Source organism: Oncorhynchus keta, chromosome 18 (genome assembly GCF_023373465.1).
Source record: "Oncorhynchus keta strain PuntledgeMale-10-30-2019 chromosome 18, Oket_V2, whole genome shotgun sequence".
Classification (NCBI taxonomy): Eukaryota; Metazoa; Chordata; class Actinopteri; order Salmoniformes; family Salmonidae; genus Oncorhynchus; species Oncorhynchus keta.
The window spans coordinates 32,800,640-32,868,682 of NC_068438.1; the positions used below are offsets into that span (position 1 = coordinate 32,800,640).

The 68,043-nt window shown below is 44.3% G+C and overlaps 1 protein-coding gene across 1 annotated transcript; it reads left to right on the forward strand.

The window, feature by feature from the left end:
• The first annotated feature begins 40,575 nt into the window (after positions 1-40,575).
• Positions 40,576-59,412, forward strand: LOC118376295 (retinol-binding protein 2-like). The gene is made up of 4 exons (XM_035762993.2): positions 40,576-40,743; positions 57,258-57,436; positions 58,143-58,244; positions 58,931-59,412. Exons 1-4 carry the CDS (start codon positions 40,671-40,673, stop codon positions 58,982-58,984), a joined length of 408 nt encoding a protein of 135 aa, XP_035618886.1. The 5' UTR covers positions 40,576-40,670; the 3' UTR covers positions 58,985-59,412.
• Positions 59,413-68,043: the final 8,631 nt, after the last annotated feature.

Genomic DNA, 68,043 nt, shown 5'->3' on the forward strand with positions numbered 1-68,043 from the left:
TGCACAATTGGTGGCTGACTAAATACTTTTTTGCCCCACTGTATGTTGAGTGTGTTTAATTTAATGACCTCATGACGGACAGGAAACACACACAACTATATCTCTGAATACCTAGGATAGGGTAAGTAAGGGTAAGTAATCCTTCTCACCCCCCCAACAAGATTTAGATGCAAGTGGCTGTTCCACTGGTTGTCATAGGTGTTTGCACCAATTTGTAAGTCGCTCTGGATAAGAGCGTCTGCTAAATGACTTAAATGTAATGTAATGAATGTGTACATTTCTCAATTATGGGGTTTACATCAAATTATTGTATAAAATGAATGAGTAAAGATGAAACTATTTGTGAAATGATGTAATGTGATGTTAAACTTTAATTTGAGAGAATTGTATTCCCTGTAAAGTTGAACTCGTCAGTGCCCCCCACCCCCCACCGTGAGCACAGACATGATCTGGCATCATGGTACTGCCCTTTTCTATTGTTATGAATAAAACCCAGCGTGAGCTGAGGTTGCAAATGTTTGAATTCCTAAGACTAGAAAACCATACCATGTGGAGAATTGGCTACACGGCTGGAAATAGTTCAACACTGAGACTATCGATCCCTACATAATAAGAGCAAATATTAGATATTATTACTAGACTGCAGCTAGAAATTATGTAAACCTAGGATGCGAATACCGACAACCGCCGAAACATCTATTCTAAGAACAATGGACACCTGACCTATCTATTACAACAGACACTATCCGGAGCCACTGATAAAGCTACAACCATGAAAGACATTGTGACTTGGGGACTTGGGGAAGTAACCAGAGACTCTCTGATGAACTGACTCTTCAGCAGACGGACCGACGATTCTAACAGAGAAGACGACAATGACAGACGGGCGTAAATATATTTATTGGAATTATTCCCGAATGAGCGGCCGTTCATCTGCAAAGGATTAGCATTTCAATGAATATAATTACCCACTGTGTGTAGTCAATCCATTTTGTCCTTCCCTCTCCTTTATCGGTCCACACCCCCATTCCTTTGTCCACAAAGCCGTCATATCGGCTTAGCCCACTAGGGAATCTTCCCCATCATTGTTAATAACCAATATCTACTGTTTGTTTATGCATTTCTGTGATTATTTAGTTAGTTAGTAAATAAATGATTAAGCCAATTGGTGTATGGGTGATTCATGGTTTAGGCTGGGTTCGTGCAGATAACCAATAATTCTACGACATTTGAAATGAGACTGATGTAAGGTAAAGAACAATTCATTAATAGAAGACTAATAGATCAGATATTAAAATATCTGAAGAGTTATATTTGGAAAATTATAACTTTGTAATCTGAAGATTTTCCGTGGTGCCCCGACATCCTAGTTAATTAAATGTACATGATTATTTTAATCACGTAATATTAATTACAGAGAATTTAATTGATAAAATAAGCCTTCACATTTAATGATAGCCAGAGACACGATACACTATATATACAAACGTATATGGACACCCCTTCAAATTAGTGGATTCTGCTATTTCAGACACAGCCTTTGCTGACATGTGTATAAAATTAAGCATATAGCCATGCAATCTCCATAGACAAACATTGGCAGTAGAATGGCCTTACTGAAGAAATCCTTGACTTTCAACGTGGCATCTTCATAGGATACCACCTTTCCAATAAGTCAGTTTGTCAAATGTATGCCCTGCTAGAGCTGCGCTGGTCAATTGTAAGTGCTGTTATTGTAAAGTGGAAACGTCTAGGAACAACAACGGCTCATCCGTGAAGTGGTAGGCCACACAAGCTCACAGAACGGGACCTTGAGTGCTGAAGCGAGTAGAAATTGTCTGTCCTCGGTTGCAACACTCACTATCAAGTTCCAAACTGCCTCTGGAATCAAAGTAAGCACAATAACTGTTCGTCGGGAAAGGAAATTCAATTGGTGACCATGAAATTAAATGGGTTTCCATGTCCGAGCACCCGCACACAAGCCAAAGATCACCATGCGCAATGCCAAGCGTCGGCGGGATTGGTGTAAAGCTCACCGCTATTGGACTCTGGAGCAGTGAAAATCTGTTCTCTGGAGTAATATATCAAGCTTCATCACAGATAGTGGCAGTCCGACAGACAAATCTGGGTTTAGCAGATGCCAGAAAAATGCTACCTGTCCCAATGCATACTGCCAACTGTAAAGTTTGGTGGATGAGGAATAATGATCTGTGGCTGGTTTTCATGGTTCGGGCTAGGCCTCTTAGTTTCAGTGAAAGCAAACCTTAATGCTACAGCATACATTGACATTCTAGACGATTCTGTGCTTCCAACTTTGTGGCAACTGTTTGGGGAAGGCCCTTTCCTGTTTCAGCAAAACAATACCCCTATGCACAAAGCAAGGTCAATACAGACATGGTTTGTCGAGATCGGTGTGTAAGAACTTGTCTGGTCTGCACAGATCCCTCAACCTCATCGAACACCTTTGGGATGAATTGGAACACCGACTGCGAGCCAGGCCTAATCACCCAACATCAGTGACTAACCTCACTAATGTTCTTGTGGCTGAATGGAAGCAAGACCCTGCAGCAATGTTTCAACATCTAGCGGAAAGCCTTCCCAGAAGAGTGGAGGCTGTTATAGCAGCAAAGAGGGGACCAACTCCATATTAATGCCCATTTTGGAATGAGATGGTTGACGAGCAGGTGTCCACATACCTTTGGTCATGTAGTGTACCTCAGTCCAAAATAACTGTCTGATCCTCAAAGCAACTATTGTGTATTTGACTGACTGGTCAAATAGCTCTAAAGTGCCAAGTACATGTAAAATGTTGCCGACTGTGGCAAGGCTTCGAATCTCACATCAGTTTGCCCCCTTTCGAAATGTAGATTTATATGTATAGTAGTGTGTTGAAAAGAGACATAGCCTAAAGCCAACAGCATTAAAATGAAGAATTAATTTAGGAATAGATTTCAAACTTTAAGCCTATTAGCCATCCAGACCTCATGAAAGTTGCAAAGGAAACCCTTAATCTTGTAATAAATCAAATCTAGTGATACATAACTTGACTTTAAGGAGCTACCTCTTTTAGTCTTGCACACAAACAAATTGCTATTCAATAATTATCATATTGCATAGGCTATTACATGGACGTGTACACCTAAATGTAGGCCTACAACCTTTTATATGCATTCTTAAAATCATCTGCTTTGTCACATGTGCGTTATTTGACACGAGGAGTATGCAATTGAGATATTGCCTTCATGTAGCCTCGGCTTCCAGGCCTGTGAGGTGGAAGCCTGGTGGAGCCGAACTGTGGAGCCTACACATGGAGCCTACCCATGGAGCCTACCCATGGAGCCTACCCATAGTGATTAAACCCTCTCCTGGCAAAGTGACAATAGTGTAGGATATCATTAATAAATTATTAGGATACACATGTAGGCCTACAATGTTTTATAGGCCATACATTATTTATAATCATCCACTTTGCCACATGCAGAATTAATCGAGCATCAAGGACCTGCAGTGGACAGTTTCTTTCCTCAACAAAAAAGCTTGACTCTAGAGGGGCTCGAACCAGTGGTTTAAGTAAACTATCAATTGTCAACTGTGCCACCTAGAAGCGATGGTGACAACAGTAGCCTGACAGCTATTTGACAAATCCAGAGGACTTTTAATTTTTGTTTGTTTTACAATGTACTATAAACGTAATATTGTAAGGACTTTATGTTGTAAGGACCTTGTTTCTTTAAAAGCACATGGATGTTTGTGAAACAGTGGGATTTTGTCATATACTGTATGCAAAAATGGGCAAATGTTGTCAAACGTTAGTAGTAGCTAGTGGGTTAGTCAATGATGTATCAGTGCAATATTGGCACATAACATTTCAAATGAAATGAAATTGTATTTATATTTAGCAGATGTTATTGCGGGTGTAGTGAATTACTTGTGTTCCTAGTAGTATCAAACAATTCACAACAACTAAAACAAATCTAAAAGTAAAAGAATGGAGTTAAGAAATATATAAATATTAGGATGACCAATGTCTGAGTGGTATTGACTAAAATACAGTAGAACACAATACAGTATATACGTACATATGAGATGAGTAAAGCAGTATGTAAACATCATTAAAGTGACTAGTGTTCCATTATTAAAGTGACAAGTGATTCCATGTCATGGTTATATGGCAGCAGCCTCTAAGGTGCAGGGCTGAGTAACCAGGTGGTAGCCGGCTAGTGATGGATATTTAACAGTCTGATAGCCTTGAGATAGAAGCTGTTTTTCAGTCTCTCGGTCCCAGCTTTGATGCACCTATACTGACCTCGTCTTCTGGATGGTAGCGGGGTGAACAGGCCGTGGCTCGGTGGTTGATGTCCTTGATGATCTTTTTGACCTTCCTGTGACATCGAGTGCTGTAGGTGTCTTGGAGGGCAGGCAGTGTGTCCCCGGTGATGCGTTGGGCAGACTGTGCCACCCTCTGGAGAGCCCTGTGGTTGCAGGCGGTGTAACAGCCCGACAGGATGCTCTCAAATGTGCATCTGTAAAAGTTTGTGAAGGTCTTAGGGGGCAAGCCAAATTTATTCAGTCTCCTTGTAATCAAGCCTACTACTGTTGTGTTGTCTGAAAGCTTGATGATTGTGTAGGAGGTGTGTGTGGCCACGCAGTCATTGGTGAACAGGGAGTGCAGGAGGGGGTTAAGCATGCACCCCTGTGGGGAACCTGTGTTGAGTATCAGCGAAGTGGAGGTGTTTTTTCATACCTTCACCACCAGGGGGCGGCCTATCAAGAAGTCCAGGACCAAGTAGTCAATGAACAGCATTCTCGTCCAGATGGGATAGGGCAGTGTGCAGTGCAATGGCGATTGCATCATCTGTGGATCTGGTATTTGGTATTTTATTTGGATCTATTAGCTCCCACTATTAGCTGTTGCAAAAGCAGTAGCTACTCTTCCTGGGGTCCACGCAAAACATGAAACATAATACAGAACATCATTAGACAAGAACTGCTCAAGGACAGAACTACATACACTTTTAAAAAGGCATACGTGTCTGCTGTCACCATATGTATTAGTTATGGTCATCAAAATGCTAGCTATTAAAATCAGATCCAATAACAACATTAGAGGATTAGAAATCCAAGGCTTAAAAACAAAGGTGTCCATGTATGCCGATGACTCAAGTTTTATATTAAGTCCGCAAGCTAGATCCCTGCAATGTCTCATTGAAGATCTAGATAACTATTCTGTACTCTTTGGACTAAAAAGTAATTATGAAAAGTGTACAATATTACGTATTGGGTCTTTAAGAAATACAAGTTTTACATTACCCTGCAGCTTACCTATAAAATGGGCTGATGGTGAAGTAGACATACTCGGTATTCATATCACAAAATATATAAATAAGCTCTCCACAATGAATTTAATTAGAAAACTTGTAAAAATAGACAAGATCCTGCAACCATGGAGAGGTAAATACCTGTCTATTTATGGAAAAATTGCCTTGATTAACTCCTTAGTCATATCTCAGTTTACTCACTTACTTATGGTGCTGCCTACTCCTGATGATTCGTTTTTCAAAGCAGAAGAGCAAAAAAGATTGAACTTTATCTGGGACACTAAACCAGACAAAATAAAGCATACATTTCTAAACTCAGCAAAAAAAGAAACGTCCTCTCACTGTCAACTCCATTTATTTTCAGAAAACTTAACATGTGTAAATATATGTATGAACATAACAAGATTCAACAACTGAGACATAAACTGAACACAGACATTTGACTAACAGAAATGGAATAATGTGTCCCTGAACAAAGGGGAGTCCAAATCAAATGTAAAAGCTATATCTCAGACTGGGAAATAAAAAGAAAAGATTAAGATGGGCAAAAGAACACAGGCACTGGACAGAGAAACCTTTTCTTTGCAGCTCTGCCTAGAAGGCCAGCAACCTGGAGTCGCCTCTTCAATGTTGACGTTGAGATTGGTGTTTTGCAGGTACTATTTAATGAAGCTGCCAGTTGAGGACTTGTTATGTGTCTGTTTCTATAAATTAGACACTCTAATGTACTTGTCCTCGTGCTCAGTTGTGCACCGTGGCCTCCCACGGTTTGCTCTCCCTTTTTATTCTGGTTAGTGACAGTTTGCGCTGTTCTGTGACGGGAGTAGTACACAGCGTTGTATGAGATCTTCAGTTTCTTGGTAATTTCTCGCATGGAATAGCCCTCATTTCTCGGAACAAGAATAGACTGATGAGTTTCAGAAGGGCTTTGTTTCTGGATATTTTGAGCCTGTAATTGAGCCCACAAATGTTGATGCTTCAGATACTCAACTAGTCTAAAGAAGGCCAGTTTTATTGCTTCTTTAATCAGTACCACCGTTTTCAGCTGGGCTAACATAATTGCGAACAGTTTTTGTTTAATGATCAATTAGCCTTTTAAAATTATAAACTTGGATTAAGCGAACACAATTTTTAACTTGAATTTGAATTTTTATTTCACCTTTATTTAACCAGGTAGACCAGTTGAGAAAAGTTCTCATTAACAACTGCGACCTGGCCAAGATAAAGCAGAGCAGTGCGACAAAAACAACAACACATAGTTACACGTAAACAATAACAATAACACAATAGAAAAATCCATGTACAGTGTGTGCAAATGTAGAAGAGTAAGGAGGTAAGGCAATAAATAGGCCGTAGAGGCAAAATAATTACAATTTAGCATTAAAACTGGATATATGTGCAGATGATGATGTGCAAGTAGAGACACCGGGGTGCAAAAGAGCAAGAGGATAAGTAGCAATATGGGGATTAGGTTGTTGTTAGGATGTTGTCACTCCCTGACCTTAGAGAGTCTTTTATTCTCTAATTTGGTTAGGTCAGGGTGTGACTAGGGTAGGTACTCTAGTTTTTGTATTTCTATGTTGGCCTGGTATGGATCCCAATCAGAGGCAGCTGTCTATCGTTGTCTCTGATTGGGGATCATATTTAGGCAGCCTTTTCCCATTGGGTTTTTGTGGGATCTTGTTTGTGTGTGCCCGTGAGCACGCTATGACTTCACGTCTCGGTTTGCTCGTTATTGTTTTTGTAAGTTTCATTTGAATTAAACATGTGGAACTCTACGTACGCTCGCCTCGGTACGAGTATGATTACCACGACGAGTGTGACAGGTGTGCTATTTACAGATTGGCTATGTACAGGTACAGTGATCGGTAAGCTGCTCTGACAGCTGGTGCTTAAAGTTAGTGAGGGAGATATAAGACTCCAGCTTAAGTGATTTTTGCAATTCGTTCCAGTCATTGGCAGCAGAGAACTGTAAGGAAAGGCGGCCAAAGGAAGTGTTGGCTTTGGGGATGACCAGTGACATATACCTGCTGGAGCGCGTGCTATGGGTGGGTGTTGCTATGGTGACCAGTGAGCTGAGATAAGGCGGGGTTTTACCTAGTATAGACTTATAGATGACCTGGAGCCAGTGGGTTTGGCGAAGAAAATGTAGTGAAGGTCAGCCAACGAGAGCATACAGGTCGCAGTGGTGCTTAGTATATGGGGCTTTGGTGACAAAACGGATGGCACTGTGATAAACTACATCCAGTTTGCTGAGTAGAGTGTTGGAGGCTATTTAGTAAATGACATCGCCGAAGTCAAGGATTGGTAGGATAGTCAGTTTTACGAGGGTATGTTTGGCAGCATGAGTGAAGGATGCTTTATTGCGAAATAGGAAGCTGATTCTAGATTACATTTTGGATTGGAGATGCTTAATGTGAGTCTGGAGGGAGAGTTTACAGTCTAACCAGACACCTAGGTATTTGTAGTTGTCCACATATTCTAAGTCAGAACCGTCCAGAGTAGTGATGCTAGTCAGGCGGGAGGGTGCGGTCAGCGATCGGTTGAAGAGCATGCATTTAGTTTTACTTGCATTTAAAAGCAGTTGGAGGCCTCGGAAGGAGTGTTGTATGGTATTGAAGCTCGTTTGGAGGTTTGTTAGCACAGTGTCCAAAGAAGGGCCAGATGTATACAGAATGATGTCGTCTGTGTGGAGGTGGATCAGAGAATCACCAGCAGCAAGAGCGAAATCATTGATATATACAGAGAAAAGAGACGGCCCGAGAATTGAACCCTGTGGCACCCCCATAGAAACTGACAGAGATCCGGTCAAGAGGCCCTCCGATTTGACACAGTGAACTCTATCTGAGAAGTAGTTGGTGAACCAGGCGAGGCAGTCATTTGAGAAGCCAAGGCTATTGATTCTGCCGATAAGAATGCGGTGATTGACAGAGTCGAAATCATTGGCCAGGTTGATGAAGACGGCTGCACAGTACTTATCGATGGAGGTTATGATATCGTTTAGGATATTGAGCGTGGCTGAGGTGCACCCATGACCAGCTCGGAAACCAGCTCGGAAACCATGGGGTGGGATTCAAAATGGTCAGGGATCTGTTTGTTAACTTGGCTTTCGAAGATTTTAGAAAGGCAGGGTAGGATAGACATAGGTCTATAACAGTTTGGGTGTAGAGAGTCTCCCCCTTTGAAGAAGGGCTTTCATAATCTTTGGGGATCTCAGACTATACGAAAGATAGGTTGAATAGGCTAGTAATAGGGGTTGCAACAATTTCGGCTGATATTTTTAGAAAGAGAGGGTCCAGATTGTCTAGCCCAGATGATTTGTAGGGATCCAGATGTTGCAGCTCTTTCAGAACATCAGCTGTCTGGATTTAGGTGAAGGAGAAGCAGGGGGGGACTTGGGCAAGTTGCTGCAGGGGGGTGCAGAGCTGTTGGCCGGGGTAGGGGTAACCAGGTGGAAAGCATCGCCAGTCATAGAAAAATGCTTATTGAAATGATCGATTATTGTAGATTTATCGGTAGTGACAATGTTTCCTATCCTCAGTGAGGTGGGCTGCTGAGAGGAAGTGCTCTTATTCTCCATGGATTTCTGTTCGTAGTGGGCATTTCCTGCCTAAGCTTGCCCACTTTGCCAATTAAGTAATCATTAAAATAATTGGCAACATCAAATGGTTTTGTGATGAATAAGCCATCTAATTTGATGAAAGACAGAGTTGAATTTGTCTTTCTGCCCATAATTTAATTTAAAGTACCCCCAAAAGGCCATTATTCTTTGTAACACTGATCTTGGCTTCAATAAAGTTTCTTCTTCTTCTTGTTGAGTTTAGTCACATAACTTCTCAATTTGCCATGTGCAGCCAGACTTATTAGCCACTCCTTTTGCATCATCTCTTTCAACCATACAGTTTTTAAATTCCTCATCAATCCATGGAGCCTTAACAGTTCTGACAGTCAGTTTCATAACAGGTGCATGTTTATCAATAATTGGAAGAAGCAATTTCATAAATTCATCAAGTGCAGCGTCTGGATGCAAATATTTTTTAACATCATCCACATAAGAGTCACAGCAAAATATTTTGTATGATCTCTAAATACACTATTTTAGGCTCAGCTGTTGTAAATTTGGCATTCCTGGATATAGCCACTATATTGTTATCACTGCATCCAATGGGTACGGATATAGCTTTAGAACAAAGTTCTACAGTATTAGTAAAAATTTGATCAATACATGTGGATGATCCTGTAGTGTTTGTCAACACCCTGGTAGGTTGATTAATAACCTGAACCAGATTACAGGCACTGGTTACAGTAAGAAGCTTCCTATTGAGCGGACAGCTTGATGAAAACCAGTCAATATTTCGGTCCCCAAGACAGTAGACCTCTCTGTTTACATCACATACACTAAGCATTTCACACATCATTTAGATACTGACTGTTAGCACTTGGTGGCTATAGCAACACCCCAAAAGAAAAGGCTTTAGATGTGCCAAGTGAACCTGCAACCACAACACTTCAATAACACTTGACATAAGATCTTCTCTAAGCATTACAGGGATATGGCTCTGAATATATACAGCAACACCTCCCCCATAAGCATTTCTGTCTCCTCTATAAATGTTATATCCTTGTATTGTTACTGATGTATCATCAAATTAATTATCTAAGTGAGTCTCAGAAAAGTATAATATATGAATGTTATCTGATGTTAGCAAGCTATTGATTTCATGAACCTTGTTTCTAAGGCTCCATATATTAATATGGGCTATTTTCAGCCCTTTCCTGGTTAGCTTATCAGAGGTAGACATAATATTGAAAAGAGCACACAAATCAAGAGAATAAAAAAACATTCAGCAGTCCATTAATCAATGTGTGTGTGTGTGTGTGTGTGTGTGTGTGTGTGTGTGTGTGTGTGTGTGTGTGTGTGTGTGTGTGTGTGTGTGTGTGTGTGTGTGTGTGTGTGTGTGTGTGTGTGTGTGTGTGTGTGTGTAACGGTTTTGACTTGAGGTTATTATTTATAGGGGTGCCAGGTAGGTTGTGCCTACCAGAGAAAACATTAGTTTCTCCTTTTAGTTTGGGTGGGAATGAGTCCCATCTGGTCCGTCAAGTCTACACCAATACAAAGGACGTATGTAAAAGTCAGGATGGAAATAAACTTTTCATAAACCCTTAAAACATTGAAAAGAACTTCAAAAACAATTATATTCTGTTGCGTGGGTTGTATTAGCAACAACAATGATTACACACATATATAATAATATCACAATGAGTTCTGGTTCCTCCAGAAATGTCCTGTACCTCGGGCCTAAAAGAGTCCTGCCCGGTAAAGGAGTTCAGTGAACTCAAGTGACTTTTGTCACGCGATGTTTGTCCGTTCGTTCCGTGTAGCGTAAACCCAGTATTAAACATACAATCAATATAACAATTACTTTACCACAGAACCTTAAAGCGGATCAACTCTTAATTAAGTCCTCAACTATCACTAACTACACAAATCACAGTATACATCACATCCAAACAAATTAAATACCGTATACAAAAAGGTGGTAGTCAGTCGGTCAGTCAGACAATCCAATCCGCCAATAGATCTCCCGCGGAGAAAGGCCACGAAGAACGGAGAGGTGTAGTCCAGGGACGCAAAGAGTGGATCCGATCCTGGGTAAACTCTCTTAGGCTACAAAACACACGTTTAACGGCAACAAAACAAACGGAATAGAGAAGCTTCGGAACTGAGGGTTGAACACATCCTCATGCACGTCTCCATCACAACCCCCCTTTCGCACAGCTGATGCTGGCTATTTAATTGGGAATTAAAGGGAAAGCGCCCTATTGCAAGGAGCTGCACTGAGACGGTTCAGAAAAATTCAGGGCCGTCACACACCCCCTCCCCTGGAAAAAGCCGACCATTGCCCTGGAAGGCACATCTTGGTCGGGGAAACCGAGAAAGGTCTCCTCACTTTCCTCTTCAAAGATATCCAGGACCTTGCGGCGCTCAATCGCCTCAATTCCTCAGCCGAGGGGTAACAGGCCTTAAGGCGTGAGACATGAACAACGCGCATATCTTCACCTGTGTCCTCTTTCACCACTCGGTAGTTCAAAGGGCCCATCTGCTCCACAATCCTATATGGTCCTTGCCATTTAGGAGCGAGCTTGGCCGAGAAGAATTGTTCAGCTTTCGAGTAAGGATGAGAGCGAAGCCACACCCGATCACGAAGCTGGAACTGCATGTCTCGTCTGTTCTTATCATAATTTCTCTTCTGCTTGAGTCGAGCCTGGATCATGTTCTTTGAGACAAGAGCTCTCAAGTCATGGAGATGGCCTACCTGGTCATAGCAAGCAGCGTCTGGAGTAAGCTGCTGGGGCTGTAGCACCATATCCAAGGGTCCTCGGAGAGGACGACTTAGGTTCAGCTCTGCAGGTGTGACTCCAGTGGACTCTTGCACCGCAGAATTCAGGGCAAATCGAAACTCGTGAAGGTGCTTGTCCCAGTGTTTGTGCTGGGTCCCTACATAGGAAGCAATCATTGTCTTCAAGGTTCGATTTACTCTCTCAGTGAGATTAGTCTGTGGGTGATAGGCCGTGGTCAACTTCTGTCTCAGGTTCCATCTTTGGCAGGTCTCCTCAAAGAGATCAGAGACAAATTGGGAACCTCGATCAGACAGGATGTAATCAGGCACTCCCCAGCGAGTCAGGATCTCTTTCGTAAGGATGTTAGAGACGGTCCTCGCTGTGGCCTGACGCAGGGAAAAGAGCTCCACCCACTTTGAATAATAATCAACAAAAACAAGCATGTACACATTCTGATTGGAGCTTCTAGGAAATGGACCCATCAAATCCACTCCTAACATTTCCCAAGGTCGGGTAACCACCGTTTGCTGCAACTTGCCAGCAGGCTTTCTACCTTCTGGTTTGTACATCTGACAAACCTGACAATTTCGGATGTGTGACTTCACATCCATGCTCAGATGTGGCCAGTAGAGTAACGCTTGCAACCGCTTGTAGGTTTTGAACCTGCCCAAATGACCAGCTAATGGGTCTTCATGGAAATGTTGAAGCAGTTGTAGGCGTAGAGTGTCCGGTATGTACATTTGGTAGAGTGTTCTGTGAGGTAGTTGTACGACTCGGTAGACTTTATCTTCAATGATGGTCAGCTTTGTGGTAGGATTGACCATCTTTTCTCCATCTTCCAGGATAGTCTGGTACAAAGCCTGTACTTCTGGATCATCCTGTTGAGCTTTCCATATGGCCTCATCAGAGATGGGAAAGTCTGTTTTGGGCGAGTCTCGACTGCTTGACAGGACAGTAGCACATGTAAGATCAGGGCCACCGTTATCACAAGTAGGAGCTCTGGACAAGGCATCTGGAACAGTGTTGTATTTTCCTTTCCTGTATTCCACTGCAAATGTGAACTCTTGCAACCGTAGAGCCCATCTTATGAGTCTGGTGCTTGGTTTGTTGGTCTTGAACACCCACACAAGGGAGGAATGGTCAGTGACCACAGTGAAGTGTCTTCCTCCAAGTAGTACCTCCACTTTTCCAATGCCCAGACCACTGCAAGGCACTCTTGCTCTGTTGTGGAGTAGTTCCGTTCTGCTCCATTCAATGTCCGACTGGCGAACGCTAGCACTTCTTCAGTGCCAAGTCCAGTCTGTTGGACTAGGACAGCACCAAGTCCAACATCACTTGCATCAGTGTAAACAACAAAAGGGCAATCAAAGTTGGGATGACCTAAAATGGGAGGTGTGACGAGATGTCGTTTCAGGGTTTCAAAGGAAGTCTGGCACTCTGCCGTCCATTGGAATTTCGCTCCTTTTCGCTTCATCGCGTTGAGGGGTTCTGCCACCTGGGAGAAGTTCGACACAAACCGATGGTACCATCCAGCCATACCAAGGAACCGTTGAAGGGCCTTGAGTGTGGTTGGCACAGGGAAGTCTTGTACAGCCTTTGTCTTTTCAGGATCCACATGAATGCCGTCGAAAGACACAATATGGCCAAGGAACTTCAGGGAGGTTTGGCAGAAGTTGCTCTTCTTCATATTTAAGGTCAGACCAGCTTCTCTTAACTTGTCCAACACTGCTTGAAGATCTTGAAAGTGTCTTTCTCTGTTCTGAGAGTAGATAATTATATCGTCCAGGTAGACGAAACAGATCTTCCCTTTGAGCTCACCTAACGCAATCTCCATGAGTCTTTGGAAAGTGGCAGGGGCATTCTTTAATCCAAAGGGCATCACCTTAAAGGAAAACAAGCCCTCGGCACAGACAAACGCAGTCTTGTCCTTGCTTTCCTGGTCCATCTCAACCTGCCAATAACCACTATTGAGGTCAAGGGTAGTGAACACAACAGCGCCAGACAATGACTCCAGGATCTCATGGATGGTGGGAAGAGGATAGGCATCAGTCTGGGAAACATTGTTGGTCTTCCTATAGTCCACACAAAATCTAAGACCACCAGTCTTTTTTGGGATGAGGACAACAGGAGCAGCCCAGGGAGAGGAGGAACGTTCTATTATATCTTGGGTTAACATATCATTTATGAGTCCCTTTTGGATGATTAGCTTCGCTGGGGACAAACGATATGGCTTTTGCTTGATCGGCATTTCCTGTGTAAGGAATATTTTGTGCTTCAGGAGCCCGGTGCGTCCTAGCTTTGAAGTACATACATCAGCATTATTCTGCAGCTGCTCCAACAGCCTTAACTCCTCTGGCTGTTCCAGCTGAGCTCTTCTCACAGCCTGTAAAAGGAGATCATCAGAAGGATTATCAAGGGTTAGTGGTACCGAGCAATGGCAGAGAAGACTGCCACATTTGAACCCCAATCATGTAACTTTTTAGCTTCCGATTGGTGCGGTATTAACTGAAAGGAAGGGGATGTCGATGGGGGGGCGTAGGCAGTGACTCTTGGGGTTTCAGCTCTGGTTAAAGCACCCAGAGAAGGATGGTCATTCCTGCGAAGAGAGTTAGGTGTGTTGGCCTGTTGTGATTTGTGGTTTCTGGAAGGGTTTACTTGATACGGTCTTGGACATTCAGAGGTGCCAGCTTGGCCCTCAGTGGTCTGAACTGAAGTGGACACCAGGGAAACTCTGTGTAAGGAGTTGTGCCTAATGGAGGCCATGTCCACAGACACGTCATCCAACATTTTAACACAATTAGAGAGTTCTGTCTGCAAGTGGTCTACAGTGTTAACCATGGGAGAAAAAACAGAATTAACATCCTTGAGGACCTCAGTGTGGTGATGTTGCAGGCGCCATTGGAGAGTGGCAGTGAGTTGGTTTCGTTGGTAGTCAAACTGCCTGTCCATGGCACCAGTCATTTCCCGTCTTCCACTCTCACTGAGCTCTTTCAGCGTGTGGGTTAGAGTGCTCAGTGAGTTTCTGAATTCCATGGCACTCTGTTGTTGCTCTTCCCTCAGACATTTGAATTTATGGTGGATAAGAGTTTGGAGATGTTGTTGAGTCTGACGAATATCAAGGATGTCACCTTGAAGTTGTAAGACTACAACCTCTGGAGATAAACCAGACAATGGAGGAAGGTTGGGTGTCAGAGGGAGGACTAGCTCAGTACTTCCACACAGATCCATGTCAATAAGTGAGTAACTGGTTAGACATCCTGTGGCCTGTGGCTCAGGCCGAGCATTCAGATTCCCAGGGCTCTGGCCCAAATCAACTCCATTATCTCCATTCACATTATGATTTGTATTGTCAGCTTGATGGTCAGAATGGCCCTGTGTATTCCCATTGACAGGTATGACATGGATGAGCACATTATCTTGGGGTGAATCCATTATTTTAATTCCACACAAAATATTTGCTTTGGTTAGTTCTCAATGTTGAGCTGTCCCATCTGGGGTGCCATTTTTTATGTAACGGTTTTGACTTGAGGTTATTATTTATAGGGGTGCCAGGTAGGTTGTGCCTACCAGAGAAAACATTAGTTTCTCCTTTTAGTTTGGGTGGGAATGAGTCCCATCTGGTCCGTCAAGTCTACACCAATACAAAGGACGTATGTAAAAGTCAGGATGGAAATAAACTTTTCATAAACCCTTAAAACATTGAAAAGAACTTCAAAAACAATTATATTCTGTTGCGTGGGTTGTATTAGCAACAACAATGATTACACACATATATAATAATATCACAATGAGTTCTGGTTCCTCCAGAAATGTCCTGTACCTCGGGCCTAAAAAGAGTCCTGCCCGGTAAAGGAGTTCAGTGAACTCAAGTGACTTTTGTCACGCGATGTTTGTCCGTTCGTTCCGTGTAGCGTAAACCCAGTATTAAACATACAATCAATATAACAATTACTTTACCACAGAACCTTAAAGCGGATCAACTCTTAATTAAGTCCTCAACTACCACTAACTACACAAATCACAGTATACATCACATCCAAACAAATGAAATACCGTATACAAAAAGGTGGTAGTCAGTCGGTCAGTCAGACAATCCAATCCGCCAATAGATCTCCCGCGGAGAAAGGCCACGAAGAACGGAGAGGTGTAGTCCAGGGACGCAAAGAGTGGATCCGATCCTGGGTAAACTCTCTTAGGCTACAAAACACACGTTTAACGGCAACAAAACAAACGGAATAGAGATGCTTCGGAACTGAGGGTTGAACACATCCTCATGCACGTCTCCATCACAACCCCACTTTCGTGCAGCTGATGCTGGCTATTTAATTGGGAATTAAAGGGAAAGCGCCCTATTGGAAGGAGCTGCACTGAGACGGTTCAGAAAAATTCAGGGCCGTCACACACCCCCTCCCTGGAAAAAGCCGACCATTGCCCTGGAAGGCACATCTTGGTCGGGAAACCGAGAAAGGTCTCCTCATCACTTTCCTCTACAAAAAGATTCATTACTTTTTGGAGCTCACGCTCCTCAGCTGAGGAGTCACAGGCCTTAAGGTGCGAGACTTCTGGGTCTGGGAATCCGAGAAAAGTATCCTCACTATCCTCTTCAAAGATATCCAGGACCTTGCGGCGCTCAATCGCCTCTAATTCCTCAGCCGAGGGGTAACAGGCCTTAAGGCGTGAGACATGGACGATGCGCATATCTTCACCTGTGTCCTCTTTCACCACTCGGTAGTTCAAAGGGCCCATCTGCTCCACAATCCTATATGGTCCTTGCCATTTAGGAGCGAGCTTGGCCGAGAAGAATTGTTCAGCTTTCGAGTAAGGATGAGAGCGAAGCCACACCCGATCACGAAGCTGGAACTGCATGTCTCGTCTGTTCTTATCATAATTTCTCTTCTGCTTGAGTCGAGCCTGGATCATGTTCTTTGAGACAAGAGCTCTCAAGTCATGGAGATGGCCTACCTGGTCATAGCAAGCAGCGTCTGGAGTAAGCTGCTGGGGCTGTAGCACCATATCCAAGGGTCCTCGGAGAGGACGACTTAGGTTCAGCTCTGCAGGTGTGACTCCAGTGGACTCTTGCACAGCAGAATTCAGGGCAAATCGAAACTCATGAAGGTGCTTGTCCCAGTGTTTGTGCTGGGTCCCTACATAGGAAGCAATCATTGTCTTCAAGGTTCGATTTACTCTCTCAGTGAGATTGGTCTGTGGGTGATAGGCCGTGGTCAACTTCTGCCTCAGGTTCCATCTTTGGCAGGTCTCCTCAAAGAGATCAGAGACAAATTGGGAACCTCGATCAGACAGGATGTAATCAGGCACTCCCCAGCGAGTCAGGATCTCTTTCGTAAGGATGTTAGAGACGGTCCTTGCTGTGGCCTGACGCAGGGAAAAGAGCTCCACCCACTTTGAATAATAATCAACAAAAACAAGCATGTACACATTCTGATTGGAGCTTCTAGGAAATGGACCCATCAAATCCACTCCTAACATTTCCCAAGGTCGGGTAACCACCGTTTGCTGCAACTTGCCAGCAGGCTTTCTACCTTCTGGTTTGTACATTTGACAAACCTGACAATTTCGGATGTGTGACTTCACATCCATGCTCAGATGTGGCCAGTACAGTAACGCTTGCAACCGCTTGTAGGTTTTGAACCTGCCCAAATGACCAGCTAATGGGTCTTCATGGAAATGTTGAAGCAGTTGTAGGCGTAGAGTTTCCGGTATGTACATTTGGTAGAGTGTTCTGTGAGGTAGTTGTACGACTCGGTAGACTTTATCTTCAATGATGGTCAGCTTTGTGGTAGGATTGACCATCTTTTCTCCATCTTCCAGGATAGTCTGGTACAAAGCCTGTACTTCTGGATCATCCTGTTGAGCTTTCCATATGGCCTCATCAGAGATGGGAAAGTCCGTTTTGGGCGAGTCTCGACTGCTTGACAGGACAGTAGCACATGTAAGATCAGGGCCACCGTTATCACAAGTAGGAGCTCTGGACAAGGCATCTGGAACAGTGTTGTATTTTCCTTTCCTGTATTCCACTGCAAATGTGAACTCTTGCAACCGTAGAGCCCATCTTATGAGTCTGGTGCTTGGTTTGTTGGTCTTGAACACCCACACAAGGGAGGAATGGTCAGTGACCACAGTGAAGTGTCTTCCCTCCAAGTAGTACCTCCACTTTTCCAAAGCCCAGACCACTGCAAGGCACTCTTGCTCTGTTGTGGAGTAGTTCCGTTCTGCTCCATTCAATGTCCGACTGGCGAACGCTAGCACTTCTTCAGTGCCAAGTCCAGTCTGTTGGACTAGGACAGCACCAAGTCCAACATCACTTGCATCAGTGTAAACAACAAAAGGGCAATCAAAGTTGGGATGACCTAAAATGGGAGGTGTGACGAGATGTCGTTTCAGGGTTTCAAAGGAAGTCTGGCACTCTGCCGTCCATTGGAATTTAGCTCCTTTTCGCTTCATCGCGTTGAGGGGTTCTGCCACCTGGGAGAAGTTCGACACAAACCGATGGTACCATCCAGCCATACCAAGGAACCGTTGAAGGGCCTTGAGTGTGGTTGGCACAGGGAAGTCTTGTACAGCCTTTGTCTTTTCAGGATCCACATGAATGCCGTCGAAAGACACAATATGGCCAAGGAACTTCAGGGAGGTTTGGCAGAAGTTGCTCTTCTTCATATTTAAGGTCAGACCAGCTTCTCTTAGCTTGTCCAACACTGCTTGAAGATCTTGAAAGTGTCTTTCTCTGTTCTGAGAGTAGATAATTATATCGTCCAGGTAGACGAAACAGATCTTCCCTTTGAGCTCACCTAACGCAATCTCCATGAGTCTTTGGAAAGTGGCAGGGGCATTCTTTAATCCAAAGGGCATCACCTTAAAGGAAAACAAGCCCTCGGCACAGACAAACGCAGTCTTGTCCTTGCTTTCCTGGTCCATCTCAACCTGCCAATAACCACTATTGAGATCAAGGGTAGTGAACACAACAGCGCCAGACAATGACTCCAGGATCTCATGGATGGTGGGAAGAGGATAGGCATCAGTCTGGGAAACATTGTTGGTCTTCCTATAGTCCACACAAAATCTAAGACCACCAGTCTTTTTTGGGATGAGGACAACAGGAGCAGCCCAGGGAGAGGAGGAACGTTCTATTATATCTTGGGTTAACATATCATTTATGAGTCCCTTTTGGATGATTAGCTTCGCTGGGGACAAACGATATGGCTTTTGCTTGATCGGCATTTCCTGTGTAAGGAATATTTTGTGCTTCAGGAGCCCGGTGCGTCCTAACTTTGAAGTACATACATCAGCATTATTCTGCAGCTGCTCCAACAGCCTTAACTCCTCTGGCTGTTCCAGCTGAGCTCTTCTCACAGCCTGTAAAAGGGGATCATCAGAAGGATTATCAAGGGTTAGTGGTACCGGAGCAATGGCAGAGAAGACTGCCACATTTGAACCCCAATCATGTAACTTTTTAGCTTCCGATTGGTGCGGTATTAACTGAAAGGAAGGGGATGTCGATGGGGGGGCGTAGGCAGTGACTCTTGGGGTTTCAGCTCTGGTTAAAGCACCCAGAGAAGGATGGTCATTCCTGCGAAGAGAGTTAGGTGTGTTGGCCTGTTGTGATTTGTGGTTTCTGGAAGGGTTTACTTGATACGGTCTTGGACATTCAGAGGTGCCAGCTTGGCCCTCAGTGGTCTGAACTGAAGTGGACACCAGGGAAACTCTGTGTAAGGAGTTGTGCCTAATGGAGGCCATGTCCACAGACACGTCATCCAACATTTTAACACAATTAGAGAGTTCTGTCTGCAAGTGGTCTACAGTGTTAACCATGGGAGAAAAACAGAATTAACATCCTTGAGGACCTCAGTGTGGTGATGTTGCAGGCGCCATTGGAGAGTGGCAGTGAGTTGGTTTCGTTGGTAGTCAAACTGCCTGTCCATGGCACCAGTCATTTCCCGTCTTCCACTCTCACTGAGCTCTTTCAGCGTGTGGGTTAGAGTGCTCAGTGAGTTTCTGAATTCCATGGCACTCTGTTGTTGCTCTTCCCTCAGACATTTGAATTTATGGTGGATAAGAGTTTGGAGATGTTGTTGAGTCCGACGAATATCAAGGATGTCACCTTGAAGTTGTAAGACTACAACCTCTGGAGATAAACCAGACAATGGAGGAAGGTTGGGTGTCAGAGGGAGGACTAGCTCAGTACTTCCACACAGATCCATGTCAATAAGTGAGTAACTGGTTAGACCTCCTGTGGCCTGTGGCTCAGGCCGAGCATTCAGATTCCCAGGGCTCTGGCCCAAATCAACTCCATTATCTCCATTCACATTATGATTTGTATTGTCAGCTTGATGGTCAGAATGGCCCTGTGTATTCCCATTGACAGGTATGACATGGATGAGCACATTATCTTGGGGTGAATCCATTGTTTTAATTCCACACAAAATATTTGCTTTGGTTAGTTCTCAATGTTGAGCTGTCCCATCTGGGGTGCCATTTTTTATGTAACGGTTTTGACTTGAGGTTATTATTTATAGGGGTGCCAGGTAGGTTGTGCCTACCAGAGAAAACATTAGTTTCTCCTTTTAGTTTGGGTGGGAATGAGTCCCATCTGGTCCGTCAAGTCTACACCAATACAAAGGACGTATGTAAAAGTCAGGATGGAAATAAACTTTTCATAAACCCTTAAAACATTGAAAAGAACTTCAAAAACAATTATATTCTGTTGCGTGGGTTGTATTAGCAACAACAATGATTACACACATATATAATAATATCACAATGAGTTCTGGTTCCTCCAGAAATGTCCTGTACCTCGGGCCTAAAAAGAGTCCTGCCCGGTAAAGGAGTTCAGTGAACTCAAGTGACTTTTGTCACGCGATGTTTGTCCGTTCGTTCCGTGTAGCGTAAACCCAGTATTAAACATACAATCAATATAACAATTACTTTACCACAGAACCTTAAAGCGGATCAACTCTTAATTAAGTCCTCAACTACCACTAACTACACAAATCACAGTATACATCACATCCAAACAAATTAAATACCGTATACAAAAAGGTGGTAGTCAGTCGGTCAGTCAGACAATCCAATCCGCCAATAGATCTCCCGCGGAGAAAGGCCACGAAGAACGGAGAGGTGTAGTCCAGGGACGCAAAGAGTGGATCCGATCCTGGGTAAACTCTCTTAGGCTACAAAACACACGTTTAACGGCAACAAAACAAACGGAATAGAGATGCTTCGGAACTGAGGGTTGAACACATCCTCATGCACGTCTCCATCACAACCCCACTTTCGTGCAGCTGATGCTGGCTATTTAATTGGGAATTAAAGGGAAAGCGCCCTATTGGAAGGAGCTGCACTGAGACGGTTCAGAAAAATTCAGGGCCGTCACAGTGTGTGTGTGTGTGTGTGTGTGTGTGAGTGTGTGTGGTGCGGGGTTGAGGCTACAAACCCATAGACTTGGCTCTCTCATCCCTTCCAGGCTTCTGGGATGGAGGGTGGACAATGAGCCTGTCATAGGGGATGTATGCAATGTCCTGATGCACTCTGGCAGCTTTCATGGCTGGGATCAGTTCTTTCCTCTTCTGGCGCACAGCATCAGGATAGTCCTCGTTGAGGAAGATATACGTTCCGCTCAAGTTCTTGGCTCTTTCCAGAACAGCTACCTTGTCCTTGAACCTCAGGTACTTGACCACTATTGGCCTGGGCCGGTGGTGGGTTTTCCAGTCCTGTGGGCACGCTCCACCTCAATCTTCCTGTGGACCACCTTCAATTTCTCAGAGATCATTTCCTTCACTTTGTCCTCAGACTCCATCCGGATCTCATGTGAAGATTTTGCAATTCCATCCCCAACCATGTTGTTCCGCCTTGATTGTCCCTCGAGATAGTCTGATTTATCTGTCATTGTTATCATGGATTCACACACAGAACTGATGTCCACTCTCAATGACTTACAGATTGCTGTCAACTTGCTGTTCTCCTGCTTCAACTCGTTGAGCTGACCCTGGGAGAACTGCAAACTGTTCTTCAGGTCCTGGACCTCTCTGGTCAGGTCATCCATTCTTTTATTAGTAGAATTCATGTGTATTTGGACAAAACAATTGAAGCTATTTTCTTGTTGTTGTAACAACTGCTTGTAGGTCTCTTTATGTTTGTTTAAAAGATCCTTCACGTGTTATAGAGAGACTCCACTGGCACTGTACTCAGTGGTACTCCCGCCGGCATTGGTCTTTGTCATGATAGCTAGCAACGTATGTTAGGCTGTTAACCCTCACAGTTCCAGACAAGGCAGGAGGCAGAAAATTTTAAACAACAAACAGCAGGGATCTAGACAGCCACAAACCCAGGACAATCCGCGGTCCCAGCCACAATGGCTAACCGCGTCACGGGCTATGTTCAAGAACACTCCGCTAGCTTTTATTTCCAGCTAGCTAGCAGCTAGGCTAGCTGCGACACCAAATAGCTCCTCACACCCGTCCTTGGTTGGCAGGATCACTGGAAAGATACAAGCAGTCCCAGCAACTGATGCCAACTGCGTCGCGGGATCCAAAATAAGAAGCTAGGTAGCTACCAATAACTTTTCAATATACTTTTAAACAACACACTTTTCAAACAAACAAAACCGAGCTCTTCCTCGTTCCGTGTACAACAGGAAGTGACGTTCACCTACAGATTACCCAGTGGTATATTACTATAGGAGAGACATGTAGATTACCCAGTGGTATGCAAATTGAAGTGGGTATAGGGTGTCAGGTAAGGAAGAGGTGATATGACCTTTAACTAGCCTCTCAAACCACTTCATGATGACAGAAGAGAGTTCTACAGAGCGATAGTCATTCAGTTCAGTTACCTTGGCTTTCTTCGGGACAGAAACAATGGTGGACAACTTGAAGCAAGTGGAGACAGCAGACTGGGATAGGGAAAGATTGAATATGTCTGTAAACACCCCAGCCAGCTGGCCGGCGCATGCTCTGAGGACGCGACTAGAGAAGCCGTCTGGGCCGGCAGCCTTGCGAGGGTTAACCCGCTTAAATGTCTTACTCACGCCGGCCATATAGAACGAGAGACCATAGTACTTGGGAGCTGGCCGCATCGGTGGCACTGTGTTATCCTCAAAGCGGGCGAAGAAGGTGTTTAGCTTGTCCGGGAGCAAGATGTCGGTGTCCTTGACGTGGCTAGATTTCCCTTTGTAATCTGTGACTGTCTGTAGACCCTGCCACATACGTCTTGTGTCTGAGCTGTTTGTCTCTGCACTGATGTTTTGCCTGTTTGATTGCCTTACGGAAGAAATAACTACACTGTTTGTATTCAACCATATTCCCAGTCACCTTGCCATGGTTAAATGCGGTGGTTCGTGCTTTCAGTTCTGCGGGAATGCTGCCATCTATCCACGGTTTATGGTTTGGGTAGGTTTTAATAGTAATAGGGGGAACCACTATACACTTTCTGATGAACTCAGTCACCTTGTCCGTGTTTAAGTCAATGTTATTCTCAGAGGCAACCCGGAACATATTCCAGTCCATGTGATCAAAAAAATCTTGAAGCATGGATTCCGATTGGTCAGACCAGCGTTGAATAGACCTTAGCACAGGTACTTCCTGTTTGAGTTTCTGCCAATAGGAAGGGAGGAGCAAAAAGGATGTTGTGATCTGATTTGCCGAAGGGAGGACTTCTTTCGAGCATGGATTAAATTCCTTATATTAGTTTTGCATCTCTGCCTCCTTGGGTTATTAATTTCATGGTTTTGAGTGCAAGTACCTTTTGAACCCTACAGATATTTTCTCTCCCACGCACCAGCTGCCTTTCATTCTAGTCTGAGCACAAACCCTCATACTTTTGAACTCTACAGATATTTTCTCTCCCACGCACCGGCTGCCTTTCATTCTAGTCTGAGCACAAACCCTCATACTTTTGAACTCTACAGATATTTTCTCTCCCACGCACCGGCTGCCTTTCATTCTAGTCTGAGCACAAACCCTCATACTTTTGAACTCTACAGATATTTTCTCTCCCACACACCGGCTGCCTTTCATTCTAGTCTGAGCACAAACCCTCATACTTGCTTTCCATTAATTATAATCAACATAATAATTCAAATTTCCTGCTGCTGCAGAATTATTTTCCTGCTGTAGCAAACTGGCTCAAATTAAGATCCTACATCTGTAGACGCACACACACATAGGCCACTCAACTGGGCTTCACATGAAAAAAAATAAAGAAGTGCCCTCCTGTAAGAAAGGCTGTGATTGTGGTGAACAGAATGGGCATTCAATCATTTTTGTCCTGGCCCTTTTTGTCCTGGGTGCCTGGAAGTGTGTGTGTGTGTGTGTGTGTGTGTGTGTGTGTGTGTGTGTGTGTGTGTGTGTGTGTGTGTGTGTGTGTGTGTGTGTGTGTGTGTGTGTGTGTGTGTGTGTGTGTGTGTGTGTGTGTGTGTGTGTGTGTGTGTGTGTGTGTGTGTGTGTGTGTGTGTGTGTGTGTACAGGTGTAGGATCTTAATTGGATCACCTTGTTGCAGGTGAAATTTAAAACTTGTAGTGTATTTGTGGTTTAAAAAGGCTTCTGAAGTTTGTAAATTTCACTTGACATTTCAGACTTGATTTTCCTTTAAGAAAAATGTATCAACCCCTACGAAAATGTCCATGAATTATAATCCACATAATAACTCACATTTCCAAACAAATTTGGCTCAAATTACGATCCTACATGTGCATGTACTATGAACATTTTTGCTTTGTACAGCTATGTCAGACTTCTCTGATGGAGCATAGAGTGGTTGAAAGCTGGTGATTTGGGAACAGCCTCCTGCAGTCCTGAGAATGAAAGAATAGCCATTCTATCGTACTGTACTGGCATATTGGAAACCTTTTGACTGTCTCTGCGACACCTGAGCACAAAGATTTCTATTCGGGAGACCGTGGGTGGCCACAGAACAGCTCTTTAAGAACATAAAGAACATTTTTAAAATCTTCTAAGTCTTCTACATGTAACAAGTATTTTGGGGTGTAAGGGAAAATGTATGGGTGTAAAAAGTGCAATATTTACAAGTGCATATTTAGGAATGTAGTGGAGTATAAGTAAAAGTTGTCCAAAATATAAATACTAAATTAAATGACAGATACCCAAAAACAATACTTAAGTTGTACTTCAAAGAATTTTTACTTATTTACGTTACACCACTGATCTTTGATGCTTCCAAAACGAAAGCTGCAACACAGCTAGTAAGAAGAAACATAAAGACAGAGAGAGGTACACAGGAAGTGAAGATGGAAAAAAAACGGGGTGGCAGGTAGCCTAGTGGTTAGAGTGGAGGGACGGCAGGTAGCCTAGTGGTTAGAGTGGAGGGACGGCAGGTAGCCTAGTGGTTAGAGTGGAGGGACGGCAGGTAGCCTAGTGGTTAGAGTGGAGGGACGGCAGGTAGCCTAGTGGTTAGAGTGGAGGGACGGCAGGTAGCCTAGTGGTTAGAGTGGAGGGACGGCAGGTAGCCTAGTGGTTAGAGTGGAGGGACGGCAGGTAGACTAGTGGTTAGAGTGGAGGGACGGCAGGTAGACTAGTGATTAGAGTGGAGGGCCAGTAACCAGTAGGTAGCTTAGTGATTAGAGCGTTGGGCCAGTAACCAGCAGGTAGCCTAGTGATTAGAGCGTTGGGCCAGTAACCAGCAGGTAGCCTAGTGATTAGAGCATTGGGCCAGTAACCAAAAGGTTGCTAGATTGAATCCCTGAACTGACAAAGTAAAAATCTGTTGTTCTGCCCATGAACAAGGCAGTTAACCCACTGTTCCCCACTAGCCGTCATTGTAAATTAGAATGTGTTTTTAACTGACTTGACTCGTTAAATTAAAGAAACACACACAAGAGCTGTCATATTTGCAGCCAGCCCATAAAATTGGTTATGAAATCAGTTGTCTAGACTACTGTGTTCAGGGGCACAACCTTGGTTTTAGAAGTGGGCAGGACATATCCTGGCGGGGGGCTAGGGTCCTCCCTCCAAATTTTGGGGGGTATCCAAAGCCAATTTGGGGTCAGTTTTATTGTAAATAAGAATATCATATTTTTTAAACACTTCTACATGAATATGGATGCAACCATGATTATGGATAATCCTGAATGAATTGTGAATAATGATGAGTGAGAAAGTGCTAACCTCCCCTTTTAAGGTAATGGTGAGAGGTCAGCATGTCTTGAGGGTATGATATCTGTGTGTCTGTAGCTTTCATTGTTCACGATTCATTCAGGATTATCTGTAATCATGGTAGCATCCACATTAATGTAGATGTGTTTAGAAACATATTCTATCCTTATTTACAATGAAAGTGACTCCAAAATGACACAATACATTATTTACAATTAATTTCTATTGGGCACAAAATAATCTGAAACACAACCAAAATAAATAGCAAATGCATACAACAAATGTCACAAGTCTCAAGCTTGATGCAGTCATTCCGTGCTATGAATATGGTACCAAATACTTAACTTTGTACTACTTTAATATACATAAAATTGAATTTGTCCAAATACTTTTGCCCCCCTAAAATGGGGAGATTATGTACAAAAAGTGCCGTTACTTCTAAACGGTTTACCCAAAATCGATTAAAATAACCTCAAATTAAAGCTGACTGTCTGCACTTTAACTTCATAGTCATTGCTTGATATCAAATCCAAACTTTTAGAGTATAGAGCCAAAAGAAGAACAAATGCTTCACTGTCCCGATAATTACGGAGGGCACTGTAATTCATATCATAGGCCTAATAGTAATGTAGAGATCTTTTACTTTCAATCAATACAGCTGGATAGCCCTGTCATGCCCCTAGTCTCCACCAAACTGCAGCGCCCCAACCCAACACACCCCACTCAGCTTTAGGATCTTAGCGAAACATTCATTATTGGTTTCAGGTGTGTTAGGCCAAAGCCACAGTGACAACCAACATTACGGCAGACCTCCAGGGCCAGGATGTAGGCATTTTTTCAATACAGACTCCTTTTCAAATCAAATCAAATCGTATTCGTAACATGCGTCAAATGCAACAGGTGTAGTAGACCTTACAGTGAAATGCTCACTGACATGCCCTTAATTAACCAACAATGCTGTTTTAAGAAAAATACCATTGTGATTTTGCTATTGCAATTGTTTGTAGGCTGATTGTAGCCAAATTGCATCTATGATCGTATGCTATCCATTTATGTTTTTTGTATGCTATTTTATTACATGAGAATTAACCAATGATATCAGGCCACACCCGGCCATGATTACAGACACCTGTGTGTGTCTTTTGACACTATATAAATGAGTCATCCCGCAGTTTTTGAATCCAAGATGGCGTAGCAGTAAGTCGTCCTGTCGTATCGTGTCCCCTGTATATATCGTCTCTTTTTCGTTTTACATATTTTTCTTCGCATATCTTTAAAAACATTTTTCTAAACCTAAGCTTACAAATACTCTCCTGCAACCCGCCACACCCAATGTAGCTACTTTTTCCTAAAGTATTTATATTTACTTCGGAACCGGAACCCCTCAACTGAAGCTAGCCAGCTAACCACCAGCTATGCTAGCGGTCTTCAGCTAACCTTTAGCTCGGAAAGCTCTCGCCAGTTCTCGCCAGTTCGAACAACGCGGCGCTAACCAGAGCATAACGGACCTATTTATTTTTTATCCCCGGATTCCCACCGCAAACGGAACATTTTTCAGCTGGATCTTCACAACTAGCTATCGAGCTAAACCGCAACCCTGGTGATTACTCCTGGCTAGCGTTTCCACCCACTTAGCTTGAAGCTAGCCCGGCCAGAGCCCCTGTGCTACCACCGTAGCATACTCCTGGGCTACAATACCCAGACCCACGACCGGTCTATCGATGTCACCGCATGAAGAGGAATAAACAGACTCACCCCATCGCGACGTCCCCCAAAGGCTAACTCTCTAGCCCTTGCTACCTCCTTGCTTGCTAATTCGGCCTGCTAACTGCTAGCTTGTTTAGCCCAGAACTCACTCAAGAACCTCCAGAAGCTAACCAGCGAACTAGCTACAAGCTATTTAGTCATTGTTAGTTTTTAACCTGTTACTCCTACCCCCTACTTTTTCAAACATTCTGTTACAAATCGCGCAACATTTCAGCGCCCTGCTGCTCATGCCAGGAATATAGTATATGCATATGATTAGTATGTGTGGATAGAAAACACTCAGACGTTTATAAAACTGGTTAAATCACGGCTGTGGCTTTAACAGAACGTGCGTTTCATTGAAAAGTACAGGAAAATCTGATCACTGAAAGTGGAAAAATATATCCATCCGCCGCTTCAACCCATTGTTATGGGCGAAAGACATTAAATATGGCTGAGGTTGCAGTACCTACAGCTTCCACACGATGTCAACAGTCTTGTCATTTGCCTAGGATTTGTTTCTTGGTCAAACGAACAAGAGACAGCCCATTTCTTCCAGGCTCTGACCGGATATTTTGGTTGAGAAATACACGGACAGTATTTCAAGACGGACCCCTACAGAAAACACGTCGTCTCGTGATTAATTTGATCGCTTATTAACGTTTACTAATACCTAAAGTTGCATTACAAAAGTATTTCGAAGTGTTTTGTGAAAGTTTATCGTCGACTTTGTGAATTTTAAAAAATGACGTTACGTTATGAAACGCTGTTTTTTTTTTGTTTATCACACAGTCTACATAGAACGATATCTAGGCTATATATGGACCGATTTAATCGATAAAAAAGACCCAATAGTGATTATGGGACATCTAGGAGTGCCAACAAAGAAGATGGTCAAAGGTAATGAATGTTTTATATTTTATTGTGCGGTTTGTGTAGCGCCGAATATGCTAATTATTTTGTTTACGTCCCCTGCGGGTCTTTTGTGGTGTTACATGCTATCAGATAATAGCTTCTCATGCTTTCGTCGAAAAGCATTTTAAAAATCTGACTTGTTGCCTGGATTCACAACGAGTGTAGCTTTAATTCAATACCCTGCATGTGTATTTTAATGAACGTTTGAGTTTTAACTAATACTATTAGCATTTAGCGTAGCGCATTTGCATTTCCAGAGCTCTAGATGGGACGCCTGCGTGTTAACCTGGATAACACTCGCCTGTCCAGCTCCCCTGCCCCATCCACCGCTGCCCCCTGGACACTGATCACTTGGCTACATAGCTGATGCACGCTGGACTGTCCATTAATCACGGTACTCCATTCTGCTTGTTTGTTTTATCTGTCGGCCCCGTTGCCTAGTCAACGCCATTTTACCTGCTGTTGTTGTGCTAGCTGATTAGCTGTTGTCTCACCTACTGTTTTAGCTAGCTTTCCCACCTGTGATTACTGTATACCTCGCTGTATGTCTCTCTCAAATGTCAATATGCCTTGTATACTGTTGCTCATATTAGTTATCATTGTTTTAGTTCACAATGGAGCCCCTAGTCCCACTCCTCATACCCCTGATACCTCCTTTGTCCAACCTCCCACTGACCTCACCCATTACAACCAGCATGTCCAGAGATACAACCTCTCTCATCATCACCCAGTGCCTGGGCTTACCTCTGCTGTACCCGCACCCCACCATACCCCTGTCTGCGCATTATGCCCTGAATATATTCTACCATGCCCAGAAACCTGCTCCTCTTATTCTCTGTCCCCAACGCTCTAGGCGACCAGTTTTGATAGCCTTTAGCCGCACTCTCATGCTACTCCTTCTCTGTTCCGCGGGTGATGTGGAGGTAAACCCAGGCCCTGCATGTCTCCAGGCACCCTCATTTGTTGACTTCTGTGATCGAAAAAGCCTTGGTTTCATGCATGTCAACATCAGAAGCCTCCTCCCTAAGTTTGTTTTACTCACTGCTTTAGCACACTCTGCTAACACTGATGTCCTTGCCGTGTCTGAATCCTGGCTCAGGAAGGCCACCAAAAATTCAGAGATTTCCATACCCAACTATAACATCTTCCGTGAAGATAGAACTGCCAAAGGGGGAGGAGTTGCAGTCTACTGCAGAGATAGCCTGCAAAGTAATGTCATACTTTCCAGGTCCATACCCAAACAGTTCGAAATACTAATTTTGAAAATTACTCTCTCCAGAAATAAGTCTCTCACTGTTGCCGCCTGCTTACCGACCCCCCTCAGCTCCCAGCTGTGCCCTGGACACCATTTGTGAATTGATTGCTCCCCATCTAGCTTCAGAGTTTGTTCTGTTAGGTGACCTAAACTGGGATATGCTTAACACCCCGGCAGTCCTACAATCTAAGCTAGATGCCCTCAATCTCACACAAATCATCAAGGAACCCACCAGGTACAACCCTAACTCTGTAAGCAAGGGCACCCTCATAGACGTCATTCTGACCAACTGGCACTCCAAATACACCTCCGCTGTCTTCAACCAGGATCTCAGCGTCCACTGCCTCATTGCCTGTATCCGCTACGGTGCCGCAGTCAAACGACCACCCCTCATCACTGTCAAACGCTCCCTAAAACACTTCTGTGAGCAAGCCTTTCTAATCGACCTGGCCCGGGTATCCTGGAAGGACATTGACCTCATCCCGTCAGTTGAGGATGCCTGGTCATTCTTTAAGAGTAACTTCCTCACCATTTTAGATAAGCATGCTCCGTTCAAAAAATTCAGAACTAAGAACAGATACAGCCCTTGGTTCACTCCAGACCTGACTGCCCTCGACCAGCACAAAAACATCCTGTGGCGGACTGCAATAGCATCGAATAGTCCCCGCGATATGCAACTGTTCAGGGAAGTCAGGAACCAATAAACGCAGTCAGTCAGGAAAGCTAAGGCCAGCTTCTTCAAGCAGAAGTTTGCATCCTGCAGCTCCAACTCCAAAAAGTTCTGGGACACTGTGAAGTCCATGGAGAACAAGAGCACCTCCTTCCAGCTGCCCACTGCACTGAGGCTAGGTAACACGGTCACCACCGATAAATCCATGATTATCGAAAACTTCAACAAGCATTTCTCCATGGCCGGCCATGCCTTCCGCCTGGCTACTCCTACCTCGGCCAACAGCTCCGCCCCCCGCAGCTCCTCGCCCAAGCCTCTCCAGGTTCTCCTTTACCCAAATCCAGATAGCAGATGTTCTGAAAGAGCTGCAAAACCTGGACACGTATAAATCAGCTGGGCTTGACAATCTGGACCCTCTATTTCTGAAACTATCCGCCGCCATTGTCGCAACCCCTATTACCAGCCTGTTCAACCTCTCTTTCATATCGTCTGAGATCCCCAAGGATTGGAAAGCTGCCGCAGTCATCCCCCTCTTCAAAGGGGGAGACACCCTGGACCCAAACTGTTACAGACCTATATCCATTCTGCCCTGCCTATCTAAGGTCTTCGAAAGCCAAGTCAACAAACAGGTCACTGACCATCTCGAATCCCACCGTACCTTCTCCGCTGTGCAATCTGGTTTCCGAGCCGGTCACGGGTGCACCTCAGCCACACTCAAGGTACTAAACGATATCATGACCGCCATCGATAAAAGACAGTACTGTGCAGCCGTCTTCATCGACCTTGCCAAGGCTTTCGACTCTGTCAATCACCAAATTCTTATCGGCAGACGCAGTAGCCTCGGTTTTTCGGATGACTGCCTTGCCTGGTTCACCAATTACTTTGCAGACAGAGTTCAGTGTGTCAAATCGGAGGGCATGCTGTCCGGTCCTCTGGCAGTCTCTATGGGGGTGCCACAGGGTTCAATTCACGGGCCAACTCTTTTCTCTGTATATATCAATGATGTTGCTCTTGCTGCGGGCGATTCCCTGATCGACCTCTACGCAGACGACACCATTCTATATACTTTCGGCCCGTCATTGGACACTGTGCTATCTAACCTCCAAACGAGCTTCAATGCCATACAACACTCCTTCCGTGGCCTCCAACTGCTCTTAAACGCTAGTAAAACCAAATGCATGCTTTTCAACTGATCGCTGCCTGCACCCGCATGCCCGACTAGCATCACCACCCTGGATGGTTCCGACCTTGAATATGTGGACACCTATAAGTACCTAGGCGTCTGGCTAGACTGCAAACTCTCCTTCCAGACTCATATCAAACATCTCCAATCGAAAATCAAATCAAGAGTCGGCTTTCTATTCCGCAACAAAGCCTCCTTCACTCACGCTGCCAAGCTTACCCTAGTAAAACTGACTATCCTACCGATCCTCTACTTCGGCGATGTCATCTACAAAATTGCTTCCAACACTCTACTCAGCAAACTGGATGCAGTTTATCACAGTGCCATCCGTTTTGTCACTAAAGCACCTTATACTACCCACCACTGCGACTTGTATGCTCAAGTCGGCTGGCCCTCGCTATATACTCGTCGCCAGACCCCTGGCTCCAGGTCATCTACAAGGCCATGCTAGGTAAATCTCCGCCTTATCTCAGTTCACTGGTCACGATGGTAAAAACCCATCCGTAGCACGCGCTCCAGCAGGTGTATCTCACTGATCATCCCTAAAGCCAACACCTCATTCGGCCGCTTTTCGTTCCAGTACTCTGCTGCCTGTGACTGGAACGAATTGCAAAAATCGCTGAAGTTGGAGACTTTTATCTCCCTCACCAACTTCAAACATCAGCTATCTGAGCAGCTAACCGATCGCTGCAGCTGTACATAGTCTATTGGTAAATAGCCCACCCATTTTCACCTACCTCATCCCCACAGTTTTTATTTATTTACTTTTCTGCTCTTTTGCACACCAATATCTCTACCTGTACATGATCATCTGATCATTTATCACTCCAGTGTTAATCTGCAATATTGTAATTATTCGCCTACCTCCTCATGCCTTTTGCACACATTGTATATAGACTCCCCTCTTTTTTTTCTACTGTGTTATTGACTTGTTAATTGTTTACTCCATGTGTAACTGTGTTGTCTGTTCACACTGCTATGCTTTATCTTGGCCAGGTCGCAGTTGCAAATGAGAAGTTGTTCTCAACTAGCCTACCTGGTTAAATAAAGGTGAAATAAAAAATAAATAAAAATTATACCCTGATGAAGAGAGCTTGTCTGTCCAAACGTTGGACATAAATATTTTTGCATCTGAGCTCCTATTGTGTGCGGCTCTCCTTTATTTTTTAAAGAAAAATACCAACACATTTTTTTAAAGATAAAAATATGAGAAATAAAAGTAACAAATAAATAAAGAGCAGCAGTACAGAGTCGATGTGCGGGGGCACCGGTTAGTTGAGGTAATTGAGGTAGTATATGCATGTGAATAGAGTTATTAAAGTGACTTATGCATAGGTAATAACAGAGAGTAGCAGCAGCATAAAATAGGAGGGGGGCAATGCAAATAGTCTGGGTAGCCATTTCATTAGATGTTTATAGTCTTATGGCTTGGGGGTAGAAGCTGTTTAGAAGCCTCTTGGACCTAGCCTTGGTGCTCCGGTGCCGCTTCCCGTGCGGTAGCAGAAGAAAAGTCTATGACTAGGGTGGCTGGAGTCTTCGACAATTGATGGGGCCTTCCTCTGACACCGCCTGGTATAGAGGTCCTGGATGGCAGGAAGCTTGGTCCCAGTGATGTACTGGGCTGTACCCTCTGTAGTGGCCGCGCAGTTGCCATACCAGGCAGTGATGCAACCAGATGCTTTCGATGGTGCAGCTGTAGAACCTTTTGAGGATCTGAGGACCCATGCCAAATCTTTTCAGTCTCCTGAGTGGGAATAGGATTAGTTGTGCCCTATTCATGACTGTCTTGGTGTGCTTGGACCATGTTAGTTCGTTGGTGATGTGGACGCCAAGGAACTTGAAGCTCTCAACCTGCTCCACGACAGCCCTCCTTTTCCTGTAGTCCACAATCATCTTCTTACTCTTGATCACGTTGAGGGAGAGGTTGTTGTCCTGGCACCACATGACCAGGTCTCTGACCTCCTCCCTATAGACTGTCTCATCGTTGTCAGTGATCAGGCAACAATACTGTTGTGTCATCGGCAAACTTAATGACGGTGTTGGAGTCGTGCCTGGCCGTGCAGTCATGAGTAAACAGGGAGTACAGGAGGGGACTGAGCATGCACCCCTGAGGGGCCCCGGTGTTGTTACCTACCCTTACCACCTGAAGGCGGCCCGTCACAAAGTCCAGGATCCAGTTGCAGAGGGAGGTGTTTAGTCCCAGGGTCCTAAGCTAAGTGATGAGCTTTAAGGGCACTATGGTGTTGAATGCTGAGTTGTAGTCAATGAATAACATTCTCACATAGTTGTTCCTTTTACCGAAGTGTGAAAGGGCAGTGTGGAGTGCAATAGAGATTGCATCATCTGTGGATCTATTGGGACGGTATACCCATGGAATGGGTCTAGTGTTTCTGGGATAATGGTGTTGATGTGAGCCATGACTGGCCTTTCAAAGCACTTCATGGCTACAGACGTGAGTGCTACGGGTCGATAGTCATTTAGGCAGGTTACCTTAGTGTTCTTGGGCACAGGGACTATGGTGGTCTGCTTGAAACATGTTTGTATTACAGACTGAGACAAGGAGTCTGTAATACAGTATTCCATATAAGGCATCCAGACCTTTTGAAAGTTGCACAGTATACCCTTAATCTTGTATTAAATCAAATCTAGTGACACATAACTTGACATTTCTGCCATCCATTGTTAGATTGTGAGTGGATAACCAACCTTCCAATTAATGGCAATGCATTTCTTAGCTGCTATAAATGCTAGGTTACACAGTTCCTTGTGATAACAATCTCCAGTTTCAACATTTAAAAGCAAACAAAAACAGGGAGAAGGGAGAATCTGTAGACATGCTGAGATAAAAGAACATACTGTTTGCCAGAATGCAGCAAGCCTTCACAAGAGCGAGCATAACATATGCAAATATGTCCCCTTGTGTTTTACACCTCCAGCAGAGGAATGACATTTCTGAGTGCATGATATTCTGTTTCACTGGCATATAGTACGTTCTATGGATGGTCTTCAACTGCAGTCATTTATGTCTGAGATTATATGAACATGATGGAGCATTCAAACACATCTGTTTCCATTCATTCATTTAAAAAAATTATAATTCACCTTTATTTAACCAGGTAGGAACAGTTGAGGACAAGTTCTCATTTACAACTGCGACCTGACCAAGATAAATGTCACGACTTCTGCCGAAGTCGTTGCCTCTCCTTGTTCGGGCGGTGCTCGGCGTTCGACGTCACCGGTCTTCTAGCCATCATTGATCCTTTTTTCATTTTCCATTGGTTTTGTCTTGTCTTCCCACACACCTGTTTTCAATCCCATTCATTACATGTTGTGTATTTAACCCTCTGTTTCCCCTCATGTCTTTGTCAGAGATTGTTTATTGTCAGTGTAGTGTTGTTTGTTGTATAGGTGCGCGTCGGGTCTTCGTACCCATATTTTGTTTATGTTCTTTTCCTGTTTAGTGTTATTGAGCATGTTACTAGGACATTATTAAAAGACTCCATTTTACACTCCGTTTGACTCTCCTGCGCCTGACTTCCCTGCCACCTACACACATATGCCTGACAATAAAGCAAAGCAGTGAGACAAAAACAACAACACAGTTACACATAAACAAACGTACAGTCAATAACACAAAATTAAATAAAAATAGAAAAATCTATGTACAGTGTGTACAAATGTAGAAGAGTAGGGAGGTAAGCAAAAAATAGGCCCTAGAGGCGAAAAAAACAAACAATTTAGCATTAATACTGGAGTGATAGAAGATGATGTGCAAGGAGAGATACTGGTGTGCAAAAGAGCAAGAGGGTAAGTAATAATATGGGGAAGAGGTAGTTGGGTGTGCTATTTACAGATTGGCTGTGTACAGGTAGAGTGATCGGTAAGCTGCTCAGACAGCTGATGCTTAAAGTTAGAGAGGGAGATATAAGATTCCAGCTTCAGAGATTTTGTAATTCGTTCCAGTCATTGGCAGCAGAGAACTGGAAGGAAAGGCGACCAAAGGAAGTGCTGGCTTTGGGGATGACCCGTGCAATATACCTCATCATCATCAATAGTGTCTCCCAGGTTTTATTTTACATTTGTTTTACAGGTTTGTCAGACTGCCTTAATAAAATGGTTTAAATATTTGAAGCTTCTGGCTTGTCCAGTGTTTGCTGCAGAGTCTGAGCATGTGAAGAGCACGCACAAGTAAAAAATGATATACTACCCTCGTGTGGTTAACAGACAATACAATACATTTTTGGCATAGAAGTTGTTGCTGGTGAGCCCAGTCTATAACAAAAAGTGGGTGGCTATAGCACACGATACTGCAAGGACAGCGAGTAGCCTACTGGTTAGAGAATTGGAGCAGTAACCGTAAGGTTGCTAATTCGACCCCCATTGAGCCAACCAGGTGAAAAATCTGTCTATGTGCCCTTAAGCAAGGTACTAATTGCTCCATGGTTGCTGTTGGCAGATCCTAGCTGTGACCCCACCCCCACTGTGTCTCAAGGAGTTTGGATATGCAAAATAACGCATTTGAAATAGGCAAATGTAATCGCCCACCTACAGTGTCTTGTGAAAGTATTCACCCCCCTTGGGATTTTTCCTATTTTGTTGCCTTACAACCTGGAATTAAATTTGATTTTGGGGGGGTGAAGATTTACACAACATATCTACCACTTTGAAGATGCAAAATATTTTGAAAAAAAATTAAATAACTATTCAAGTCAATACTTTGTAGAACCACCTTTTGCAGAAATTACAGCTGCATGTCTCCAGGCATATGTCTGTATAAGCTTGGCACATCTAGCCACTGGGATTGTTGCCCATTCTTCAAGGCAAAACTGCTCCAGCTCCTTTAAGTTGGATGGGTTCCGCTGGTGTACAGCAATCTTTAAGTCATACCACAGATTCTCAATTGGATTGAGGTCTGGGCTTTGACTAGGCCATTCCAAGACATTTAATGTTTCCCCATAAACCACTCAAGTGTTGCTTTAGCAGTATGCTTACGATCATTGTCCTTCTGGAAGTGGAACCTCCACCCCTGTCTCAAATCTCTGGAAGACTGAAACAGGTTTCCCTCAAGAATTTCCCTGTATTTGGCGCCATCCATCATTCCTTCAATTCTGACCAGTTTCCCAGTCCCTGATGAAAAACACCCCCACAGCATGATGCTGGTGTTCTCGGGGAGATGAGGGGTTTTGGATTTGCGCCAGCCATAGCGTTTATCTTGATGGCCTAAAAGCTCCATTTTAGTCTCATCTGACCAGAGTACCTTCTTCTATATGTTTGGGAAGTCTCCCACATGCCTTTTGGTGAATACTTTAAGCAATGGCTTTTTTTATGGCCACTCTTCTATAAAACCCAGCTCTGTGGAGTGTACGACTTAAAGTAGTCCTATGGACAGATACTCCAATCTCCGCTGTGGCGCTTTGCAGCTCCTTCAGGGTTATCTTTGGTCTCTTTGTTGCCTCTCTGATTAAGCCCTCCTTGCCTGGAGTTTTGGTGGGCGGCCCTCTCCTGGCAGGTTTGTTGTGCCATATTCTTTCCATTTTTTTATAATGGATTTAATGGTGCTCTGTGGGATGTTCAAAGTTTCGGATATTTTTTTATAACCCAACCCTGATCTGTACTTCTCCACAACTTTGTCCCTGACCTGTTTGGAGAGCTCCTTGGTCTTCATGGCGCCGCTTGGTGGTGCCCCTTGCTTAGTGGTGTTGGAGACTCTGGGGCCTTTCCGTACAGGTGTATATATACTGAGATCATGTGACAGATCATGTGACACTTAAATTGCACACAGGTGGACTTTTAAAAACGAATTATGTGACTTCTGAATGTAATTGGTTGCAGCAGATCTTATTTAGGGGGTTCATAATAAAGGGGGTGAATACATACGCACACACCACTTATCCGTTTTTTAAAACATTTTTTGAAGCAAGTTTTTTCTTTCATTTCACTTCACCAATTTGGACTATTTTTTGTATGTCCATTAAATGAAATCCAAATAAAAATCTATTTAAATTACAGGTTGTTGTCACGCCTCCGACCGAAGGACACTCCCCTTCCCGTTCGGGTGGCGCTCGTCGTCGCCGGCCTACTAGCTGCCACTGATTATTTCCTCCCCCTCCTTATGTGTTTATTGAGTGCACCTGTTTTGAGTTAGATAGTTAGTAGTAAGGCTTTATTAGTCAGCCGGCCCGCCTGGTTCCTTGTGCGGGATTAATTATTGTGACCGTCTGTTTGGTGTACTTGTGTACACGTCTATGGGTTTTGTGTTTTCCCATTTTGTGGGTTTTCCCTGGACAGTTTAAGTCCCCCTGTTTGGGGCATTTGTTTGTTCATTACGCCCTGTGTGTTCGTGAGGGTTGGCTTATGTTCGCCGTTTCTCTGTACATTAAAATAGCACTCACCTGAACTCTCTGCTTCCTGCGCCTGACTCCTCACCCACTCAGATCGTTACAGTTGTAATGCAACAACATAGGAAAAACGCCAAGGGGGGTGAATACTTTTGCAAGGCACAGTAATAAATATCAACCCTCTACTGCAATCATTTTGGATTACCCTATTTTGGAAGATTTTGTCTATTTGATAATGTATCAATAATATAAAACTATCTTTTACCCCCACACACATAATCTTTATGGGTTGCCTCAGGGCAATGCTGTGGGTTAAGTAATTGGATTCTGCATTCTGTAGGCTTTTACATAATGAAGGAAGAGCAAGGCTACTCAGCCAGCACTAGTTTTAAGAAACACTTACTCAGGTGCATGACAACATTTCATTTCCGTGAGACTTTACTCAGTTGCGTGGCAATGATGGGGTGAAAGTTCCGATGATAATAGTGTTATTTTGATCTTATCAGAGGGGTGATAAAACATTTCAGACATCGACCTTTGACCCCTTCAAAGCAACTCAAGAGTTCAATTCACATCACAGTCAAACTGTCAAACTGTTATTTTGATGTGATGCAAATGCAATAATCGTGTGAAATACAGCTCCGTTTCAATTTGAATTGAATTACAACGTTATTGTCCCCGCAGGTAAATGAATTGTGTAGTCAGGAGTACATACAACACAATATATGCAGAGCCGTTGTTCAGCTGTTGTTGGTTGCATGTATTTATGGAATAGGATTGTGGTTTAGGGTAACTCAATCCTGATAAATGAATAACGCTGGGTTCAACCTACACCAAGCTCATGCATGATCTATGTCCTTAATTCAGTGTTGATGAGCTCAAGGTCACATTCGGAATACTAAATGATGCACATTATTCACATTACTGTGAACATACAGTACCATGCAAATTTCTGTAAACATACAATGGCAAAAATATAATTCACATTACTGTAAATATACCATGCCAGAAACATCATGCACATTACTGTATACACACCATACACATTACTGTAAACATACCATAGCAGAAACATCATGCACAAAACTGCAAACATACCATGGCAGAAACATTATGCACATTACTGTATACACACCATACACATTACTGTAAACATACCATGGCAGAAACATCATGCACATTACTGTAAACATACCGTATGCATTAGGCTTGAAAGATAAAGGCATTTTATTATTTTCTCTATGTTTTTGACCTTGAGAGAGGTCTGTCCTAGGTTGAACTCTGTATACCCCCTCATGCTCACTTCCTTTCCTCTCTCTCTCGATGCATCTCTCTCACTGCTCTATCGATTCGATTTCAATTTAAGGGACTTTATTGGCATGGGAAATGTACGTTTCAAATTACAGTAAACATTACACTCACAAAAGTTACAAAATAATAAATACATTTCAAATGTCATATCATGTGCAAAAATAAATAAATAAACATAAATATGGGTTATATTTACAATGGTGTTTGTTCTTCACTGTCTCTCTCTCTACCTCTCTCCCTGTCCCTCTCTCTGCCTCTCTCTCTCTGTCCCTCTCTCTGTCCCTCTCTCTGCCTCTCTCTCTCTTGCTCACTCTCTTAGTCCCTCTCTTTCTCTCCCTCTCTACCTCTCTCTCTGTCCCTCTCTCTGCCTCTCTCTCTCTCTTAGTCCCACTCTCTCTCTCTCTCTTTCTCTCTCTCTCTGTCCCTCTCAGTGTCCCTCTCTGTCCCCCCCTTCCTTTGCTGATATGATCGATTTGGGAACATCCTAGAGATATCAGCCATATGTGGCAGATAACAAAGTAATCAGCTCATTATCTCTTTCTTTCTCTCTTTCTCACTCTCACTCTCACACACACACAAATACACTAATCAACATTGATTATGAGAAGGGATTTCAAGTCAGAAATACGGTAGGTTACTGTAATTCATTAGGGAGAATTAAAGTCAAAGCAAATATAACCACAAACCACTTACAGATATAGAGTTAATTGGTAAATACGCAATCACAACCTGGGAAAATGTACAGACGTTGTTTTACTTTCCCTGCAGATTGCATCGAGCCTGGTTGCCAGATCTGTAATACTTTAGCCAGTTTCCCTGGGCTAAAGAATAGGAGTTGGCTAAAGCACCTACACATCTGGCAACCAGAATAGAATGCGGGTTAAATGCAAATGCAAGTGTGTTGCTTTGACTCCTATTATTTTTCTGTGTCTTAACATGAAGAAAATAGTCAAATGTACACTCGGTGTATTCTGTGTTTGAACTAGAAACCTAGTCTATATTTATTCTTGTTTCAGAAGAGAGAAAGGACTTTCTGACCTTCTCCTCAGCATTGCTTTTTAGTGTCTGCGTTGACAGGTGACAGGGGAACTAGCTCTCATTGCTCTAGCTGGTGCTCTCCATATTGTTTCCTTTCTGCATCATTACGATGAACAAAGGATCTGGCTAGCCTGTTGAGAGGCAGTGGGTTAGCTGATGCTAAGTGCCTCCACACTTGACACACACACACATACAGACGGACAAACACACATACAGTCACACACACCTGTTCCTTCTCTCTATAAGGAATATAGAGAGTGTTATCAGGTGAACCCTGCCCCTTAGTTCCACACATAAACAGGCTGTATATAAAGGGTTGGGACCATAGAATCTGACTCTACCTCTTGCAGTGTGTGTGTGTGTGTGTGAGCAAATTCCCCATAGACAGATACAGGGCATATACAGTAACACAGACCCGGCTGGTGCCAAGATGCCCGCAGACTTCAATGGACAATGGGTGATGGTCACCAATGAGAACTTTGAGGATGTCATGAAGGCCATTGGTAAGCTGTTGTTCTAATGTCTGTTGGAAAATAGCGACATAAGATACAGAGAGAGATACTAGATATGCAGCGAGAGATATTACATATGCAGAGAGATAGTAGATATGCAGCGAGAGATATTACATATGCAGAGAGAAAGTAGATATGCAGAGAGATATTACATATGCAGAGAGATACTAGATATGCAGCGAGAGATATTACATATGCAGAGAGATAGTAGATATGCAGAGAGATATTACATATGCAGAGAGATACTAGATATGCAGCGAGAGATATTACATATGCAGAGAGATAGTAGATATGCAGCGAGAGATATTACATATGCAGAGAGATATTACATATGCAGAGAGATATTACATATGCAGAGAGATATTACATATGCAGAGATATAGTAGATATGCAGAGAGATATTACATATGCAGAGATATAGTAGATATGCAGAGAGATATTACATATGCAGAGATACTAGATATGCAGAAAGATATACTTGATATGCAGAGAGATATACTGGATATGCATAGAGACATACTGGATATGCATAGAGACATACTGGATATGCATAGAGGCATACTGGATATGCAGAGAGACATATTGGATATGCAGAGAGAGATACTAGATATGCAGAGAGAGATACTAGATATGCAGAGAGAGATATGAGATATGCAGAGAGATACTAGATATACAGAGAGAGATACTAGATATGCAGAGAGATACTAGATATGCAGAGAGAGATACTAGATATGCAGAGATATACTGGATATGCAGAGATATTAGATGGCAGAGAGATACTGGATATGCAGAGAGAGATACTAGATGTAAAGAGAGATACAAGATATACAGAGAGAGATACTAGATATGCAGAGATATACTGGATATGCAGAGATATTAGATGGCAGAGAGATACTAGATATGCAGAGAGAGATACTGGATATGAAGAGAGAGATGCTAGATATGCAGAGACAGATACTAGATATGAAGAGAGAGATACTGGATATGCAGAGAGAGATACTGGATATGCATAGAGTGATACTAGATATGCAGAGAGAGATGCTAGATATGCAGAGAGAGATACTAGATATGCATAGAGAGATACTAGATATGCAGAGACATACTAGATATGCATAGAGAGATACTAGATATGCAGAGAGATACTAGATATGCATAGAGAGATACTAGATGTGCATAGAGAGATACTAGATATGCAGAGACAGATACTAGATATGCATAGAGAGATACTAGATATGCATAGAGTGATACTAGATATGCATAGAGACATACTGGATATGAAGAGAGATACTGGATATGCAGAGAGAGAGACTGGATATGCATAGAGACATACTGGATATGCATAGAGGCATACTGGATATGCATAGAGGCATACTGGATATGCAGAGACATATTGGATATGCAGAGAGACATATTGGATATGCAGAGAGAGACACTGGATATGCAGAGAGAGATATGAGATATGCAGAGAGATACTAGATATACAGAGAGAGATACTAGATATGCAGAGAGACATATTGGATATGCAGAGAGAGATACTAGATATGCAGAGAGAGATATGAGATATGCAGAGAGATACTAGATATACAGAGAGAGATACTAGATATGCAGAGAGATACTAGATATTCAGAGATACTAGATATGCAGAGATACTAGATATGCAGAGAGAGATACTAGATATGCAGAGAGACATACTTGATATGCATAGAGGCATACTGGATATGCAGAGAGACATATTGGATATGCAGAGAGAGATACGAGATATGCAGAGAGAGATACTAGATATGCAGAGAGAGATATGAGATATGCAGAGATACTAGATATGCAGAGAGAGATACTAGATATGCAGAGATACTAGATATGCAGAGAGAGATGCTAGATATGCAGCGAGATACTAGATATGCAGAGATACTAGATATGCAGAGAGAGATACTAGATATGCAGAGATACAAGATATGCAGAGAGAGATACTAGATATGCAGAGATATACTGGATATGCAGAGATATTAGATGGCAGAGACATACTGGATATTCAGAGAGAGATACTAGATGTAAAGAAAGATACTAGATATACAGAGACAGATACTAGATATGCAGAGAGAGATACTGGATATGAAGAGAGAGATGCTAGATATACAGAGACAGATACTAGATATGCAGAGAGAGATACTTGATATGCATAGAGACATACTGGATATGAAGAGAGATACTGGATATACATAGAGACATACTGGATATGCATAGAGAGATACTAGATATGCAGAGAGAGATACTAGATATGCAGAGAGATATACTGGATATGCAGAGATACTAGATATGCAGAGAGATACTGGATATGCAGATAGAGATACTAGATATGCAGAGAGAGATACTGGACATGCAGAGAGAGATACTGGATATGCAGAGAGAGACACTAGATATGCAGAGATATATACTAGATATGCATAGAGAGATACTAGATATGCATAGAGTGATACTAGATATGCATAGAGACATACTGGATATGAAGAGAGATACTGGATATGAAGAGAGATACTGGATATGCATAGAGACATACTGGATATGCATAGAGACATACTGGATATGCATAGAGGCATACTGGATATGTAGAGAGACATATTGGATATGCAGAGAGAGATACTAGATATGCATAGAGAGATACTGGATATGCATAGAGGCATACTAGATATGCATAGAGAGATACTAGATATGCAGAGAGAGATACTAGATATGCATAGAGAGATACTAGATATGCAGAGACAGATACTGGATATGCATAGAAAGATACTAGATATGCATAGAGTGATACTAGATATGCATAGAGACATACTGGATATGAAGAGAGATACTGGATATGCAGAGAGAGAGACTGGATATGCATAGAGACATACTGGATATGCATAGAGGCATACTGGATATGCAGAGAGACATATTGGACATGCAGAGAGAGATACTGGATATGCATAGAGACATACTGGATATGCATAGAGGCATACTAGATATGCATAGAGATATACTAGATATGCATAGAGACATACTAGATATGCATAGAGAGATACTAGATATGCAGAGACAGATACTAGATATGCATAGAGAGATACTAGATATGCATAGAGTGATACTAGATATGCATAGAGACATACTGGATATGCAGAGAGAGACACTAGATATGCAGAGATACATACTGGATATGCCTAGAGATATACTGGATATGCAGAGAGAGATACTGGATATGCAGAGAGAGATGGTGGAGAGGGAGGGAGGGAAGGAAGTGGTGGAGACGAGAGAGGGAATTGAAAGAGAAAGAGTGTGTTGTGTGTGTGTGGGCATATGTCTATGAGTGTGTGCATATGTCTATGTGTGTGTGTGTGTGTGTGTGCATATGTCTATGTGTGTGTGTGTGTGTGTGCATATGTCTATGTGTGTGTGCATGAGGGTTGTTGATAGAGAGGGGGATGTCAGAGACAATGTTAGTGTAAATACTTTATTTGAGAGTGTCAGTGAGTGAGATTGTGAGAGAGAGAAAGGATGGTGCTGCTTCAGTTACTTATTGGGCTTCTGTCATGGCGACTTAACCTCCAATGTTTGTGTGAATGGCTCCCGCTTGTTACCACGTCGAACAAATATTGATTTACTCTTTTAAGCATTTTTATCGTCCCCATTCAAGAGAAAAAAAAATCCCATCCTAAGCTCTGCCAAGAGGCGTCGGTCGGCATGTCGTTGGAAAGCGAAGGCCCTCGTCCATCCACTCAGCATGGGGTTAATAAACCACAAGTCTTTTATTATATATGACTTTATCGGCAATTCATAACTCCTCCATGTCATAACTCCTCCATGTCATAACTCCTCCATGTCATAACTCCTCCATGTTATAACTCCTCCATGTCATAACTCCTCCATGTTATAACTCCCTCCATGTTATAACTCCCTCCATGTCATAACTCCTCCATGTCATAACTCCTCCATGCCATAACTCCTCCATGTCATAACTCCCTCCATGTCATAACTCCCTCCATGTTATAACTCCCTCCATGTTATAACTCCCTCCGTGTCATAACTCCTCCATGTCATAACTCCTCCATGTCATAACTCCTCCATGTTATAACTCCTCCATGTTATAACTCCTCCATGTCATAACTCCTCCATGTCATAACTCCTCCATGTCATAACTCCCTCCATGTCATAACTCCTCCATGTCATAACTCCCTCCATGTCATAACTCCCTCCATGTCATAACTCCCTCCATGTCATAACTGCCTCCGTGTCATAACTCCTCCATGTCATAACTCCCTCCATGTCATAACTCCTCCATGTCATAACTCCCTCCATATCATAACTCCTCCATGTCATAACTCCTCCATGTCATAACTCCTCCATGTCATAACTCCTCCATGTCATAACTGCTCCATGTCATAACTGCCTCCATGTCATAACTCCTCCATGTCATAACTCCTCCATGTCATAACTGCCTCCGTGTCATAACTCCCTCCATGTCATAACTCCCTCCATGTCATAACTCCTCCATGTCATAACTCCTCCATGTCATAACTGCCTCCATGTCATAACTCCTCCATGTCATAACTCCTCCATGTCATAACTGCCTCCGTGTCATAACTCCCTCCATGTCATAACTCCTCCATGTCATAACTCCTCCATGTCATAACTCCTCCATGTCATAACTCCCTCCATGTCATAACTCCTCCATGTCATAACTCCCTCCATGTCATAACTCCCTCCATGTTATAACTCCTCCATGTCATAACTCCCTCCATGTCATAACTCCCTCCATGTCATAACTCCTCCATGTCATAACTCCCTCCGTGTCATAACTCCCTCCGTGTCATAACTCCCTCCGTGTCATAACTCCTCCATGTCATAACTCCCTCCATGTCATAACTCCTCCATGTCATAACTCCCTCCATGTCATAACTCCTCCATGTCATAACTCCCTCCTCCATGTCATAACTCCTCCATGTCATAACTCCCTCCATGTCATAACTCCTCCATGTCATAACTCCCTCCATGTCATAACTCCTCCATGTCATAACTCCTCCATGTCATAACTCCTCCATGTCATAACTCCTCCATGTCATAACTCCTCCATGTCATAACTCCCTCCATGTCATTACTCCTCCATGTCATAACTCCTCCATGTCATAACTCCTCCATGTCATAACTCCCTCCATGTCATAACTCCTCCATGTCATAACTCCTCCATGTCATAACTCCTCCATGTCATAACTGCCTCCGTGTCATAACTCCCTCCATGTCATAACTCCTCCATGTCATAACTGCCTCCGTGTCATAACTCCTCCATGTCATAACTCCCTCCATGTCATAACTCCTCCATGTCATAACTCCTCCATGTCATAACTCCCTCCATGTCATAACTCCTCCATGTTATAACTCCCTCCCTGTCATAACTCCCTCCGTGTCATAACTCCCTCCGTGTCATAACTCCCTCCGTGTCATAACTCCCTCCGTGTCATAACTCCTCCATGTCATAACTCCTCCATGTCATAACTCCTCCATGTTATAACTCCTCCATGTTATAACTCCTCCATGTCATAACTCCTCCATGTCATAACTCCTCCATGTCATAACTCCCTCCATGTCATAACTCCTCCATGTCATAACTCCCTCCATGTCATAACTCCCTCCATGTCATAACTCCCTCCATGTCATAACTGCCTCCGTGTCATAACTCCTCCATGTCATAACTCCCTCCATGTCATAACTCCTCCATGTCATAACTCCTCCATGTCATAACTCCTCCATGTCATAACTCCCTCCATATCATAACTCCTCCATGTCATAACTCCTCCATGTCATAACTCCTCCATGTCATAACTCCTCCATGTCATAACTGCCTCCATGTCATAACTCCTCCATGTCATAACTGCCTCCGTGTCATAACTCCCTCCATGTCATAACTCCCTCCATGTCATAACTCCTCCATGTCATAACTCCTCCATGTCATAACTCCCTCCATGTCATAACTCCTCCATGTCATAACTCCCTCCATGTCATAACTCCCTCCATGTTATAACTCCCTCCATGTCATAACTCCCTCCATGTCATAACTCCCTCCATGTCATAACTCCTCCATGTCATAACTCCCTCCGTGTCATAACTCCCTCCGTGTCATAACTCCCTCCGTGTCATAACTCCTCCATGTCATAACTCCCTCCATGTCATAACTCCTCCATGTCATAACTCCCTCCATGTCATAACTCCTCCATGTCATAACTCCCTCCTCCATGTCATAACTCCTCCATGTCATAACTCCCTCCATGTCATAACTCCTCCATGTCATAACTCCCTCCATGTCATAACTCCTCCATGTCATAACTCCTCCATGTCATAACTCCTCCATGTCATAACTCCTCCATGTCATAACTCCTCCATGTCATAACTCCCTCCATGTCATTACTCCTCCATGTCATAACTCCTCCATGTCATAACTCCTCCATGTCATAACTCCTCCATGTCATAACTCCCTCCATGTCATAACTCCTCCATGTCATAACTCCTCCATGTCATAACTCCTCCATGTCATAACTGCCTCCGTGTCATAACTCCCTCCATGTCATAACTCCTCCATGTCATAACTGCCTCCGTGTCATAACTCCCTCCATGTCATAACTCCTCCATGTCATAACTGCCTCCGTGTCATAACTCCCTCCATGTCATAACTCCTCCATGTCATAACTGCCTCCGTGTCATAACTCCTCCATGTCATAACTCCCTCCATGTCATAACTCCTCCCTCTCTTAACTCCCTCCATGTCATAACTCCTCCATGTCATAACTCCTCCATGTCATAACTCCTCCATGTCATAACTCCCTCCATGTCATAACTCCTCCATGTCATAACTCCCTCCATGTCATAACTCCCTCCATGTCATAACTCCCTCCATGTCATAACTCCCTCCGTGTCATAACTCCCTCCATGTCATAACTCCTCCATGTCATAACTCCCTCCATGTTATAACTCCCTCCATGTCATAACTCCTCCATGTCATAACTCCCTTTGTGTCATAACTCCCTCCATGTCATAACTCCCTCCATGTCATAACTCCCTCCATGTCATAACTCCCTCCATGTCATAACTCCCTCCATGTCATAACTCCCTCCATGTCATAACTCCCTCCATGTTATAACTCCCTCCATGTCATAACTCCCTCCATGTCATAACTCCCTCCATGTCATAACTCCCTCCATGTCATAACTCCCTCCATGTCATAACTCCTCCATGTCATAACTCCCTTTGTGTCATAACTCCCTCCATGTCATAACTCCCTCCATGTCATAACTCCCTCCGTGTCATAACTCCCTCCGTGTCATAACTCCCTCCGTGTCATAACTCCCTCCATGTCATAACTCCCTCCATGTCATAACTCCTCCATGTCATAACTCCCTCCATGTCATAACTCCTCCATGTCATAACTCCCTCCATGTTATAACTCCCTCCGTGTCATAACTCCCTCCATGTCATAACTCCCTCCATGTCATAACTCCTCCATGTCATAACTCCCTCCATGTCATAACTCCCTCCATGTCATAACTCCCTCCGTGTCATAACTCCCTCCGTGTCATAACTCCCTCCGTGTCATAACTCCCTCCGTGTCATAACTCCTCCATGTCATAACTCCTCCATGTCATAACTCCCTCCATGTCATAACTCCCTCCATGTCATAACTCCCTCCGTGTCATAACTCCCTCCATGTCATAACTCCTCCATGTCATAACTCCTCCGTGTCATAACTCCCTCCATGTCATAACTCCCTCCATGTCATAACTCCCTCCGTGTCATAACTCCCTCCATGTCATAACTCCCTCCATGTCATAACTCCTCCATGTCATAACTCCTCCATGTCATAACTCCCTCCATGTCATAACTCCTCCATGTCATAACTCCCTCCATGTTATAACTCCCTCCGTGTCATAACTCCCTCCATGTCATAACTCCCCCCATGTCATAACTCCTCCATGTCATAACTCCCTCCATGTTATAACTCCCTCCATGTCATAACTCCTCCATGTCATAACTCCTCCATGTCATAACTGCCTCCGTGTCATAACTCCCTCCATGTCATAACTCCTCCATGTCATAACTGCCTCCGTGTCATAACTCCCTCCATGTCATAACTCCTCCATGTCATAACTGCCTCCGTGTCATAACTCCCTCCATGTCATAACTGCCTCCGTGTCATAACTCCTCCATGTCATAACTCCCTCCATGTCATAACTCCTCCATGTCATAACTCCTCCATGTCATAACTCCCTCCATGTCATAACTCCTCCATGTCATAACTCCCTCCATGTCATAACTCCTCCATGTTATAACTCCTCCATGTTATAACTCCCTCCATGTTATAACTCCCTCCGTGTCATAACTCCTCCATGTCATAACTCCTCCATGTCATAACTCCTCCATGTTATAACTCCTCCATGTTATAACTCCTCCATGTCATAACTCCTCCATGTCATAACTCCTCCATGTCATAACTCCCTCCATGTCATAACTCCTCCATGTCATAACTCCCTCCATGTCATAACTCCCTCCATGTCATAACTCCCTCCATGTCATAACTGCCTCCGTGTCATAACTCCTCCATGTCATAACTCCCTCCATGTCATAACTCCTCCATGTCATAACTCCCTCCATATCATAACTCCTCCATGTCATAACTCCTCCATGTCATAACTCCTCCATGTCATAACTCCTCCATGTCATAACTGCCTCCATGTCATAACTCCTCCATGTCATAACTGCCTCCGTGTCATAACTCCCTCCATGTCATAACTCCCTCCATGTCATAACTCCTCCATGTCATAACTCCCTCCATGTCATAACTCCCTCCATGTCATAACTCCTCCATGTCATAACTCCCTCCATGTCATAACTCCCTCCATGTTATAACTCCCTCCATGTCATAACTCCCTCCATGTCATAACTCCCTCCATGTCATAACTCCCTCCATGTCATAACTCCCTCCATGTCATAACTCCCTCCATGTTATAACTCCTCCATGTTATAACTCCTCCATGTCATAACTCCCTCCGTGTCATAACTCCTCCATGTCATAACTCCTCCATGTCATAACTCCTCCATGTCATAACTCCCTCCATGTCATAACTCCTCCATGTCATAACTCCCTCCTCCATGTCATAACTCCTCCATGTCATAACTCCCTCCATGTCATAACTCCTCCATGTCATAACTCCCTCCATGTCATAACTCCTCCATGTCATAACTCCTCCATGTCATAACTCCTCCATGTCATAACTCCTCCATGTCATAACTCCTCCATGTCATAACTCCCTCCATGTCATTACTCCTCCATGTCATAACTCCTCCATGTCATAACTCCTCCATGTCATAACTCCCTCCATGTCATAACTCCTCCATGTCATAACTCCCTCCATGTCATAACTCCTCCATGTCATAACTCCTCCATGTCATAACTGCCTCCGTGTCATAACTCCCTCCATGTCATAACTCCTCCATGTCATAACTGCCTCCGTGTCATAACTCCCTCCATGTCATAACTCCTCCATGTCATAACTGCCTCCGTGTCATAACTCCCTCCATGTCATAACTCCTCCATGTCATAACTGCCTCCGTGTCATAACTCCTCCATGTCATAACTCCCTCCATGTCATAACTCCTCCATGTCATAACTCCCTCCATGTCATAACTCCTCCATGTCATAACTCCCTCCATGTCATAACTCCTCCATGTCATAACTCCCTCCATGTCATAACTCCTCCATGTCATAACTCCCTCCATGTCATAACTCCCTCCATGTCATAACTCCCTCCATGTCATAACTCCCTCCGTGTCATAACTCCCTCCATGTCATAACTCCTCCATGTCATAACTCCCTCCATGTTATAACTCCCTCCATGTCATAACTCCTCCATGTCATAACTCCTCCATGTCATAACTCCCTTTGTGTCATAACTCCCTCCATGTCATAACTCCCTCCATGTCATAACTCCCTCCATGTCATAACTCCCTCCATGTCATAACTCCCTCCATGTCATAACTCCCTCCATGTCATAACTCCCTCCATGTCATAACTCCCTCCATGTCATAACTCCCTCCATGTTATAACTCCTCCATGTCATAACTCCCTCCGTGTCATAACTCCCTCCATGTCATAACTCCCTCCATGTCATAACTCCTCCATGTCATAACTCCTCCATGTCATAACTCCCTTTGTGTCATAACTCCCTCCATGTCATAACTCCCTCCATGTCATAACTCCCTCCATGTCATAACTCCCTCCGTGTCATAACTCCCTCCGTGTCATAACTCCCTCCATGTCATAACTCCTCCATGTCATAACTCCCTCCATGTTATAACTCCCTCCGTGTCATAACTCCTCCATGTCATAACTCCCTCCATGTCATAACTCCCTCCATGTCATAACTCCCTCCGTGTCATAACTCCCTCCGTGTCATAACTCCCTCCGTGTCATAACTCCTCCATGTCATAACTCCTCCATGTCATAACTCCTCCATGTCATAACTCCCTCCATGTCATAACTCCCTCCGTGTCATAACTCCCTCCATGTCATAACTCCTCCATGTCATAACTCCTCCGTGTCATAACTCCCTCCATGTCATAACTCCCTCCATGTCATAACTCCCTCCGTGTCATAACTCCCTCCATGTCATAACTCCCTCCATGTCATAACTCCTCCATGTCATAACTCCTCCATGTCATAACTCCCTCCATGTCATAACTCCTCCATGTCATAACTCCCTCCATGTTATAACTCCCTCCGTGTCATAACTCCCTCCATGTCATAACTCCCCCATGTCATAACTCCTCCATGTTATAACTCCTCCGTGTCATAACTCCCTCCATGTCATAACTCCCCCCATGTCATAACTCCTCCATGTCATAACTCCCTCCATGTTATAACTCCCTCCATGTCATAACTCCCTCCATGTCATAACTCCCTCCGTGTCATAACTCCCTCCGTGTCATAACTCCCTCCGTGTCATAACTCCTCCATGTCATAACTCCTCCGTGTCATAACTCCCTCCGTGTCATAACTCCCTCCGTGTCATAACTCCCTCCGTGTCATAACTCCCTCCGTGTCATAACTCCCTCCGTGTCATAACTCTCTCGTGTTACAACTCTCTCGTGTTATAACTCCCTCCATGTTATAACTCCCTCCCTGTCATAACTCCCTCCGTGTCATAACTCCCTCCGTGTCATAACTCCCTCCGTGTCATAACTCCCTCCGTGTCATAACTCTCTCGTGTTACAACTCTCTCGTGTTACAACTCTCTCGTGTTACAACTCTCTCGTGTTATAACTCCCTCCGTGTCATAACTCCCTCCGTGTTACAACTCTCTCGTGTTACAACTCTCTCGTGTTACAACTCTCTCGTGTTACAACTCTCTCGTGTTACAACTCTCTCGTGTTATAACTCTCTCGTGTTATAACTCTCTCGTGTTATAACTCTCTCGTGTTATAACTCCCTCCATGTTATAACTCCCTCCCTGTCATAACTCCTCCATGTCATAACTCCCTCCCGCTCAACCCAACAAATCCCAAATCCGAGGCGTCTTATTCCGTGCCGCTCTCTCATTTCCATGAACGGATTGAAAATCACAGCCATATGGAAACATAGGGAGGGAGAACATATTTGGATGGGTAAATAATAGAGCTTCATCAAAAAGAGAGACGGGTAGAAATTGAATTTACACTTTGTGGCCAATGCAATGCAGTGCAGGCTCACAGTTGAACTTATTCAGCTGTATTTCTGGTACAAGGCCATTTTAAAAAGGGTAAATGAGATTGTCAACAGAGCTGGTCTGAGTGGAATAGTAATTCTAGAACTTGAGCTCCAGTCTCATAACTGAAGAGGGGGACTGGTGGCTAATACACAAGGGAACACAACAAAACAGTATACTATACACACCTCACTGTCCAACCAAGGTGAAAAGAGTATATATGAAATAGGTTGGTGGTTTGAGCCCTGAATGCTGATTGGCTGAAAGCTGTGGTATAGCAGAACGTATAGCACAGGTATGACAAAATATTACTTTCAACTCTTCCAATTACATTGGTAACCAGTTTATAATAAAGCAATAAGGCCCAAGGGTTGTGGTACATGGCTAATATACAATTGAAGTCAGAAGTTTACATACACTTAGGTTGGAGTCATTAAAACTAATTTTTCAACCACTCCACAAATGTATTGTTAACAAACTATAGTTTTGGCAAGTCGGTTAGGACATCTACTTTGTGCATGACACAAGTAATTTTTCCAACAATTGTTTACAGACAGATTATTTCACTTATTATTCACTGTATCACAATTCCAGTGGGTCAGAAGTTTACATACACTAAGGTGACTGTCCCTTTTAACAGCTTGGAAAATTCCAGAAAATTATGTAATGGCTTTTGAAGCTTCTGATAGGCTAATTGACATAATTTGAGGCAATTAGAGGTAAACCTGTGGATGTATTTCAAGGCCTACCTTCAAATCAAACAAATCAGCCAAGACCTCAGAAAAACAATTGTAGACCTCCACAAGTCTGGTTCATCCATGGGAGCAATTTACAAACGCCTGAAGGTAACACGTTCATCTGTACAAACAATAGTACACAAGTATAAACACCATGGGACCACGCAGCCGTCATACCGCTCAGGAAGGAGACGCGTTCTGCCTCCTAGAGATAAACATACTTTGGTGCGAAAAGTGCAAATAAATACCGGAACAACAGCAAAGGACCTTGTGAAGATGCTGGAGGAAACAGGCACAAAAGTATCAATATCAAGAGTAAAAACGAGTCCTATATTGACATAACCTGAAACCTGCTGTTCAGCAAGGAAGAAGCCACTGCTCTAAAACCGCCATAAAAAGCCAGACTAATATATAATAATATATAATAATATATGCCATTTAGCAGACGCTTTTATCCAAAGCGACTTACAGTCATGTGTGCATACATTCTACGTATGGGTGGTCCCGGGAATCGAACCCACTACCCTGGCGTTACAAGCGCCATGCTCTACCAACTGAGCTACAGAAGGACCACGGTTTGCAACTGCAATTCGAGAAAAATATCATACTTTTTGGAGAAATGTCCTCTGGTCTGATGAAACAATAATAGAACTGTTTGGCCATAATGGCCAACGTTATGTTTGGAGGAAAAAGGGGGAGGCTTGCAAGCCGAAGAATACCATCCCAACGGTGAAGCACGGGGGTGGCAGCATCATGTTGTGGGGGTGCTTTGCTGCAGGAGGGACTGGAGCACTTCACAAAATAGATGGCATCATGAGGGTGGAAAATTATGTGGTTATATTGAAGCAACATCTCAAGAAATCAGTCAGGAAGTTAAAGCTTGGTCGCAAATGGGTCTTCCAAATAGACAATGACCAAAGTTGTGGCAAAATGGCTTAAGGACAAAAAAGTCAAGGTATTAGAGTGGCCATCACAAAGCCCTGACCTCAATCCTAAAGAAAATGTGTGGGCAGAACTGAAAAAGCGTGTGCGAGCAAGGAGGCCTACAAACCTGACTCAGTTACACCATCTCTGTCAGGAGCAATGGGCCAAAATTCACCCAACTTATTGTGGGAAGCTTGTGGAAGGCTGCCCGAAACGTTTGACCCAAGTTAAACAATTTAAAAGGCAATGCTACCAAATAAAAATTGAGTGTGTGTAAACTTCTGACCCACTGGGAATGTGATGAAAGAAATAAAAGCTGAAATAAGTCATTCTCTCTACTATTATTCTGACATGGTGTTATTTGGCTTGCAAGCCTCCCCCTTTTTCCTCCGAACATAAGGACATTTCTCCAAAAAGTATGATCTTTTTCTCAATGTGCAGTTCACATTCTTAAAATAAAGTGTTGATCCTTAACTGGCTTAAGACATTTTTACTCTGATTAAATGTCAGGAATTGTGAAAAACTGAGTTTAAATGTATTTGGCTAAGGTGTATGTAAACTTCCGACTTCAACTGTACCACGGCTAAGGGCTGTTCTTAAGGATACAGAAGGTATATCGGCCATATAACACAAACCCCCGAGGTGCCTTATTGCTTTTATAAACTGGTTACCAACATCATTTGAGCAGTAAAAATACATTTTGTCATACCCGTGCTATACGGTCTATCAGCCAATCAGCATTCAGGGCTCAAACCACCCAGTTTATAATAGCAATAGTTGTGTTGCGCATAAGAACAGCCCTTAGCTGTGGTATATTGGCCATATACCACACCCCCTCGTGCCTTATTGCTTAATTTTCGCCTGAATGACGTGCCCAAAGTAAACTGCCTGTTGCTTAGGCCCTGAAGCCAGTTTATGCATAGAAATGTTAAAATAATGTAGGATAATATACCACAATATGGTAGGAGAAAATCCAAAGTAAAACCAACCTTAATTTTGTTTTTGAGAGAGACCATGCTCTTACAATGGCAAGTATAAGAGCATACTCAAGTCCCAGCTCCCAGGATGCAATTCCTATGGATTCCACAGGGTGTCAGCAGTCTATTTTCAAGGTTTCAGGCTTGTAACTTCAAAACGGATAAGAAATATCAGTTTTAGTACAGGGACACAGTCTTGGAAATTCGTGTTTGCACGCACCATGAAGACAAGACCCACCTGAAAAATCGGTTTCCTATTGAACATACTTCTTTCCGTAAGAAATATTATAGTTTGATTACATTTTAGGGTATCTGTCACGCCCTGACCATAGAGAGCCCTTGGTTCTCTATGGTGTAATAGGTCAGGGCGTGACTAGGGGGTGTTCTAGCTCAATATTTCTATGTTGGTGTTTTGTATGGTTCCCAATTAGAGGCAGCTGGCATCTAATTGGGGATCATATTTAGGTAGCCATTTAACCCACCTGTGTTTGTGGGATATTGTTTTGTGTTTGTGCATGTGCACCACTACTTTCACGTTTCGTTATTGGTTTATTGTTTTTGTTTAGTTTCACCATAATAAAGATGTGGAACTTCAATCACGCTGCGCCTTGGTCCGCTCATTAAGACGATCGTGACAGAATATCCCACCAAGCAAGGACCATGCACCGTGTGACGGATGTAAAGGAGTTCTGGACCTGGGAAGAAATTATGGGAGGTTGTGAGACGCTTCCTTGGAAGGAGACACCAAGGAAGGTGGAAGGAAAGCGACGACGCCGGGGACCGCGGCCACATAAACCCGAGGGGGGTGGTCGGCAGAGCAGCGGAGAGTGGAAGAGCTGGTCATCAGTCAGGTGCCATCTGTGCCAGCTACCCGTACTCACAATGAAGAGCCAGAGACCTTCAGGGAGGCGATGGAGAATTTGGGAGAGAGAGAGATGAAAGAAATGTTATGTAGGTGTGTTCTACACGGCATCCAGATTAGAGGAGCCTGTCAGCAGTTTGGTCCTGTGCCAGCTCCCCGCACTTGCCCTGCAGTGCGTGTCACCAGTCCGGTGCCACATGTGCCGGCTCCACGCACCAGGCCTCCAGTGCGCCTTTCACCGTAATAAAGATGTGGAACTTCAATCACGCTGCGCCTCATTACGATGATCGTAACAGTATTTGAGGAGTAAATCAAAACGTATTTTGACTTGTTGAAACAACGTTTAGGGGGTAAATTTTCGGATTCCTTTCTCTGCATGTTGAACGAGTGGATTACTCAAATCGATGGCGCCAACTAAACAGACTTTTTGGGATATAAATAAGGATTTTATCTAACACATCAACACTACATGTTATAGCTGGGACCCTTTGGATGACAAATCAGAGGAAGAATTTCAAAAAGTAAGTGAATATTTAATCGCTTTTTGTGAATTTATGAAACCTGTGCCGGTATAAAAATATTTTGATGTGGTGTGCCATCCTCAAACAATCGCATGGCTTGTTTTCACTGTAAAAGCTACAGTAAATTGAGCAATGCTGTTAGATCAACAATAATTTTATATTTTGACCAATATAAGACACTTGTATGTACCCAGCGGGACGCCTAGCCCTAAGAAGTTCATACTTCATACTCACAGTATACACTGAGTGTACAAAACATTAGGAACACCTTCCTAATATTGAGTTGCACCCCATTTTGCCCTCAGAACGGCCTCAATTCGTCAGGGCATGGACTCTACAAGGTGTCGAAAGCTTTCCACAGGGATGCTGGCCCATGTTGACTCCAATGCTTCCCACAGTTGTGTCAAGTTGGCTGCATGTCTTTCAGGTGGTGGACCATTCTGAAAAACCCAGCAGCGTTGAGGTTTTTTGACACACTCAAATCAGTGCGCCTGGCACCTACTACCATACCCCGTTCAAAAGCACTTAAATATTTTGTCTTGCTCATTCACCCTCTGAATGGCACGCATACACAATCCATGTCTCATTTGTCTCAAGACTTACACTGATTGAAGTGGATGAAACAAGTGACATCAATAAGGGATTGGATTCACGTGGTCAGTCTATGTCATGGAAAGAGCAGAGCATCTTTAAACATTGACATTGTTGTTTCATTGTGTTTCCTCCAGATATTGACTTTGCAACCCGTAAGATCGCCGCCCACCTGACCCAGACCAAGGTGATCATCCAGAACGGAGACAAGTTTGAGACCAAGACCTTGAGCACCTTCAGGAACTACGAGGTCAACTTCACCGTCGGGGAGGAGTTTGAGGAGGTCACTAAGGGACTGGACAACAGGACGATCCAGGTAGGACCACAACCAATATGACCACGTCAGAGTGTCACTGCACTTCGTCCTAACTGGTTCCAACCCCTAACCTTTACCCTCTCCATGTTCTCTCCTTTTATTCTATTCCACCATTTTTATTTACATTTCTTATAGGTTTTCATCTCCTACTTCCCTTGACTCTCAGTTTGTTAATGCATACTGTATGGTCACATAGCCCTCACACACATAGCCCACAATCCAAGCATTTTAAAAGGTTTGGCCCAGTCTCTCTCAGATTAGAATTCAAGAGACAGCCATAAGCACTGCTGTGGGTTGTTGACCCTGGCTTTATGGAAACATACACACATCTTCAGCCTGGACTCAGGGTTAGACGTAACATAGTAAACTAGAATACGGGACACCCAAATTAGTATGATATTTTACATTTGGTATGGTATGTTTTAATTTGTGGATATACATCATCCACTTTGTATGATATGTTCTGAATTACAATGTGTATGATATGTTACCAATTACAACTTTGGGGTTGCTAGACGCTCACGTCATCCACCCCGACCAAGTAACCTTCTGTCTTATGCAACCATACCAAATGTAACATATACCAATTTGAGTTTCACATATTTTCGTTTATTATGTTACGTCTATGATACCAGCCTGATATCTTAGCTGTGGGACATTTGGGTAAATGCTTGTCTACGGTAAGCTAACTGTGTGTGTTCTTCAGACACTGGTTACCTGGAATGGAGATACATTGGTGGCTGTGCAGAAGGGAGAGAAGGCCAATCGTGGCTGGAAGCAATGGATAGAAGGAGACCTGCTACACCTGGTGAGAGCAAGACAGATGGGGGGAGGGGTTTAGAGACAGAAAAGAGAGAGGAATAGAGTCCTAGACTTAAACTTGAACATACAGAACGTTACAGATTCTTCATACCTAAGACAACAGAAGCTCTATACATTTAGTACATTTCTGAGGAGAGAGATAAAGAGACAGACAGTTATCAATCCTTCAGCTTTTATACATATCCTCATTCAGACTTACACTCTGGCCTTTTTCATGATAATAAAGTGAGAAGTTGCATGTATGTATGTCAATCAGTACAGTGGAAGTTGTAAAGTCAATCTTGTTTTTGAGCTCTGAGAAAGAGAAGTGATACTATAATCCCTATAGGCCTTCATGCCAAATGGCACCCTATTCCCTTTATAGTGCCCTACTTTTTAACAGAAGTGCACTATATAGGGCACATATGTCAAACCCATTTTATTGAGGGACAAGTGTCTGCAGGTTTTTGCTCCACCCTTGTAATGATGAATTAAGGGTACTAATTAGTAAGGAACTCCCCTCACCTGGTTGTCTAGGTCTTAATAGAAAGGAAAAAACTGAAACCAGCAGACAATCGGCCCTCCATGGAATGAGTTTACACCCCTGATATAGGGAATAGTGTGCTGGTTCGGATGCAGACTACATGTTATATGATTGTCTAATTGTCTTTCTGTCCGTCTCTTTTTTTTCAGGACATCTATGTTGAAGACAAAGTCTGCAAACAAGTATTCAAGAAGAAACCCTAAACCAGTCTTTGTTGTAATGTTAAAACAATTATTTCACCTTTATTTAACCAGGTAGGCCAGTTGAGATCAAGTTCTCATTTCCAACTGCGACCTGGTCAAGATAAAGCAAAGCAGTGTGACAAATAAACAACACAGAGTAGCACATAAACAAACATATAGTCAATAACACAATAGAACAATCTATGTACAGTGTGTGCAAATTTAGAAGAGTAGGGAGGTTTAGGGAGGCAATAAATAGGCATTGGAGGTGAAAAAATGACAATTTAGCATTAACACTGGAGTGATAGATGTGCAGATGATGATGTGCAGGTAGAGATACTGAGGTGCAAAAGAGCAAAAAGAACATTACATACATGTGTTTCTGCCTGCATAATTATGTTATGTATTTATGATGTGATTACATTTAATAAACACTTAATTCAATCCAAGCAGTTGGGATGCATTGACTTTAAGTTAAATTAATATTTATATGGGTGTATATTAACCAGAGTTGACAGTACTTTCAAATAAAAACAAACAGTATGACCTTTTAAAAACATAACATTTCTTCTCAAATTAGCGCGTCATTGTGAGAGAACGGAATTGTGTAAATTGGCAAATCAATCGAATACATTGTACACTGTACAGTAGATGACCAGAAGAAGGCATATATGAATAGCGTACAGTACATGATGTTCAGTTGGGTTGTGAAGGCCTGCAACCTTATCTACTACTTCACAGGGACAGATCTAAGTGATTATCAATGACATGACAGAAGGTCTACGGAACCTTTCAACATGCAACCGTGAGGAGGTTTGGACATTGAATAGAAGATTGGGAGAGTATTCCTCACACCATCCAGGCTTTCTTATCAAGACCTGACAGATATGAAACCCTCAACAGGTGCAGTTAAATTATTTACAGTAGGACACTTCGACCATCAAGCATAGGCATAGAGCTGGGAGCGTGTAACATTCTAATTGTTATGACACAAGTATGTGATTGCTTAGTTGGTTGGAACGTGCTTCTTGCAACACCAGCATGGTTTGAACTTTAGTCGGATCCAGCTATACTGGATGACTGTGTGATAATGCTCTCAGTAGCCGATGTGAATAAAACATTTAAACAGGTCAACATTCACAAAGCCAATGGGCCAGACGGATTACCAGGACGTGTACTCAAAGCATGCACGGATAAACTGTCAAGTGTCTTCACTGACATTTTTAACCTCTCCCTGACCGAGTCTCTAATACTAACATGTTTCAAGCAGACCACCATAGTCCCTGTGCCCAAGGAAGTGAAGGTAACCTGCCTAAATGATTACCGCCCCGTGGCACTCATGTCGGTAGCCATGAAGTGCTTTGAAAGGCTGGTCATGGCTCACATCAATTGCATCCTCCCGAACACCCTAGACCCACTCCAATTCGCATACCGCCCCAACAGATCCACAGATTAAGCAATCTCATCGCACTCCACACTGCCCTTTCTCACCTGGACAAAAGGAACACCTATGTGAGAATGCTTTTCATTGACTACAGCTCAGCGTTCAACACCATAGTACCCACAAAGCTCATCACCAAGCTAAGGACCCTGGGACTAAACACCTCCCTCTGTAACTGGATCCTGGACATTCTGACGGGCCGCCCCCAGGTGGGAAGAGTAGGCAACAACACGTCTACCACGCTGATCCTTAACCCTCAGGGGTGTGTACTTTGTCCCCTCCTGTATTCCCTGCTCACCTACAACTGCGTGGCCAAACACGACTCCAACACCATCATTAAGTTTGCTGAAGACACAACAGTGGTAGGCCTGATCACCGACAACGATGAGACAGTCTATAGGGAGGAGGTCAGAGAACTGGCAATGTGGTGGCAGGACAGCAACCTCTTCCTCAATGTGAGCAAGACAAAGGAGCTGATCATGGACTACAGGAAAAGGCGGGCCGAACAGGCCCCCATTAACATCGACGGGGCTGTAGTGGAGCGGGTCGAGAGTTTCAAGATCCTTGGTGTCCACATCACCAACGAACTATCATGGTCCAAAACATACCAAGACAGTCGTGAAGAAGGCACGACAAAACCATTTCCCCCTCAGGAGACTGAAAAGATTTGGCATGGGTCCTCAAAATGTTCTGCAGCTGCACCATCAAGAGCATCCTGACCAGTTGCATCACCACCGGGTATGGCAACTGCTTGGCATCTGACCGTAAGGTGCTACAGAGGGTAGTGCAAACGGCCCAGTACATCACTGGGGCCAAGCTTCCTGCCATTCAGGACCTACAGTTGAAGTTTACATATACTTTAGCCAAATACATTTAAAGTCAGTTTTTCACAATTCCTGACATTTAATCAGAGTAAACATTCCCTGTCTTAGGTCAGTTAGGATCACCACTTTATTTTAAGAATGTGAAATGTCAGAATATTTATTTTTATTTTTTTAATTTGACCAGGCAAGTCAGTTAAGAGCATTAGCATTGCCTTTAAATTGTTTAACTTGGGTCAAAAGTTTCGGCCAGCCTTCTACAAGCTTCCCACAATAAGTTGGCTAAGTTTTGGCCCATTGCTCCTGACAGAGCTGGTGTAACTGAGTCAGGTTTTTCTAGGCCTCCTTGCTCGCACATGCCTTTTCAGTTCTGTCCACAAATGTTCTATAGGATTTAGGTCAGGGTTTTGAGATGGCCACTCCAATACCTTGACTTTGTTGTCCTTAAGCTATTTAAGCCAGTATGCTTGAGGTCATTGTCCATTTGGAAGACCCATTTGCGACAAAGTTTTAACTTCCTGACTGATGTCTTGAGATGTTGCTTCAATATATCCACATAATTGTCCTGCCTCATGATGCCATCTATTTTGTGAAGTGAACCAGTCCCTCCTGCAGCAAAGCACCCCCACAACATGATGCTGCCACCCCCGTGCTTCACGGTTGGGATGGTGTTCTTCAGCTTGCAAGCCTCCCCCTTTTTCCTCCAAACATAACAATGGTCATTATGGCCAAACAGTTCTATTTCTGTTTCATCAGACCAGAGGACATTTCTCCAAAAGTATAATCTTTGTCCCCATGTGCAGTTGCAAACCGTAGTCTGTTTTTTTATGGCGGTTTTGGCTCAGTGGCTTCTTCCTTGCTGAGTGGGCTTTCGGGTTATGTCGATATGGTACTCGTTTTACTTTGGATATAGATACTTTATACCTGTTTCATCCAGGCTCTTCACAAGGTCCTTTGCTGTTGTTCTGATTTGCACTTTTCACACCAAAGCACGTTCATCTTTAGGAAACTGTTAAGGTTTTCTTCCTTTCAAGGAGAGGAGGACCAAAATGCAGCGTCGTTATTTCGATACATCTTTAATAAAGATAATAACGAACAATACAAAAACACTAAATGTAACGTGAAAAACCAAAACAGCCCTATCTAGTGCAAACAAACACAGAGACAGGAACAATCACCCACGAAACACTCAAAGAATATGGCTGCCTAAATATGGTTCCCAATCAGAGACAACGATAAACACCTGCCTCTGATTGAGAACCACTCCAGGCAACTATAGACTTTCCTAGACTACTATACTATACCACAATCCCATAACCTACAAAACCCCCAAGACAAAACACACCACATAAATAACCCATGTCACACCCTGGCCTGAACAAATTAATAAAGAAAACACAAAATACTAAGACCAGGGCTGCTCCATGCTGACTGGCGGCTCTGGCTGCTCCATGCTGACTGGTGGCTCTGGCTGCTCCATGCTGACTGGCGGCTCTGGCTGCTCCATGCTGGCTGGCGGCTCTGGCTGCTCCATGCAGACTGGCAGCTCTGGCGGCTCCTTGCAGACTGGCAGCTCTGGCGGCTCCTTGCAGACTGGCAGCTCTGGCGGCTCCTTGCAGACTGGCAGCTCTGGCGGCTCCTTGCAGACTGGCAGCTCTGGCGGCTCCTTGCAGACTGGCAGCTCTGGCGGCTCCTTGCAGACTGGCAGCTCTGGCAGCGCTGGACAGGTGGGAGACTCTGGCAGCGCTGAACAGGCGGGAGACTCCGGCAGCGCTGGAGAGGAGGAAGGCTCTGACAGCGCTGAACAGGCGAAGCGCACTGTAGGTCTGGTGTGTGGTGCTGGCACTGGTGGTACTGGGCCGAAGACACGCACAGGAAGCCTGGTGCGGGGAGCTGCCACCGGAGGACTTGTGTGTGGAGATGGCACTGGATGGACCGGCCCGTGAAGGCGTACTGGAGATCTTGAGAGTAGGGCTGGCACCAACTGCCCTGGCTGGATCTTCACCCTAGCCCGGCAGATGTAAGGAGCTGAGATGTAGCGTACCGGGCTAAGCACGCGTATTGGGGACACCGTGCGTTCCACCACATAACACGGTACCTGACCAGTACCACGCCCGCCACGGTTAGCACTGCTAGGCGCACTGTAGCGCTGAGCTGGCACAGGACTTGCAAGGCTAGGGAGGTGCACAGGAGGCCTGGTGCGTGAGGCTGGCACAATCTTCACCAGCCGACTAGCACGCACCTCAGGACGAGTATGGAGAGCTGACCCAGGTGCCATCAAATCCCCGACACGCTCCGTCGGGCGAATTCCGTGCCTCATGCACCAACACAGCAACTCCCTCATAACTCTCTCCTCCAATTTCCCCATTAACTCCTTCACAGTCTCTGCTTCGCTCACCTCCAACACCGGCTCTGGTTCTGGTCTCCTCCTTGGCTCCTTACGATAAACAGGGGGAGTTGGCTCAGGTCTGACTCCTGACTCTGCCACAGTCTCCCTGTGCCACCCCCAAGAAATGTTTGGGGCTGACTCTCTGGCTTCCATCCGCGCCGCCGTGCTTTCTCCTCATACCAGCGCCTCTCTGCTTGCGCTGCCTGCAGCTCTTCTTTGGGGCGGCGATATTCTCCTGGCTGTGCCCAGGGTCCTTTAACTTCCAATTCGTCCTCCCATGTCTATTCCTCTTTGCACAGCTCCTGCTGCCTGTCACCACGGCGCTTGGTCCTGTTGTGGTGGGTGATTCTGTTAAGGTTTTCTTCCTTTGAAGGAGAGAAGGACCAAAATGCAGCGTCGTTATTTCGATACATCTTTGATAAAGATAATAACGAACAATACAAAAACACTAAACGTAACGTGAAAAACCAAAACAGCCCTATTTTTTTAATTTTTATAAAAAATAATGTATTATCTTCAATACCATTCATTCTTTACAAACCATAATTTACATACATACTCAAATAATGGTATTTTAATTAAACTAATTAAACTAAACATAAACCCCAAACAAAACCTCAGGGGAGCATCTTCCCTCCCCGTCACCCTACAAAATACCTTTCCCTATCTCCCCGTCCCTAATCTATCCTCTTACAAATCTAAATGACACCCAGCCCTAAACCCCCCTTCCACCTCTCCCGAGCAGCATGGTGCCCCCACTTCCTCTCCTCCCTCTTCATCCTCCCCCTCAAATCTCCTTCCACCCTCCTCACTATCCCTTCCACCCCCCAATCTCTCCCTGTCTTCACCATGTTCTGCCTTGCTTACCACAGCCCCCGTTTAAAGAGACTCATGAGAAGCCAGAGCAGAAACCTGTCCCTATCCGTCCCTCTCGCTCTCCCTACACCCCTCTCTAAACTGGCCCACGTCAATACAAAATCCCCCTTTACCAAACCTAACAACACCCGTGCCCAAGCCCATACTACTCCGGCAAAGGCACAGTCCCAAAAGACATGGCACACAGTCTCCTCCCTGCCACAAGAGGATCTTGGACAGGTGGGGGATTGCACCAAACTATACCGGTACATGATGGAACGTACCGGCAAACACTTATGAAGGCTCAACCAATTCAGGTCCTTGAGCCTGTTGTCCAGACCCCGCGCCTGCACTCCCTCCCAGACCACTTCCGAGATGCCCACTACAGGCGCCGGACTCCCTGCCTTTCTGACCTCCTCGTACAGGTGCCTGTGATCTAAACCTACTCGGGCAACTTCAACCTCAGGGTGTGCACACAGCCACTTGGCAGCATGACCAAAGTGCCACGGCAGCTGTTCCACCCGAGGACCCTTGTTAGACCACACCATTATGCTTCTCGCCTGATACGAGAAAAACACCCGCAGGAGGTAACCGGACGGGTGTATCACTGGCTGAGCAAGCTCCGTTAACAAGAAAGAAACAAAAATTGTGTCCAGCTTGAGGGGGAAATGTGGTACCCCCCTACCTCCCTCCCCGATGGGACAGATCATGTGTGCCCTGGCGACCCACTCGCACCTGCCACTCCACATAAACTGAAACACAAGCCTCACTAGAGGCCTCCTCAGACAAGCCGGCAATGGGTAGATGTATGCCAAATACAAAAGAGATGGCAACACATCCACCTTTAGGACCAGGACTTTGCCCATAAAAGACAAATACCGAGCTTTCCACATTGCTAGCTTCCTCTGTACCACTGCGATACGCATGTTCCAGTTTAGCGTCGCTGAGCCGGAGGTCTCAAAATGGACCCCGAGAATCCTCAGGGCCCCCTCACAGAGAGATAACCCCCCGGGCACATCCGTTCTACCGCGCCATCTTCCGAAAAACTTGACGGAAGACTTTGCATGGTTCAGAACTGCTCCCGACGCTCGGGTGAAATCCCCAAAGATGGCAAGGGACCTTGTCAGGCACGAGTCCTTGCACGACAGCAAGGAAGTGTCGTCGGCGTACTGCGTCATCTTAACACGCAGCCCACCACTTCCAGGGATCAGCAAGCCTTCCACCCCTGTGTCTGCCCTAATGGCAGCCCCCAGAGGCTCCATGTACAGAACGAAGAGGAGAGCCGAGAGTGGGCACCCCTGCCTGACCCCAGACGAGAGGTCAAAAACGTCACCCAAGTGACTATTTACACTAACTCGGCACCCCGCTCCGACATATAATGTACGAATCCATCCTATAAACTTCTCCCCAGATCCTAATCGACCTAACACTCTGAATAAAAAGGATCTATTCACGCGATCGAAAGCTTTCGCCTGATCTAGCGCTGCTACCATTAAAGGCAGTCCTCTATCTTCAACTCAAGCGATGGAGTCCCTGATTAACTGTAGGTTCCATCTAATAGAGCGGCCCTCTACCCCGCACGTCTGATCCTCATGAACGACGTAGGGAAGGGCTGTAGGAGCACCCCGTCGTGATCCGAAAAGAAAACAGGCAACAGCCGCCCAGACAACTTACCCAAAGACTTACCCAATGGACGGTCCTACATGGACGGACCATGTAGGACCGTCCATTTTCGGAGTAGTGTGCAGATCACCATCTACCAGACCATGGCAAGCCATTAGCCTGGCAATGGCGCCTGCACTGCTATCCCCCCTCTTCCTAAATCTGTATTAAAATCCCCCCCTATCACTAATTTCCTATTTGTGACACACAGGGGCGTCAGACAGTCCACCATCTCCCTCCTGTCTGTAGCCCAAACACCACCACGAATCTAAATGTACAATCCCTTATCGTGACATCCACCCCAATAACCCTCCCCTGCATTACCACAAAAGAATCCTCCACTTTTACCTCCCTGTGCCCACACAAAATCCCTACCCCCGATGTGTGCACTCCCCCAACACCCCAAACCGACTCTCCCTTGTCCCACTCCCTCTTAAACCTACTAACATCCCCTCCATCCCTCAGGTGAAAAATCAAACCCCACACCCTCCAAATAACTAAAAACCGCCCTCCTCTTAACAAAATCCCTTAAACCCCTTACATGTAAACTAACAAAAGTAAAATTAGACCCCATGAAAAAATAAAAACATGTAATACACTCAAATTATAAACCCAGACAGAAAAAAAAAAACAGGAGACTCACCCGATGCTCCCCTGCTCCATATCTACCGGTGAGAACACCATCCGTAATCCCGACATCCCCCCCTCTTCCTCCATCACACCATCCCAGGATGCAGGAATAGTGTTTGGCTCCGGGGTGCCCTGCACCCTGGGTCTACCCCCACAATCCTCCCCCTCCCCAGTGTTGCAGCTGGTTTGGAAAAAAATTGGGGAGGCTGAGTCCCCAAACAAAAAACTCCCCACCTCCTCCTGTACCCAGTCCTGAGTCTTGTTAGGTGTGTCCCCACCCAACAGAAGTTGAGGGCCTGGGGAAACCAGCAACATCCCAGAGGTTTCTCCCACCCCCATCACTCTCTTGGCCATCCCCTCCCTCTCACTGTCGGCCAATCGCACCCTCCTCTTCATTCTCTTCTTTGGTGATGGCGGCAGTGGAGAGATACCACCCTCCCCCCCGCCAGCTCCTCCACCATACCCCTCATCTCTTCCACCAGGGTACTTTCCCCCCAGTCCACTTGCTCTTCCACCGTCTCCTTCTCCACCACTCCTCCCTCGCTTTCTTCTCTCTCATGCTCCTCCACTCGGTTGCCTTCTTCCGCCGCTTTTCCTGGTTCTCCTACTCCCGTTCCTTCCGTTTCCTTCTCTCTTCCATCCGCCGCTTCTTGCTCCTCCTCCTTCCTTGTGGCCTTCCCCTCTGGACCTGTACTCTGGTCATGAGGCGTGCTTCCTTCCCCTTCTCTTCTTCCCCCATCCCCCGCCCCTGCTCCCCCCCCAGCCGCAGACGCATATGACCTCTGACGGCCGGGCCGGGCACCCCCGCCACATGTGTGCTGACGAGCCACAGCCATGGCACGTCTTAGGCTTGTCACAATCCCTCACCTCGTGATCCTCAGATGCACAAAATCTGCATTTTCTTGTACTGCACGAGGCGAATATGTGACCGTAGGCCATACAGCGCCTGCAAAATGGGGGCTGACGTGCATAAAACAACATCCCCCTGTCAGCCCCTAGGGAGAACATAGCAGGAGGATGGAGGTAGCCACCATGTCCCTTTGGGTCCTCTCTGAGGAGGGCCTGGAAGCCTCTCCTCCCATTCCAAAACCCAAGGGAGTCTTTGAGGTGCCTTGCTGAGGAGACGTTATACATGTATCTCCCCAGAAAAGCCCTCACCTCTTCGTCCTTAACGTAAGGGTTGTAAATGTTGACAGTTATAACCCTAAAGTTATTCTTCGCAAGGCTTGTTATTTCGTAGTGGCACATCGGCCTCTCACCTCCCACTGCTCTTGCCCTTCTC

What these genes read in the sequence shown, in the direction of transcription:
- LOC118376295 (XM_035762993.2), top strand. Translation starts at nt 40,671, where the DNA reads ATGCCCGCAGACTTCAATGGACAATGGGTGATGGTCACCAATGAGAAC. An exon ending in GGATGTCATGAAGGCCATTG is followed by an intron (nt 40,744 to 57,257) that starts GTAAGCTGTTGT and finishes TGTTTCCTCCAG; the next exon opens with ATATTGACTTTGCAACCCGT. An exon ending in AAGGAGACCTGCTACACCTG is followed by an intron (nt 58,245 to 58,930) that starts GTGAGAGCAAGA and finishes CTTTTTTTTCAG; the next exon opens with GACATCTATGTTGAAGACAA.